Source organism: Lutra lutra, chromosome 1, assembly GCF_902655055.1.
Source record: "Lutra lutra chromosome 1, mLutLut1.2, whole genome shotgun sequence".
Lineage (NCBI taxonomy): Eukaryota > Metazoa > Chordata > Mammalia > Carnivora > Mustelidae > Lutra > Lutra lutra.
The window spans coordinates 118,435,574-118,505,645 of NC_062278.1; the positions used below are offsets into that span (position 1 = coordinate 118,435,574).

Consider the following 70,072-nt stretch of genomic DNA (forward strand, 5'->3'; position numbering starts at 1 on the left):
TCTTTTTGACACTCCTTTGACACATGACACTGGGACTCAGCCTTCCTGCTGCAAGTCCTTCAACCACAGGTGAAGCTCTATTACTATTGTGTGTGTGTGTGTGAGTAGGACCCATGCTCTGAACCAGCTTCTACTTATTAGAACACTCTCCCTGCAAGCACGGCTCTCATCCTTCTCTCTTGTGGCTGCCGCATCCTCACGTCATGCAAGAAAATGAGCAGCCATTTGAGGAGACACCTCCAAGAATGACTTGCTGTGCCCTGAAGAACAGAACCAACAGAATGTGTATGGATGAAGAGAGGGCTGGGAAGAGCAAGGGTTTGGGCGGGAGAGAGAGGGAAAGAGAGAAGGATTTTAAGGAATTGGCTCATATGATTGTAGAGGCTTGGCAAGTTCAAAATCATCAGTATAGGCCAGTAGGGTAGAGACCTGGGGAAGAACTCTAGAGAAGATTCCAAAGGTGGTCTCTTGGCAGAATTCCCTCTCTTGAGGGAGTCAGTCTTCCTTTGGAGACAAGTCACTCAGTCTTTCTATTTGGTTGGCTGAGGCCATCCAAGCTATGAAGGGTAATCTGTTTTACTCAAAGTCCACTGATTTAAATATTAATTTTGTTTAAAAACGTCTTCACAAAAAGATTCAGAATAATGTTTGACCAAATATGTGGGCATTTGGGACTAGCCAAGTTGACATATAAAATTAAACATCAACAACCACTCTGTGTCAACTTGGCTCCCATGCATAGCTCCTTAAACCATACTTACTATCCAAATGAAGACAATTAACAAGGCAACAAATCCACCTAACTTGACATGACTATCCTGTATACAATTGAAAATGTACTAACCTCTTCCCTAGAAGAGGATGCAAAGTCCTTGGGTGATGTTTACTCCTCTCCTTCAAATCCCCTAACTGAAATACTATGTTGTAAAGTTAACAATATTATGATATAAAGTCAAAACATCTTCTGTTACATAAAGGGATAATAGAGGAAAGAAAACAAAGACATTATAAGCAGACACACACCACAAAGTAAGGGAGAAATCTTCATGACAATTACAGTCCTTGTGTTCTGTAACTGGTCATGTGGTTGAAGCTGATATTTATAACTACCTTTTCCTCCTGCCCATTCCATATTCCCTTTGTCCTTGTCTGGTTGTTCTTCTTTACCTGGTAGGAAGCCCCAAACATTCATTCATGGAGGATCAAGGTCATTAGTAGTCCTGCCTGAATTTGATTGTTGTAATTTTCCACTGACTTTAATGACAGGATATGGGAATACTAAGAGACACCCTTAAGGGATCTATACTCTATACATATGTCTACACTCTATATGTCTACATATGTCTATATGTCTATGTCTATACTCTTCCTTACCTCCATTGATGATGTTCAAGGAGTATGTTTTGGTCCCACCTTCTGACAACTAACTCTGTTTAAATCTGTTTGGCCATCTTGAAATCTTCTCAGGTCCTGATTCTGGGTCATGCTCAGGGCATTCTCCAGATATTTCTGGTAGGGGGAGCTTAAGGTGAAGTCTGCTGAAGCTGCCCTTTGGCATAATTTTTTTCTTAATTTGTTCCTAATCACTGACATTTACTCTTGGCTCTCTGCTTGTCAGAGGGCCAAACTCACAGACATTTTAAGCTTAAAACAAACATTTACAAGGCTGAACTTTGCCTATTTAATGACAAGCACACAAACATCCAGAACTCTAAATATTGTATTTATCATTAGTTCATTTTATTTCAAATGAGTGTGAGAATTTCCCTTCCCTGCTAAAGGCTAGCCTTGATAATACACATATATTTTGGAAGAGATTTCCAGGAGTGTGTATTATACCTTATTAACTGAGCATTAAGAGGATTCCAGGTGTATCTATCTGCCTTGTAACTTACCTGGAGAGTATCCCGCGAGCTGATAGTGCTGAGGGACGTTGTTACCCCACCACCAGCTAAGGTGAGTGAACACTGAATGTGAGAAATATCAACAGAAGGAAAAGCTTCAAATCTTGGGAAGAGCCTGGTTGAGGGGAGGGAGTTGGGGAGGAACAGCTATGCCTCAGGAAATAAGTTCTGGCATCCCAAAATAGAGAGGCAGCAGCCTGGCAATTTGATTTCCCTTCGGAATTAGTAGGCTCTGTCCTTGGTGCAAGAGACAGTAAATGGTTTAAAAAACACATATTCGTTTGAAAAAAAAATTGCAAAGATATGAATCAAAATAAGCATGTGTTTTGTTATCCTGATTTTCAAGAGTTTATTGTAACAAATATTCTTTGAAAAAACAGAATTTGAAGGTCAGAAAATGAATCAGATTTAAGATTTGAGAATTTTGTCCCATATTTTTCTCTTTCAAAGTGTATATGATCAATTAGAACCTATATTTTTCCTAGCTGAGGGCATGAGATCTTGGCATCTGTATTGTATTTGTTGAAAGAAATTTCCATGTAATAAGGCATTTGAGCTTCTGTTAGATCATTCACAGAAAGAATACCCAACAGGTTATAAAAAATTCTCTATTCCAAAGACCCTTGTAAACTGGAATTTTCATCCTTTTTTAAAGCAAGATCCTTAGGACAGTTGGTGGTAGGTTTGAAGAAAGTCTGTGAAGGGCACCTGGGTGGCTCAGTCTGTTGAGCATTCAACTTGATTTCGGTTCAGGTCATGATCTCAGGGTCTTGAGATTGAGCCCCACATTCAGTCTCCGAGCAAAACATGGAGGCTGCTTGAGATTCTCTCTCTCTCTCTATCCTGCTTCCCTGCCCCCAGCTTTTGGACATTTCCTCTCTCTAAAAAAAGAAAGAGAGTGTTTGGAATATGATGGACTTATGGGGCATCTGTCTCTGTCACTTGATAGTTGTGTTGCTTCAACTTCCTTAGATGCAAAATGGGGATAATCTTAGGTCACTTTTAAGATCGTTAGAGATTAAATGAAATAATGCAGACAAAACTCTTGACATAGTGTCTGGTACATAGCAATTAACTGCTAAGTGGTGTTGTTGAAAACAGGGACCCACCATTTGGTTATCACTGCATTCTGAGAACAAAGCACAATGCCTGTGATACATAATAAGGCGCAGGTGTAAACTGAAAGAAGGAAGGAAGGAGGTTTATGGGTTGCTCTAGCTTGGGGTGAATGGTCAGAGGTGAGGACACTGTTTTTTACCTTCTTGTTGCGGAAAATCTGAGGTGACCCAGGAAACTCAAACAGCACACGGGAGAGCAGGGAAAGCTTAGCTTTATTAACTCCAGCGGGCTCGGCGGGATTTCTTCCCAAAGACTGAGCACCCGACAGGGTTAGGAGTGAGTTTTTATGGTTACAGGCAATGGGGGATGGTAATGGGGTGTTTTCGAGGTCTCTCAAGGCCTGAAAGCTTTCCCAGTCTCTCAAGGTCGAATGGCCCTTTCACCTGGAAGTATAATCTCAGCGGAGGTGTCTCAGCAGAGTGCTGAATCACCCCAGGGGACTGTTTCTTTTTCTTTTCTTATTCAAACAGGACCGGGTGTCTGGTCTTTTTCTTCTGTCTCAGTAGGAGCAATGACTTGTTATCTTATCTTGGCTTTAGCAGAAGCAAAGGGGAGCCAGGGATGGAAAGGGGCTGGAGCCAGGAGTCTCTCTATCCTCCTCATTCCCATACTCTCCCTCTTCAAAGATCCCAATTACTGCAAAGATACTTTGCTTACATTTCCAAACTACTGGGGCACCTGGCTGGCTCACTTGGTAGAGCATGTGACTTTTGATCTCAGGTTTCTGAGTTCAAGCCCCATGTTGGGCACAGAGCCCACTTAAAAAGAAAAAAAAAATTGAAACTACTCCTCATACCAAATTGTGGTTAAAAAACAAAACAAAACCAAACCCAAATTTTAGTTAAATATATTGGAGTCAAAAGACAGAAAAGGGGTGAGGATGCAGGTGCCTGACACGGCCCCTCTTTCTCCAGAAAGGTCCAAGTTCTTGTTTTACTTGCTCACTCACTGCAGGGAAAAGACTGGGCCTCCAGTTCTCATTCATGAGCAGAATTCAGTATTATGGTCACGTTGGGATCTAGGGCTCTTTTCAGCGCATTAAATTCTGAGCACCACCAATTTTAGAAAAATCCACTGAGCTTTTTCTTCATTTCACTGTCAGTTATAGGAAAAAAAAAAAAAAAGGCTGCTTGATACTTCTAAAATTCTGCAGAATTAATGGCATGATATCTAGTTTCCCCCCACCCCCCGCATCTTTTTAAAGAAAATTTAATTGTATCAAAACAAAGAGAAGCCCTGTAGGGTTTGGATTAGTAAATGGTGTTATTCTTCTCTCTTCCCCAGCAATGCTCAGTGCTGAGGGCTGCACAGGTGGGCTCCTGGAAGCCTTCAAGGTGGCTGGCCAAGGGCAGGATTTAACCTGTACCATTTGACATTCAACACTTAACACTGAGGGCAGAGAAGACCAAGGGCATTCAGAGATGGGGCAGGGCTAGGTCTGGAAGAGGAGGGCTGGGGCCTCGGAAGATGAGGGAATGGGTAGCTTGACTGGGATTCAGGAAGCCTGTGAGTGAGGAGGCAATTAGGAACGGATATGGACGAGAGCCAACCCTGTGGCCCTCTGGGCAGTGGGATTTCTTCAGGGGGCTTCGTTCCAACTGGGTCTTTAAGGATGCTACCTTTTCTACAAAGCCAGTCCTAAAGCCCTACTGGAAGTCCCACTACACTTACATGTCCCTCTTTTAGAAGACTTACAAGACTTCTAATGATTCATTAACTTATGTACATGTCTCATCTCCTTCCTTGAAGGCAGAGGGGAAGGGCGGCTTCCCTCCCAGACCAGCTGCGTAATTTGCAACAGCACCACTGGTGTTGAAATGAAACATGCTAGGTGCCACAAACCCGGGCCTGAGACTTCGTATCTGGGTAGAGGAACTGCTTTTACAAGCGGGTGAGAGGAAGAGGAGGGCAGAAAGGAGACAGAATCTTGGCACGTGCTGCACTGGGAGTGAACTGGGTCTCACATTGTCTCTGCCTCCATGTTCAACCGCAGAGCTGAGAGTTTTTCAGTTTCAAAGTCATCAGTCAGAATCTTGGAAACAGGGGAGAGATTTAAGGGGTGCTGAGAATGACTTTGTTAGACTCTCATTTTAACCCAGGCCTTCAGCTGGTTCTATCCCTTCGGAGTCACCAATAGTCCTTTCTCTGAGAGTTTATTGGGGATTCCCTAGAGGGCAGGGCAACTGGGAGATAAAATGAGCAAAAGCTCAGGCTGAAAAATTCCTCATTAGCAGACTTGGGAAAGGTCTGCCGAGAATGACCCTGAAAGGTGGGCAGAGATGCCTCTTTTGGGTTAATGACTGGCTTGGTCGGCGGGATTCCCCAGAAAAACACTGAGCAGGAAGCCTCTTTTGGATTAATGACTGGCTTAGTCGGGTTCCCCAGAAAAACACTCTGAGCAAGCATTTCCATACAGTTAGCTTATTTTGGGAACAAATCCCAAAGAACAGGAGTTGAAGGGTAGGAAGATCAGGCAAGCAAGGAAGAACAGAAAAAAGCAATCCAAGTGTGCAGGACTGAACTGGTAAAGTTGGGCACCACCGTGGGCAACCGGGGCTCTGTCCTCTTAGGAGCTACACAGAATGCACCTCAGAACTGCCCACCGGAAGAATGGAAGAGGGGAATATTTCTCCACCAGTTCCCTTCTGCCTCAAAGCATGTCTCTAGCAGTGCTAGTTCTTTTGCATTTGCAGTTTTGCGCATGCGTCAGAATGGGCAGGGCTTTCCCACAGGGGTCCTTGGCTGCTTTGACAGCGAAGACCAGAGCTGCGAAGGTGCAGACCAGCGAAGGTGCCGCTGAGGCAAGGTGCTCTCAGGTAACACCTGAATTCAGTCATTTGCCATAGCAAAGCTGGAATAAAAAGATAGGCTGGGAAGCTGTGAGGTCAGCCACAGGTTTAGTCTGATAAAACTTCAGGTCCAGTGTCCTTTCCCTGTTTTCTATTACTAGAACTACATTTCCGTTCAATTCTCAGTCCAAAGTCAGGACCTCTGATTTTTCTAGGTGGAAACGGTAATTCTTCCTTTCATTAAATGCTTTTCTAGCCATGCATAACCCTCAAAGTGTAACCAGCAACCCAGTGTAACGATTTATGTTATGGCTGTGGCATGGCGTACAGAGCTAGTATTCTGAAACACAACACCGAAGAAAAGTACTCTGGCTTTAGTTTGTCTGTAAAATGGGTACAGAGAATCAAGTGCATCCGGCCTTTGTGATCCTCCCATTCTTCAAGACACTATTGTGTCAGGAGCTGGGGATAAAGTAGATAAACAGTAACTCTCAAGGAGCCCGTGGAACGGAGCTGAAAAGTTTCTTCTAAAGTCTCACCAGGCCAGCACTTCCGTCCCTTTTTCATCTGCCTGGTCCCTTTCCAATCAGCGTTTCTGTAATTTGACGTTAACATAGCCCCTGTCACTAATTTGTCGATAGTCTCCTTCTCTCCTTAGGCGGCTTTTCATCCTAGAAACTTGGCGCGGTCACCCGGCTCTGTGGCCATTTCCCCTGACGTTTATTGTTTAAACTCTGGGACCTGTGCTTAAATTACCTTTAAAGATTCATAGGAGCAATTCTTTAAATGCATTCCATCCGATCAAAAGACAAATATAAGGGGCGCCTGGGTGGCTCAGTGGGTTAAGCCTCTGCCTTCGGCTCGAGTCATGATCTCAGGGTCCTGGGATCGGGTCCCGCATCGGGCTCTCTGCTCCGCGGAGAACCTGCTTTATCCTCTATCTCTCTGCCTGCCTCTCTGCCTACTTGTGATCTCTCTCTCTGCGAAATAAATAAAATCTTAAAAAAAAAAAAGACAAATATAAAAACCACCCAACGAACTCCGATGAGTTCGAAAGTCAGCAAACACGCACAGAAGCTGGAAGAAGCCTCACTCCTCACCAGGTTCCCTCAGTTCCTGGTGCGGCACCTGCTCCTCCCAGCTCGAGAGCCCCAGACTCTCCAGAACGCGGCTGGCGGTGGAGCTCAGCGCCTGGGAAGGGGTTTATCTTGGGCTGGGAGCCAGATTGGGGGTACCGTCTGCGGGAGGAGGGCTGGGCGGGACGCCGGAGCAGGAAGGAGAGAGCGCAGGAGCGCTCCCCGCCCCCGCGACTCCCGCGGTCCGCCCCGCCCCGCTCTGCCAGACAGCGTGCACCCACTGTGTCTAGGCTCCGCCGCCTCCCAGAGCCGAAGTAGGAAGCCGCAGTAGGGGGAGCGTGTAGAGGGGCTTCGAGAAGGAAACGGCGGCAGCGCCCCCACCGGGCCGTCCAAGCCAGGAGCGCGGGTACCAGCGAAGCGTTGGGCTCAGGGGAACGCGCCGGCTGGGCCCTCCGCGGCCGGAGCCCCTCCACCCATTTGGTCTGGGGTAAGAGGAGGGGTCCGCATCTCTGCAGCTCCCGCGGCAAGCGCCGACGCCCTCTGCTCAGTTTGGTTTGGCCTCGCGTGGCCATACGGGTGGGGATGTGGCACGGATTCCTGTAGGTCTGGCCCTGCAGCTGCGGCCGGGGTAAGGGTGGGAAGATGGACGGATCCTGCCCAGATCCGTTTCAGTCCCAGGCGGCCCTCACCCACCGCCTTCCGGGGCCTTCAGTCCTCGCTCTGGGAGCCCACCTGGCGTTTATTATTAGGCAAAATGTGCTCGGCGGGAGGAGTCCCAGGTTGAACCCGCAGCCCCGAGGCGCCCAGGGGAAACCCTCGGGCCTCATCCTTCCCCACCTCCGCATTTTACAGAAGACCACCCCGGCCCCCCAGTAGGGAAGGAAGCGGCCCAAGGTCATCTCGTAGTCGGAAACCGAGCCGGTACCGAAGCTGGTCGTTCCAGCCCCAGGCTGGGGCCGCGCCTTTCTTCACTGCGTCTCCCTCCTGCCCCACGTTGCGTCCTCTGCGAAGCCCTGTCCTCAGGACTTGGGGCGTGCTCCCTCCCCCCCCCTTCCTCCCAACGCCGCGGCCAGGGAAGGACGGTAGAGAGCGGTTAGGCTGCCGGTCCAACCGCCTTGATCACGAGCTGAGCCTGCGGCTGCTGGAGGACCGAATAGGCAGCGGGACGGGGAGGGGGACGGGGCCGGGGAGTGGGGGTGGGGAGCACGGTGGAGGCGCCGCGGGGACGGCCTGGGGATGAGATACCTAGGTGGTGGTAGGCCGGGGCACGCCCAGTCGCGGGCCCCGACTGCCGGGCTTTGTCTGGGCGGTTCCGTCTCAGCCAATGGGAGCGCGGCTCGAGCCGAGCCCCTTGGCTCCCGCCTCCCGCCTGCAGAAGGAACTGCGGCCCTGCGATTGGCTGCGCGGCCCTCCGCGCGGGGTGGAGCTGGGTGGCGCGGGCCGCTCGCGGGCCGCCGGCCTTCTGCTTGAGTCCATGAGTTTGCGAGAGAAGGTGTCCTCCTGGCTGTCCGCAGCCGCTTCGGGGCGGGTTTGGCTCTGTTCGCGTCGTTGAGCCCTGCGCAGGTCGTTGAGCCCTGCGCGTTTTTTTCCAGCCCGTCGGCCAAAATCGGCCTCCAGTCAGCTGATGCAGTCACGGGCTAGCCCGGGTTGGGGGTGTAGTCGCAGAGGCAAGTCTTTCATTACCGAGGGCTGCTCGCAGGCCTCCTGCAGCCGGGATCCTTCAGGACGCAGCATATGTCCCACTTTCTACCTGAGCCTTGGAGCCCGGCTTTGCATGGGTTTAAATACACCGCTGGTGAGCGTGGAAGCTGACCTTTGGAATTGCTGCAGATTTCATACTCTCTCCATACACATATGCATAGAATCTGTTTCCTGTCAGACACCAGAGTAGGTATTTTGGAGAAGGCGGAAGTCAGTGCTATAACACGTGGACCCTATCTGTGGCGAGCGCACAGTCCAGGTGGGAGTTGGTGGATAGGGGCTATGAGTGCTTATAAGCAGAAATACATCTAATACTTCTTGCTTAGTTAAGTGCTGTTCTAAGTGCTATTACAGAGGCACAGAAGGAAAGGATGGAATGGAACTGTAGGCGAGAGACTGATTTTTTAAAGTCAGGGCATCAGGAAAGGCATCTTGGAGGAGTGTTCTTTGAATCAGGACTTGGTCTTCGGAACAAGTCAGATGTGGTGTGGAATGAGCAAAACATGGAAACTGGAGAGTACAGGGCTTCTTGAGCGATGGTATAGCAAATGGTAATGAGTAGATGAGAAAATTATAGTGATTTGGAGGCCCAGGTGAGGCCCGGCTTGTATACCCTGATTTGAAATGTGGTAAGAACTTATGAATAGAATGGCTCTTTAATTTGTCAGTTGTGCTGATATAATAATAATAATTATTATTATTATTTGACATCTGCACCAAAAATCTTGGAAATATCTTTGATTTTTTGTTCTTGCACATTCTCCATTAAATTTGTCCGTTAAATCATATGGGGCTCTACCTTCAAAAGGTAGCCAGACTCTGACCACTTCTAGTTACCTTCATGGTTTCCACCAGGGCCCACAACCCTTCTGTATATCTCCAGAGAGTATGTTTGCACATTTCACTGGACTTGTGCAGTGCACAACCTTCATGGCTATAAACTGTGGCTCTGGATTACTGCCTCAACATGTAAATGGTCTCCCTGCTTTTGCCTTTGTTCATCCTCAGTTTATTCTTAACCCAGTGAGGCTTATTGTATTAAAAAAGTAAGTCTGGTCATAGTATACCTCTGCCTAGAAGCCCCTTAAGTAATTCACATATTATGTGCCTACTGTATAGAGGGCAGTGTTAGGTGTTGGGGGTATGACAGTGACCAAAGCAGACAAAATCCCCTGCTCTCAGAGTTTACGTTCTAATGGGACTGAAAGATAACAAATAAGATAAATAACTACAGTGTATATAATGTTAAAGTGTAGTAAGCCAAGGTGGGGGGATGGAAGCAGGGGAGGGGGAATAGAAAATATCATGGCAGGGGTGGGATTGATGGGGTAGCCAGAGAATGTCTTACTGGGGAAACATTTGAGGAAAAGATTGAAGTGTGAGAAGGAGCCCTGTGGATAATGAGGGGATAGAATATTCCAAGTAGAGGGAAAAGTAAGGGCAAAGTTTCCGAAGCAGGAGCTTACTTGTCGCGTTCTAAGTATAGCAGGAAGGCCATCGTAACCAAGGAGCAGAATGGTGGGGGCGGGGATGAAAACCCAGATCGTGGAGGGTCTTGGGGGCAATCTACAGTAATTTTGGCTTTTACTGCCAGCAAGAGTTTGGTGCCGGAGTGACACGATCTGAGTTACATTTCACAGAATCCTGCAGGCCCGTGTCGAGCAGTGTCTGAAAGGGGACAAGGGTAGAAACAGGGAGCCAAGTTGGGTGGCGACTGAAATAATCCGGGCAAGAAGTGAAGACAGCTTAGACAAAGATGATAGCGGGGGCTCTAGACGCATTGTGAAGGTGGGGTCAGGGTTTGCCGACAGCTTGGCTGCAGAGTGCAAAGTAAAGAAGGATTAAGAATGAAGAAGATGTAGAGAAACAGGTACTCAGTGCCATAGCACAGGCTCGATTTTGGACAGGTTATTATTTTTTTTTTAAGATTTTTAATTTATTTATTTGACAGAGATCACAAGTAGGCAGAGTGGCAGGCAGAGAAAGAGAAAGAGGGGGAAGCAGGCTCCGTGCTGAGCAGAGAGCCCGATGCGGGGCTCCATCCCAGGACCCTGAGATCATGACCTGGGCCGAAGGCAGGAGCCCCTGGACGGGTTATTATAAGTTATAATAGATAACCTATTAAACATTCCAGTGGAGCTGTTGGATGGGCAGGTGGCTATGTGAATCTGGAGTTTGGAGGAGAAGGCTAGTTGGAGATAAACATGTAGGAGTTGGCAGCATATAAATCCTATTTAAAGCTCTGAGCACTCATGATGGGTGTGGGAAGAGCCCACCAGTGGAGCCCTGAGAGTCCCATCGTTTAGGGGTCTGACTTGAATTTGATTAGGCGACCCCTATTATCCTAGGGGTGGAGTGCTTGCTTAAGCTGGCACTTATGGCCATTTTGACTCCTCTAATACTTTCTCTCGGGGCAGGACAGATGAGAAGTAGAGAGGGGGAGACACGGTTTCCTGTTATCACTGCCAAGATCTATTGGCATTCTCAAGATGGGGCAAGCTTAAGAATTAGTAATAATGTTTTCTCTGCTTCTGTGCATTTTCGCTGGTATTGTTTTGGCCACAAGGAACAGAGACTTTAAGCTTATTTAAATCCCATGGAGAATAAAGACCTTGGGTGCCTTGCAGAGCTGGAGGACAGGAGGGCAAATGGGTCTCAGAAGCAGCTTTTTCAGGAGGAGGCTCTGCTGTTCTGTTTCTCTTGTTTCTCCCTGTCCATCTCTCCTCCTTGCTGCATGTGTGCCTGACTCTTCTCTCTGCAGGTTGGGTTTCTCCATCCTCTCTGGCTTCGGGGGCAGTGTAGCACAGCTGCTCCCCCAACCCCACCTGCTGATCACTTGTCCCTGCTCCGGACCCCCAGGCTGATTTGCATTCTTTCACAGCGCCAGGGGACAGAATGATGGGTTCTCTCCCTGACCCAGTCCTCAGTGACCAGAAGGGAGGTCTCACTGGCCAAGTGTAGCTGTGGAGGCCAAATCCTATGGGCGAGAGACAGGTCTGAGAGGGCAGGGATCGGGTGAGCAGGACAGACACCTGAAAGATCACCACTTCAGAGAGTGTTGGTGCTGTGTTATCTGAGGAGAGCTGACATCTCCTGACTTTAATCAGGTGACTGGACTGTCTCTCAGACTAATGGAAGTGCCTGCGTTAGGTTTGCCTTCACCGAACTGGGCTGTATAGGTAAATCCTTGGCTTTTACTGAAGGTCTCTGTCACAGACAGCTGTATGAGTCGCCTCTGCATCTGTGATAAAATGGTAGTGAGATCATTGTCTGCTTTATCATTTAATGTTCCTCTATAATGCTTTTAGACTTTGGTTCCAGAATAGTCCTCTCTCTAAGGAATAATTGTCATCTTTTTTGAATTAGGGCTTTAAGCCTTGGCAGGTTTTCCCTTTTGCATGGCCTTATGGAAGCCCTGTTAACTATGCAGTTAGCATGTGTAGCTGAGCTGGCCTGGAACTTTCAGGCAAGCCTGTGCTAAGTAACAAGAAGGGAAATGGCCAAAGGAAAATACATCTCTCTCTGAGTAGGGATTTCAAACTCAAATGCCCATAGAATCCAGGAAGTTAACAAAGGTAATTGTGGGGAGGTTTAAGATAGATAGTAGGTGTAAACTTTGTGTTGTGTTAAAGCATAACTTAGCTGCCTAGTTACATTGCCTTTTAAAACACTAGGCTGGCCAAACAGAAACAGCCAGGTAGAACACACTGGAGGCAGGCTCCCGGTTGTCAGACATTCAAATCTCACACAGAAGCTCACTGGTCTTAAGCTCTTTAGTGTGGGGTTCCTACATAGGAACATTTCTTGCCTAAACCCACCCTGCCCTCCTCAGTAGGATAGGGGCTACTTTTCCCAAGTGGTAGTGCCAAGACCCATCCAGACTTCATGTCTGAAGACACATACATTCTCTTTCCTGCCTAAGGCCTGCCTCCTGTGTTCCTGTTGCCTGCTGATGACCTCACTTTTTCCAAGGATTTCAGGGTGGGGAATGTCTGTCCCTTGCAAGAGAGACCTTGATCCTAACCCACAGGAATGCAACCAACCAGCTACGTCCTCCGTGAGTTAGTCCTGTCAGCATGCCACAGGGGAGCCCAGCACTGGGGCGAGGATGCACACACTATTTTTTTGGAGAGAAGGTACATACCACAGGTTATGCATGGGTGCCACATTGAAAATGGAAAGAGGGTGCCCTGGAGAGTAGACCCAGGTGCTCTTAGTATCAGAAAAGTTTCTCCCTTGGGATGCCTGGTGGTTCAGCCAGTTAACTGGAGAGTCTGCTTCTCCCTCTCCCTCTGCCTTTCCCTCTGCTTGTGCTCTCTCTCTCTCAAATAAAAAAACAAAATCTTTAAAAAGAAAAGAAAAGAGAGGAAAAGAAAATTTCCTCCCAGATTCCAGATTGGCATGTAAGCATCTTGATTTCATGATAGTATCTTATAAGTTTGGTCCCTGGCAGTCAAGTCCTCTGTGCCAAGTTCCCCTGGGGCAGCTGACTGGGTTCATGGCCCAGGAGACTGTCCCCCACCTACCACCCCCAAAGGTGTTCTGCCTTCTTGCCACTCGCACCTCTCCCAGCCACCTCTGTTTCCAAACCGAAAGGCAAGTGAGGGCTTTTCAAGTTTGAGAACTTCATATATACAGAGAAGAAAGCCCAGCACCAGGCATTAAGATGGCAAACATCCCCAAAGCCTGCTTGGGAATCCCATGGTCTGTAGCACCTGTAGCACTGTGTTTGCCGTGGGGAAAGCAACATGTTTTAGAAACTTAAAAAGGAAGAAGAGATCTAAAATCCTACTGTTCTGTATGTCAGAGAAAATGTCACCAACAGCGCATTATTCAAAGGGCCGAGTTTTCATGTATTTTAAGCTATTTTTACTCGAGCACTTTCCCATAGTGCTGACTTGAGGGAAAATAAAATTGAAAGCAGCCCTCTGTGTGGAGATAATACTGAAGTCGTCTCTGCCAAGGCACTGAGCAGAAGGGATGAAGGGCTTTAATTATAGACTGCTGGATTTGGAGCGCCCCAGTGGCAGTGAGCTCAGACTCTAGTCCTGAGGAGAGAGGCTGAGGTGCCTGAGCTGGGCCCACTCAGCTGCAGGGGAGGGGGAGCGGCGTGCCCCGTGGCCTTGTGCCTTCTCGGAAGGGCTGGTTTGGGCTCTGTGTTGCTGTTGCCTGCCGAATGCTCGCTGTGGTAACTCTAGTTTTGGCTGCAGGCCACCTTTCTACACACAGCTCACCCCACTCTCACTGAATGCCTCCTTTGTGTTAGGCTTCTTCCCGGCATGAGGGATGTGGACAAGGCTCCTGTCCCCTCCGAGCTTACGATCCAGAAGGGGAGGATAAAGTAAAGAAACATGGTGGTTTGGGATTGAAGAATGATCTTACAGAGAGCAGGCTCTGTGCGCTGCCTGGGGGATCTGGGACAGCCCCTCTGAAGTCCAAAGAGTCAGAAGGACTCAGCTACCTAGAGTGAGGGAGGAGCAAAGACTGGGGCCCTGAGGCAGGAAAGAGCTTGGCACACATACCTGAAGCTTTCAGAAGGTCAGCGTGGCCCAGGGTAGCGTGGTACCAGAGGAGCCTGGGAAGGGAGGCAGAGGCCTGTGCCCAGCAGGCATGGAGAAGAGGCTTTTAGGCAAAGAAGTCACATAAGTTGACTGATATATATATATACACACACACATATTATATATATTATATATATATTATATTTTATATATATTATATATTATATATTATAAATATATGATGTGATATGATATTATAAATATATTTATATATATTTTACATATATTATATATATATATTTTTTTAAGATTTTATTTATCTGAGAGAGAGGCAGAGAGCATGAATAGGGGAAGGGAGAAGCAGACCCCCCACGGAGCAGGGAGCCTGTTGGGAGGCTCAATCCGAGGACCCTGAGATCATGACCTGAGCCGACGTTTAACCGACCAAGCCACCCAGGCCCCCACTTGATGGATCTATAAAGATCTTTCTGAGTACAGTGCTGAGAATGCTGTGGTGAGGAGGGACAGGAGTGGAAGCAAGAACCTGCCGTGTAGTCCAGGAAGGATCACACAGGCCAAGCGATCCCTATTTGTTTCTCTTTCTTGAGGATTGAACAGATCAGACACCTCCACCTGCCGCCCACAGTGAACTGTGCGGTGGTTGGCTAGATAACGAATTGAGTTCTTGACCAAGTGGCCCTGATGGCTGGTCATTAGTTGGGTTCAGGTGGCAGCACGAGGGCCTGGAGGAGCTGCCTCCCAGGCACAGCCCTGTTCCCAATAACAATGTTGTAACAAACCACAGGCAGATGTGCAAACGAGAGGCTAGGATGGTCTACCAGGAAAGACCAGCAGCTCCTCTGGCTGTGGTTGCCTTGCTCAGCTCCTTCCTGGTGCCCCCCCACCCGCCCCTAGCCCTCCAGCCTGGAGGGCCACTAAGTTAATTGTGCACAGCTAGTCCTGGTGCTGAGTAGCCTTAAGGTAACTTAAGGTGAGACCCTGTGGTACATGGCCTTGTTGCAATAAGGTTGATGTGACTTCAGAAGAGGGTGGGGCAGGTGTGAGACTCAGTGTGTGTGTGTTTTAATTAAGGTTGATGGAAGTGTGTCTCACCTTCTAGCTCCAGTCTCCAGGCTCCAGAGCTACTGCTGAGTTGAGCGTCAGAGCCAGACCCTGTGTGTGGTGGGCTGGGGGAGAAAGGGGCTGGGTGGAGCCCAGTGATTTGTGCGGGGCTGGAAGAGCTGCACTTGGAGGCCTGTGGCCAAACAGCGTGCAGGCTGATGCCCGGGGTCACCACAGACTGATGATCTGCTGGTTATGGGGAACACAGACAAGAATGGGGCTCCGTGAGGCTCCATGACCCATGGGGTGGGTCCTCAAGTGTCCCCTGTGCTTGATACTTCACTTGGTTGTCAGATCACCTGTCCGGTCCCACCTTCTCACGTTACAGGTGGGTGACAGCCCGCCCACGGTTGCCCAAGGAGGTGGTGGCACAGCCAGAACTAGAACGCAGTTTCTGACTTTTTCCATCATAGGAAGCAGCAGCTTCATGAGGGATGTGTGGGAGGACCCTGCCTCAGTCCCGAAGGGTACGCCCATGGAGGCAACCAGGCAATGCTGAGGGTGCATTTTGTGTTTCAGAACCCACCAGAAGGCGATCCACCGTTCTACCTCTCGTGGCCACCATGCTGTCCATCCGCCTCTTCAGACCCCTGTCACAGCTGCCAGGGAGAACCCTGAGTTGCTATGACAGAGAAAATGGAACAAGGTAAGAAGTGAAAGGCTGGGGGTACCCTTGAGGGTCACAGTTTGTGAGCAAAACAGAGTTTGTCACACATGGATGCTGCAGGAGGTAAGAAGGCCTGACTCTCAAAAGATGTCTGTCAGTTCCTGCTGTCACCAGCAGAGGAAACAAAGTTGTCCTCAGAAGACAAAGACCTTCACAGGGCACAGAAGAAGATCTTTCATCCCTGTTTTGTGTTTTTCAGCTTTTCTTTTGAAATAATTGCCCTTATGTGAAAGTTGCAGAAGGAGTACAGAGAGTTCCTGTATCTCCTTCACCTCACTTCCCGGTATGTTGACCTCTCGCAAACCGTAGTGTGACCATATAAACAAGGAAGTGACTGCTGCGGTAATACCGGTGAACTAATCTGCTGATGCAGATTTCACCAAGTGGCCTACTAATGGACCTTTTCTGGTGGGCTCCCACAGTACCTTTAGTTGTCGTGGGTCCTCAAACTCTTCCTACTGGGAATGGTTCTTCAGTCTCGGTTGTTCATGACCTTGCCACTTTGGAAGAATGTCAGTTAGGGTTGTATGGTGTTTCTTTGTGTGTACATTCATATGTGTGTGTGTTTGGAAGGACCCCCCTTAGGTGAGGTGATGCCCCACTTGGAAGGAACATTGCATCAGGAGGCATAGAGTTTTTTTTTAAGATTTTATTTATTTGACAGAGAGAGAGAGAGTACACGCAATGGGAGTGGCAGGCAGAGGGAGAGGGAGAAGCAGACTCCCCGATGAGCAAGGAGCCTGATGGAGGACTTGATCCCAGGATCATGACCTGAGCCAAAGGCGGATGCTTAACCGACTGAGCCACCCAGGTGCCCCAGAAGGCACAGAATGTTGATGTGTCTCAATTCTTTGATCACTTGGATAATTGCTGTATTTAAATCTTACACATGAAACCAGTTAATGAAAATGTCCCAAGGTTTCCCGGAATGGTTTGAGTGATTTAGAGAAAGCAGTAAGTACAAATTAAATAAGTAGCTCTTCTTTGAGAACTTCTGGAATTGCCTTTTCCAAGGGGATTCAGAGTGCTCTATTACCCCATTTTCTTCTTTTGCAGCCAGAGCAAGGAAAAAACAATATGCTTTCTATTCTTTTATATTTGAGAGGAGTGAAATTAAGGGTCAGGTGAAATGTAAAGTCTCAGCAGCTAGAAAGTCAATGGATATTTTCTCTGCCAATAAATAAGTCTGTCTGGAAGAACATGCATTTAGGCTTTTAGGACGATTTGCTTAAAAGCATTTCCATGGTGGGGCACCTGGGGTGGCTCAGTGGTTTAAGCCTCTGCCTTCGGCTCGGGTCCTGATCTCGGGGTCCTGGGATCGAGCCCCATGTTGGGCTCTCTGCTCAGCGGGGAGCCTGCTTTCACTCTCCTCCTTTCTTTCTCTCTCTCTCTGCCTGTCTCTCTGCCTACTTGTGATCTCTCTCTGTTAAATAAATAAATATTTAAAAAAAAAAAAGCATTTCCATGGGCTACAGAGGCTTGGTTGGAAACGGGCTTCAACTAGCAGAGGACATCATAGAAGAGGAGAATGAAATGGCCTTTCCCACAAGGGCCGCATCCCCTGGAAGGGGGAATGGAGCCCAGCTCTCTTGAAGGACTCTGACCTGACAGCCTGCCCTACTTACTGGCTCTGCATAGCCCTCGGATTTTGAGTTTCTGGCTTCGGTGGAAGGCTCTGGTGCTGGCCCCGGAGAGGTGAGTTACTGATCATTTCCCACCTCCAGGATCCTGGTTACACAAACCAGCTGGGCCAGTGCTCAGCTCCGCCTGCTTGGGCCTGACACGCAATACTCCAGGAGAGCCTGATCTGGGCAGAGTGGAGAAGGGCTCCTTTATCCCTTCCAGCCTTGGCTCCTGTAGATTCCGTTGGCAGCCACATCCCTTAGGATTCATGGTTGACTGGACTGTATTGTTTTTGCATATGCTGCCGCGTGAGGCCGTATTTCTCCCAGGCTGCACTCTGTCACTGACATTTGTCCCTCCTACACCCCATCATCTTGGTATAGTCAGCCTGTCCAATTACTTAATCATGACTCCTCGCTGCAGAAAGCTGGGTTATTGTGGCTGATTCATGATGGAAGAGACACAAGATGGAGAAGAAGCCAGAATTGATGCCCTGGCCAGCATGGGGTGGTGTCTCAGATGTGGCCTGGCAAGTTCCTGGATGCTCTGGGGACCAGGAGGTTCTTCCACAGGCCCTTGGGGAAAGTGCCAGGTTGTACCTTCTCTGCCCCATCTGATTGCACTTGTAGGTTAGGACAGCAGTCGGTGAGGTCTTCTCTGAATGTGACTGCTGCCTCTTTGGGGTTCCACCCCGCAGAAAACTAACTGTCCTGAGCTGAACTTGTACCACCTGCAAGACAAGCATGGCAGCTGGAGTAAGGGGTGGGTTGACCCGCAGCTTGCTGCCACCTCTTCGTGCTGAATCAGAGTGTCAATGGGAGGGACCTGGGATTCTGCATTTTAACATGCTTCCCAGATGCCTGTCAACTGAAGCTTGAGAATGGAGGTAGTGAGGCCTTCCCAGGCCCAGGGACCCTCCAGACTGAGAAGCAATCCCAAGCTGGGGATCCTGCCGCATCTGCAACGGCCATGGGGCAAAGGCTGGGAGGCCAGGCCGTCCCCAGCAGGATACTCTGATGTTGTGGGAGCTTCCCCATGCTCACACTGGCTCCATTCACTCACCTTGTCAGGGTTCTGCCTCTTAGCCGTGGGTGTGGAGGGGTGGAGCATTGTGTTCTCTGGAGAGGAGGAAATCTCCACTGACAGCTGGGTTGGTTTGAGTTATAGAGCTTACTGTAAGACACCCAAAGAGAGTCAAGTTTGGGCCTGAAAAGTATTTGAGAATGGGGAGGTAGATTAGAAAAAGTTTGGCAGCAAGTCAGTTTGAAATAAATTCTCTCTCTTGCTGTGACCTTTCTGTTACTTTTTATATTATCAAGTAGCACAAAGGGAACTTGCAGGGAAAGAACACATAAAATCTGGTCCAGGAGAGACACATTCTTTTTGCAGATTAACCCCTGAGGTCTTGGGGAAAACAGTGATTCTCTTTGAATAAAGTCATTTAACTACCTTTGGGTGTACTAACCATACCATTCCGCTCACACTTAAGACCATCATGCTCCAGGACTTAAAATCCAAAGAGACTCTGCTGTGGCAATTCAAAAGGACAGGAGTTTACTTTGGCTGACTTTCCTAGTGGACCCTCGTTTCTGTCTAGTGAACCCATTGTTCTTAAGAATGTTGGATAACACATTTTAAAAAAAGTATTTTTTTAGGGGCAGAGAGAGTGGGAAAACCAGACTTCCCTGCTGAGCAGGGAGCCTGACACAGGGCTCGATCTCAGGACACTGAGGTCAGACCTGAACTTAAGGCAGCTGCTTAACTGACTGAGCCACCCAGGCACCCCGGGATAACATATTTTTATGAATATTTTAAAAGCTTTGTGTTTTGAATAGGTAATATATTCACATAGTACAAAATAGTACATGGTAAAAAGCAAATTTATCTCCTACCTCCTCTCCCCTGTTCACCAGCTGCTCAGGTGACCCTGCCACCTCTATTTACTGTTTCTGGTTTAGTATTCATTTAAAAATTAACCGTACTTTGGAGCATCTGGGCGGCTCACTTGGTTAAGCGTCTGCCTTGGGCTCAGGTCATGATCTCAGGTCCTGGGATTAAGCCCCATGTAAGGCTTCCTGCTCAGCTGGGTGTCTGTTTCTCCCTCTCTCTCTGCCCCTTCCCCCTCTCTTGCTCTCTCTCTCTCCTCTCAAATAAATAAATAAAATAAAAAAAAATAGCTTAAAAAAAACGAACAGTACTTCTCCTTCTGGAAAGATGGAGTAGATGTATTTTTCTCTGTTCCTCCCATTGGATACAACTAAAGCCCCCAGGTTATATAAAAAGGCATAACAAGACTCTAGAAGATGGGGAGAAGAAGATGGATCAGCTAGGGACCTCAGGGCCCAAGAAACAACACAGTGATGAGCTCTTTAGGTTTTCTTTGCCCTTCATCTACCCCACACCTGGAGCTGAAGTGGCTGGCAGCACAGAAATGACAGCTCAGGACAAAAAGCCCCAGTAGGAGTCTGCTCTCTCTAGCCCAAAGACTGGCCTAGCAAGACAGAAAACTGGAGACAATAATTGCTCTACTCCAGCCAAACACCACAGGAAGTGCTGTGGCTCCATCCCTCCCTGCACCTGCAAAAGCTGTACTGAGCCTCAACCTCCAGTTCACCCCGGCTGTAGTGGGGTACCCCAGTCCCTTCAGTAGAGGTAGTATCCGAGAACACCAAGGAGGGGCCAAGCCTTTTGTTCCCACCCAGCAGTAATCAGGCACCCTGCCTGCTTGGGTGGGAGTCCGGGAGAGTCAGGACTTCACCAGTCTCCCAGCAGTAATGAGACCCCATGCTCCCATGCATGTTGGGAGCAGTAGTGAGACCCTCCAGCCCCTCCCAGCCAGGCAGTAGGAGTGGAGACCTTGTAGGGAACTCCATCCCTACCCAGCACTAACCCTTCCCAGTTTAGTTTATGAAAGTAGTTCTACCCTGATTCCCTAGCCAGACAAAGACTGCACAAAAAAAGAGACCCGCGCACTAATGTTCCTCATGAATAGAGATGCGAAAATCTTAAAATATTAGCAAATAGAATTCAGCAATACATAAAAATAGAAACTTTGAAAAATGGGTTTGTTCCAGGAATTGAGATAACACACAAAAACAATGTATTTTTATAGCCTGACAATGAACTTGAGGATGTCAAAATTTAAAACAATACCATTTAAAATGCTCAAAAAAATGAGATACAGAGGTATAAATACAGTAAGCATGCACAGGATTTGTATTGCAGGAAACTGTACCATGCTGATGAAAGAAATCAATGGTCTAAATAAATGGAGACCCATACTAAGTTCAGGGATTGAAGAACTTGAAAAAGTAAAAATATCAGTTTCACCCAAATTGATATATGAGTTTAGCACAATCTCTATCAAAATCACAGTCAGATTTTTGTGGATAAGGACAAGATTGTTTGAAAATTTATAGGACTAAACAAGGGAAATAAAATAGCAAAAACAATTTTGAAAAAGAAAAATAAGATGGGAGCAGATAGCTCAGTGAAATCTAAGAGAGAATCCAGAAACAGACCCGCACAAATATCCCCAACTGATGTCTGACAAAGGTGCAAAAGCAATTCAAGGCAGAAAAGTGTACATTTCCCAAAAAACCAAACCAAAACAAAACAAAAACGTTCTGGAGCAGTTGGACATTTATAAGCAAAAAAATAAACTTTGACCTATATCTTACATTGTATACAAAACTCAAAATGGATCATGGACCTAAAATGTCAGACATAAAACTATCAAACTTTTAGAAAAAAATCAAGAGAAAATCTCGGGTTCTGGGATAAGCAAAGAATTCTGAAACTTGACACCAAAAGCGTGGCCCATAAAAGGAAGCATCGCTAAATCAGACTTCATCCAAATGAAACAGGTTCCCTCTGCAAAAGACCCTGTGAGAGGAAGAAAAGACAGCTTGCCCAATAGGAGAAAATATTTGCATCCTGCATATGTAACAGAGGACTAGCCTCTAAAACCTGTAAAGAACTCTCAGAACTCAATAGTGAAAGAACAATACATTACAATTAGAATATGGACCAAAGAGGGGCACCTGGTTGGCTCAGACAGTAGAGCTTTCATCTCCTGACCTCAGGGTTTTAAGATCAAGCCCCACACTGGGTATGGAGATTATTTGAAGATAAAATCTTTTCTTTTCTTTTCTTTCTTTCTTTTTTTTTTTTTAAGAAGAATATGGACAAAAGACATGAAGAGACATTTTACCAAAGAGGACATACAGATGGCAAATAAGCACAGGCAAAGATATTCAATGTCGGGGTGCCTGGGTGGCTCAGTGGGTTAAGCCTCGGCCTTCAGCTCAGGTCATGATCTCAGGGTCCTGGGATAGAGCCCTGCATTGGGCTCTCTGCTCAGCGGAGAGCCTGCTTCCCCGCTCCCACCCCCCTGCCCCTGCTTACTTGTGATTTCTGCCTGTCAAATAAATAAATAAAATCTTTTAAAAAAATATTCAATGTCATTAGCCATTTGAGAAATGCACATTGAAACCACCATAATCAACATGACTAAAATAAAAAAAAAAATGTGACACCACCAAATGCTGGTGAAGATAGAGAGAGAAAGTGGATCCCTTGGGGCTGGGAATGTAGAATGCTCACTGCTCTGGAAAGCAGTTTGACATTTTCTTAAAAACTAACTACGCATCTGTCATATGACCCAGCAATGGTTCCCCTGGGTACTTACTTAAGAGAGCAGACTTGTACAAGAACTTACACAGGAATGTTCATAGCAGCTCTACTTGTAATAACCCTAAACTGAAAACAGCATGGATGCTCTTGAATAGTTGAATGGTTAGGGGTGCCTGACGGGCTCAGTTGGTAGAGTTTGTGACTCAATCTTAGAGTTGAGCGCGAGCCCCACATTGGGCATGGAGCCTACCTAAAAACAAAAATGAGTCAACAAAGATAGTTGATAGTTAAAAAAACTGTGGTATATCCATACCATCGAAAACAATTTAGCAATAAAAAAACAAATTATTGGGGCGCCTGGGTGGCTCAGTGGGTTGGGCCTCTGCCTTCAGCTCGGGTCATGGTCTCAGGGTCCTGGGATTGAGCCCCGCGTTGGGGTCCCTGTTCGGCGGGGAGCCTGCTTCCCCCCCACCTCTCTGCCTGTCTCTCTGCCTGCTTGTGATCTCTCTCTGTCAAATAAATAAATAAAACCTTAAAAAAAAATTACTGATACGTGCAACAATCTGGTTGAATCTCCAGAAAATTACGTTGAGTGAAAAGGCAATCCCAAAAGGTTATATACTGTGTGACTTCATTTATATAACATTGTTGAAAGGACAAAATGATAGAGATGGACAACAGATTAGTGGTTAAGGAGGACGTGGGGTGGACCGGAATGGGTGTGGCTCTAAAAGGGTAACAGGAGGGATCCTTGTGGTGACAGAAATGTGCTGTATTTTCACTGCATCTGTTCCAATATCCTGATTGTGATATGGTGCTATAGGTTTGCAAAATGTTACCACTGGGGGAAATTGGGTAATAAGTTACAGGGCATCTTTCTGTGTTATTTCTTAACTGCATTTGAATCTATAATTATTTCAAAACAAAAGTTTAGTTGAAAAAAACTAACAAGGGGTGCCTGGGGGGCTCAGTGGGTTAAAGCCTCTGCCTTCGGCTAAGGTCATGATCTCAGGGTCCTGGGATAGAGCCCTGCACTGGGCTCCCTGGTCAGCGGGGGACCAGCTTCCCCCCTCCCTCTGCCCTTCCCCTCACTCATGTTTTCTCTCTGACTTTCTCCAATGAATAAAATCTTAAAAAAAAAAAAAAAAAAGGGAGGGGCATCTGAGTGGCTCAGTGGGTTAAAGCCTCTGCTTTCAGCTCAGGTCATGATCTCAGGGTCCTGGGATCGAGCCCCGCGTCGGGCTTTCTGCCCAGTGCTGAGCCTGCTTCCCCTCCCCCGTCTCTGCTTCCCTCTCTGCCTACTTGTGATTTCTGTCTCTCAAATAAATAAATAAAATCTTTAAAAAAAAAAAAAGGGAAAGAAAAAAACTATCAGGAAGCAGCGTAAAACCCAGAGGTGAAGACATTGAATTTGCAGAAGGCTCTGGTAACAAAGCTGTATTGCCGGAGGGTGATTCCTACACAGTGGCAAAAATGGCCACTGCACCTGCAGGCTGACTTTGTCGCAGCCTAGCAAGCCTGGCGGACAGAGTTAGGACCATCTTCCCCAGTAGTACCAGCAGATTGTCCTAAGTGGCTTGGGGTCGGGAGCCATGGGGGCCACACTGGTGGTTGAGGGTCCTCTGAGTTGTTTGCCCCGGGAGTGAGGTGCAGGTAGGAGCACAGCCTTTGCTCACGGCTCCTCTTCTCCCGCAGGCGCTCGCTGCTGTTTTACTCCGCCTCCCTGGTCCCTAGCAGCCATCGTGCTTATTCCGATGAGGTGAAGCCGGTGAGTGGCAGCCCTGCTATGGTGGTCACAGCCCTTCCCTAGGGGCCCCCAGCCCTGGGCCACTTCAGAGCGGGGCTTCAGTGCCCCTGGGATGCTTGGAACCACTTTCTCACTCTCTCAACCGCCCCACCCCTGCCAAAGATGAAGTTAGGGGTTAAGAGTTCAGATTTGGGATTCTCTCTCTTCCAGCTCTACCACGGGCTGACTACTTTGGGCATTTAGAAAATATGTCTCCTCACTTGTAACCTGGTGTAATAATGCTACTTACTGTGTAGAGTTACTGTGGGGTATTAAATAAGAAAAATGTGTGCGGAGTGCCTTGCACAGAGTAAGAAATGATAAATACTGTGGTGATGGGGGTGGTGATGCTGGGGGTTGTAGATGAGGAAACTGAGGTCCAGAAGGGGGCAGTGACTTCCCCAGGTAGCATTGCCAGTTGGTGGCAGAATTTGGGTTAGAACCTCGTCTCCTGATTTGGAGTGCCAAGCACTCTGCTCTATTATGGTGCTAATCTAAGAGCCAAGGGCAGGTGGGCAGGGCTGGGACTGGCCCACTTAGGAAGCACTAATTGTCACTGCCCAGAGGAGGTTTGCTTGGTCACTATGCTCTTAGGATCCTGGGTTCCTAATCTGGGGTCTGATCTTCTGAAACAGGTTGGCAACAAAGCCGTCCTGGTCACAGGCTGTGACTCCGGATTTGGGTTCTCCTTGGCCAAGCATCTGCATTCAAAAGGCTTCCTTGTGTTTGCTGGCTGCTTGATGAAGGTAAGAGAAGGGTCATTTTTGTCACCATTGTCCTTCACATAGTTACTGTTTTGTAGGGTTTTAAAAATTGTAGTAAAATACACAAAACATAAAATTTACCTTAACCTTTTTTTTTTTTGAGAGAGAGTGGGATGGGGAGGGGCAAAGAGGGAGGGAGAGAGTGAGAATCTTAAGCAGGCTCCACACCTGGTATAGAACCCAATGGTGGGCTTGATCTCATGACCCCGAGATCATGACCTGAGCCAGAATCACAAGTTGGACACTTAACTGACTGAGCCACCCAGGCGCCCCTATGCTATGTCTTAACTATTTTTAGGTGTACTGTTCGGTGGTATTAAATAGATTCCCATTACTCCCATCCATCCCCATAACATTTTTCATCTTGTAAAACTGAGACTGTACCCAATAACAATAACTGTCCATTTTCCCTTCTGTCTACCCGCTGGCAACCACCACTACAATTTCTGTTTTTATGAATTTATCTGTTCTAAGTACCTCATATAAGTAGAATTTTATAGTATTTGTCTTTTTTGTGACTGGCTTATTTCACTTGGCATAATGTCCTCGAAGTTTATCCCTATTGTAGCATATTACAGAATCTGTTTCCTTTTTAAGGCTAACTAATAGTCCATTACATGTATATATCACATTTTGCTTATCCATTCATCTATCATTGGACACTCAGGTTGCTTCCAACTTTTAGCTATTGTGAAAAAGGATGCTACAAACATGGATGTATGAGTATCTCTTTAAGATCCTGCTTTCAATTCTTCTTGGTATACACCCAGAACTAGAATGGCTAGATCTCATGGTAATTCTGTTTTTTTTTTTTTTTTAAGATTTTTTTTTTTTTTAAGATTTTTTTTTTTTTTAATTTATTTGTCAGAGAGAGAGGGAGAGAGAGCAAGCACAGACAGACAGAATGGCAGGCAGAGGCAGAGGGAGAAGCAGGCTCCCCGCCAAGCAAGGAGCCCGATGTGGGACTCGATCCCAGGACGCTGGGATCATGACCTGAGCCGAAGGCAGCTGCTTAACCAACTGAGCCACCCAGGCGTCCTGGTAATTCTGTTTTTAACTGAGGAACTGCCATACTGTTTTCCACAGTGGCTGCACCATTTTACATTCTCACCGATAGTGTTCCAGTTTTTCCACATCCTTACCAATACTTTTTTTTTTTTTTGTAGCTATTTTAAGGCTGAGGTTAGTATCTCATTGTAGTTTTAATCTGCATTTCCCTAATGATTAGTGATGTTGAGCATCTTTTCATGTGCTTATTGGTCATTCATATATCTTCTTTGGAGAAATGTCTATTCAATTTCTTTGCCCAGTTTTAAACTGGATTGTTTGTTGTTATTGTTGTTGAGTTTTAGGACTTATATATTCTGGATATAAATTCCTTATCGGATATATGATTTGTATATATCATCTCCCATTCTATGGTTGTTTTTTTATTCCAGGGGTGGTGTGTCTTGATGTACAAAATTTAAAAATTTTTATGAAGTCTGATCTGCCAATTTCTTCTTTTGTTACCTGTGCCTTTGATGTCATGTCCAAAAAATCATTGCCAAATGCAAAGTTGTGACGCTTTTGTTCTGTTTCTTCTAAGCACTTTATTTTGGGGGGTCTTATATTTAGGCCCTTGATCCATTTCAAATTAATTTTTGTGTGTGGTATTAGGTAAGGGTCCAGCTTCTTTCTTTTGCATGTGGACACCCAGTTTTCCCAGCACCATTTGTTGAAAATATTGTCCTTTCCCCCTCATTGAATAGTCTTGGCACTCCTGTCAAAAATCACTTGACCATCTCGGTCACTTCTTCTATTCCATTGTTCCATATGTCTGTCTTTATGCCAGTTTTAGACTGTTTTGGTTAGTGTAGCTTTGTGATAAGTTTTGAAATCAGTAAGTCTGTATCATCCAGGTTTGTTCTTCTTTTTCAAGATTGTTTTGGCTCTTTGGGGTCCCTTGAGATTTCCTATGAATTTTAGGACATGTTTTTTGGCAAAAGACACCCTTAAGATTTAGACACATATGGGATTAAAATCTGTAGATTGCTTTCAGTAGTATGTACATTTTAAGAATATTAAGTCTTCTGGGACGCCTGGGTGGCTCAGTTGGTTAAGCAGCTGCCTTCGGCTCAGGTCATGATCCCAGCGTCCTGGGATCGAGTCCCACATCGGGCTCCTTGCTTGGCGGGGAGCCTGCTTCTCCCTCTGCCTCTGCCTGCCATTCTGTCCACCTGTGCTCGCTCTCTCTCCCTCTCTCTCTCTGACCAAAAAAAAAAAAAAAAAAAAAAAAAAAACTTAAAAAAAAATTAAAAAAAAAAAAAAAGAATATTAAGTCTTCTGATCCATGAATGGGGGACGTGATTCCATTTATTTCTGCCTTCTTTTACTTCTTTCAGAAATGTTTCATAGATTTCATTGTACAAATCTTTAACCTCCTTGGTTAGGTTAATTCCTAAGTATTTTATCCTTTTTGATGCGACCATAAGTGGGATTATTTTTGTAATTTCCTTTTCAGGTTGTGTGTTGTTTGTGTACAGAAATGCAGCTGCTTCTATGTGTTGATTTGATATCTTTCTACTTTGCTGAATTCATTTATTAGTTCCAATAAGTTCTCTGGGGGAATCTTTAGGGTTTTCTACATATAAAGTCATGTCATCTGAAAACATAATTTTCCTTCTTCCTTTCCAATTTGGATGCCTTTCATCTCTTCAACAGACTCCAGAGTTCCAAAATAGTGCACCTGTCTAGGTGGGGAAAGAGATTCCTGGTGCTTCCTACTTTCCTGTCTTCCCAGAATCCCACTTCAAGCTGATTATTTAATACCAGGACTACCCAGGACTTGGGCTGGGTTTGGTAGTTGTGTTTTCATTGCTTTCTTAACGATTGGTTCATCTGTTGTTTTAGACAGCCCATACCTTTTCTCTTCACTTCTGTCTCACTTGTTCTTCATAGCTTTGTTCATTCATTCATTTACTCGTCCATTTGGCAAATGTTCCTGATGTGCCTGCCCCTTTGATAGGTGCTGTAGAAGATGATACCCTGGTCCCTGCATTTAGGAAGCTCCATGCCCAGTGGTGAAGGACAGCCATGCACAGACTTACCTGGAAGAGTTAGAGTGAAGAGGGTTCTCAGAGTTGTGTGGAGTGTTTAACGAGAGTGCATAGAAGGAAGGGGTTGATCCTGGTCTGGCAGAGGAGGGGACATCCATTCTGGACCATGGAGAATAAGTAATGCTGTCCCAGGTAGCGACTGAGGATCCTTTGCAATTCATCAAGTGGAATTTAGGGTGTCTGAAGGGAAGCCCTGGGCCGTGAGGCTCCAAAAGGGAGAGGGGATGGTTCTTCCAATTTGGAGAATTGTGCAACCTCACCACAGTCCATCACTTGGAAATTTCTCTCTTGACTGTCTGCACTTGAAGCCCCACACCAACCCCTGATCCTAGGTAGCACGGATTCCTGTCTCTTTAGATTGGCCTTTTCTGGACTATTCCTGCATGGAATCGTACAACGCATAGGCTCTTGTGGCAGGCTTTTTTCACTCAGCATAACGTTTTTGAGATTCTTCATGTTGTAGAAAGTATCAGTAGTTCCTTCCTTTTTATTACTGGATAGTATTCTATTGGACGGATATACTACATTTAAAAAATTAATTCACTAGTTGATGGATATTTGGATAAAATGTTTGGGGTTTTGGCCACTATGAATTATGCAGCTATGAATATTTGCATACATGTCTCTGTGTAGATATGTTTTTACTAATTCCTTTTAACAGAATTTAGAAACCAACATCAGTGCTCTTTGTTCCTCTCTGTGGACAGAGGTAGACGATGTATAGATAATCACATGGCATATACATGCACACATGATATTTATTTATATTTATCTCCTACGTGCATTTCCTATAAATACTGCATGCTCTCTCTCTCACACACACACACACATGCTCACACACAAACATATAATTCATGAGGTTATATTGACCTTCTAATCCTCTTCAACTCAACAGCATTCTTCCTTGCTTCCCTCATTCCATATTTGTTTCTTCCTTTTTCTGCCACTAGAACCTTGATCCCCAGCTACATCAATATATTTACTCATTTGGTCAGTCCTATAATACACACACAATTGCTTCAGAATTGCTATGTTGATACCATCACAAACACAAAACTCCTAAGTTGTGTTGTCAGCTTGGTTCCTCCAAGAAGCAGATACCAAAATAGGATAGAATGTGCAAGAGATTCATTCAGGAAGAGCCTGTGATGGCTAAAGGGGAATAGGGCAGGAAAAGGCATGAAAATCCTGTAGATTTTCAGTGTTATTCTGGGGCTCCTGACTGGCTTATAGGGACTGTGTAATTTCACATTCCCACCAGTAATGTATGAGAGTATCTGTTTCCACACGATTTTCCCAATAGTGTACTTGAAGCTTTTGGTTTTTGCCAGTCTGATAGGTGAGAAATATACCCCAGTACAGTTTTAATTTGCATTTCTTCTGTTGTGAATGCATGCCCTGGTCTTTAAAGGCATGAATGATCCAGAAGCTGCCATATAGCAACCTGCGGTCTCCCTCTATTGGCCAGAACTTGGTCACATGGTCTTACCTGGCTGCGGCGGGGAAGCTGGGAAATGTAGTTTGTATTCTGAGAAATGTACCTTGCTTGAAGTCAGGGGTTCTACCGCTATAGAAGAAGGGAAGAATGGGGCGTTTGGGACAATTTGCTGTCTCTGCTCTGTAGACGAGATATTTTCTTTATATTGAAGGCAGTAAGAATCCAGAGAAGGAATTATTTTAAAACAAGGTTTTATATCTACAAAAACAATACCCGTTCAATGTAAAAGTTTCAGTAATATAAACAAAAATAATAAAGTCATTTGCATTGCCACAGTTTGAACATATATTCAGATCAGAGAGGGTTTATTTGTCCTTTTAATTTTTCCTTCTTTTGAATTATGAAAGTAGTACGTATTTATAATAGATTCAAACCCGACAGAAGTGGATGATGGAAACAAGTGGAGTCTTTTTACTGCATTCTCTTGCTGCAGAGTAACTAAAATGTGTGTGTGCACATTATTTGTGACCTTTGCTATTATATTCCAAGCCACAATGAATCGTCTTACACATATCTTTGATTGCTTTCATTAGTAATTCTTAGAAAAATTTTCTAGATGTGAAAATACTGGGTAGAAAGGTGTGCAGATTTTTGGTTTCATTCAAGTCTGTCAAACTGCTGCTCCCAAAAGCCACACCAATACCTGCTCCCTCTGACATGCATGCAAAAACCTGTTTCAGGATGGATTTGGGGGTGATGGGTGGGGCATGCTGGAGTTGGGTTCTCCGTATAATGTGGACCTGTTTCAGCATGTCCTCGCAGGTGCTGGGATGCCACAGAATGTTTCGAACCTCTGAAGTTCCTTCTCCATGTTTCTAGCACCTGTGCCATCATGCTGGCTTGTCCAGTGGTGCAGGGACTGTATCTCGACTCCACAGTCCAGGGCAGAGTCTGCTGAGTGCTGACGAGGAGTGAGAGAAAGAGAGTCAGGGCCTTGGATTCTAGTCACCTATCAGCCACTAGCCCAGGGACTAGGCAGATGCTTCCCCTCCCCGAGCCCCTTACTTACAGTAATGGGGTTGGACTAGGTGCTCTGACGTCCTTCCACCGGCCACAGCTGCGATCCTGATTTAGTGACTGGTGTTTTCTTCAAAATACCAGACGAAGTCACTGCCGGCTCATGCCTGTCGGTGTTACTTGTTGACTGTTTTGGCATCATGGTGTGTCTCTGCTGGTCAAAAGCTAGAGGAGGCAGAAGTCACTAGAGGTTTGAGTTAATGATGCAAATCAGAAAGCAGTCGGAACCACTGGGGACCACGGTAAAGTCCTCCAGCCCGCTGCTGAGATGTTAAGCCACATGGTGGATTCTGGCTACATCTGTCCCCCAAAACTCTGCCTGCTCCTCCTTAGACTTACCCCTCCTCTCCTGCTTCAGGTCTCGGTGCCTTGGGCCAACTCAAGGGCTTGGCTCCAGCAGATGTCTCTCATCTCCTCCATCATTAACTCCTCACGTTCTGCTGGGTCGTTTTGGCGCATGCGTGTGTGCACGCACTCACGCCCACACACACAGGCTGACAGCCTCCCATCCCATGTGCACTATTGGCTCACTTCTCGACACCCCCAGAGGGTTGTTTGTAGTAGATCGTTTCACCTGTTTACTTCCCATGTTCCTTTCAGCCCACACGGATTGGGCTTTGGGCCCCTCCCATCTATTTATTTGTTCTTTCAACTCATAGATATCTCTTGAGCACCTACAAGAGCCCACAATATTCTCCCTTGGAGGTACAGCCTATACTGAGTCAGTGAGAAGTTCTTGCCCTTGCGGCGCTTACACGGGGCGGGGGAGGGGTGACACAAAAGAAGATCGATAAATAAGTAGATTGCTTTTCTGTGGGATGTGGAAGCTATTGGGAAAAAGAAAGCACGAAAAGGAGACAGAGAGTGAATGTAGTAGAGGGGCTGTTGGGTTTTAAAGAGGAAAGAAAGAACTTACTGAGAAAGGGACATTGGAAGGAGGTAAGGGGTTAGGGAACAAGTCCCAAAGATAGAAGGGGTAAGAAGGGACATCCAAGCCTTTGTGTGCCTTTGTGTTAGAGACCAACAGGGGGCCACTGTGGCTGCGGTGAGGGAGGGAGGCGGGAGAGTGGAGTTGGGGGGCAGGTCTTGTATCTTAGAAGGGACAGACTGCCTCTCTCTGGGTATAAGGGAAGGCTCTATAGGCCAAGGTGGCATCTTGCTGCCATCTGGAAGGACGGACAGGAGTTTCCTGCAGTGGGTGCTGATAGCGTATTTGGACACCATCCGCAGTCCGAGGAAGCTGAAGCCCAGAGCCGTCACGGAGTAAGAGGAGACCAGCTGGGCAGAGAAGTCAGGGCGGGAACGGGGAGTGGTGGGTGCCAGGGTGCCTCTGATATGGCTTTTATCGAGGATGCCAGCAGCCCCCATTTTGCCAGATCGAGTGGCCCCTTCTCAGACCAGAGCATACTGAACCTACACACAGTTTTAACCAAACAAACCACTCTTGCGTGTTACCCTTTGTTGATTGACTTTTGGATACCCCGCTCTCTTGTTTTGCTTCCCTTCCCTTGCTGGCGCTCCCACTGCTCAGCCTGTGACCGTTACAAGGCCCCAGGCTTGTTCCTCTTCACCGTTCCTTGTGCGCGTGATAGACACTTCCATTTTACCTGGCGAGTGTCTTCATCCGGCCTGGAGGTGCTGGACCCCCTAGCAGAACAGGCCGAGAGTCTGTAAAACCCTGCTGCCAGGTTCATCTGGCTCACTGTGGTAGAAATGGAGGTGGAGAAGGTTGAGGAAGGTTGAGAGGTTGGACGGAGTTGTTACCGTGCTGTGATATTTTCCCTCTGGTCTCCGTGAGGTGGGCTTCAAGAACACTACTTGGAGAAACAGACTCTTTTTTTTTTTTTTTTTTTAAAGATTTTATTTATTTATTTATTTGACAGAGAGAGAGATCACAAGTAGGCAGAGAGGCAGGCAGAGAGAGAGGAGGATCCAGGCTCCCCGCTGAGCAGAGAGCCTGATGCGGGCCTCGATCCCAGGACCCTGGGATCATGACCTGAGCTGAAGGCAGAGGCTTTAACCCACTGAGCCACCCAGGCTCCCGGAGAAACAGACTCTTAAATACGGAGAACAGACTGATGGGCACCAGAGGGGAGGCAGGTGGGGGGATGGCGGAAACGGGGGATGGCGAGGAAGGAGCGCACTTGTCTTGATGAGCTGGGGTAAGGAAGTGTGATTACTGAATTGTACGCCTGAAACTGATAGAACACTGGATGTTAACTAATTGGAATTAAAATAAAAACTTAAAGAACTACTAGAGGGTCGCCTGGGTGGCTCATCTGTTACATGTCTGCCTTCGGTCAGGTTATGATCCCAGGGTCCTGGGATCAAGCCCGCCTTGGGCTCTCTGCTCAGTGGGAAGCCTGCTTCTCCCTCTCCCACTCCCCCTGCTTATGTTACCTCTCTCACTGTGTCTCTCTCTGTCTAATAAATAAATAATTCTTTTTTTTTTTTTTTTTTTTTTTAAGAAGCGGGGATGAATAATCATGTAAGGATGGAGAGGGATTTTTTTTTTTTTGAGATTTTAAAAATTTATTTTTTTGACAGAGATCACAAGTAGGCAGAGAGGCTGGCAGAGATAGAGGAGGAAGCAGGCTCCCCGCTGAGCAGAGAGCCTGATGCGGGGCTCAGTCCCAGGACTCTGGGATCATGACCTGAGCTGAAGGCAGACGCTTTAACCCACTGAGCCACCCAGGCGCCCCATAAATAAATAAATTATTAAAAAAAAAAACCAAAAAACTCATAGAGAGCTTACCATTAATGCCCCGGAGTCCTTGGCCACAGAAGGGTATGTTAATATTGACCAAAAGACGCCTGGAGGCCCAAGAATGAGGCCGGAGTGCCTCATCTGGAAGCAGAGCAGAGAGAGCTCCACCAGGAGAGGGCTGTCCTGCCTGGTTCCGACACTCTGGCCTGGACGTGATGTGGATGAAGGGGAGAGCTCCTGGAGTCATCATAAGGGCGCCCATCCAGTGAGACTCCTAGGACTGCCTGTGTTTCCCCAGCCAAAGGGGTGCCTCCCTGAAACCCGAGTGGAGAAAGAAGAGGCCTGGCTGGAGGTGTCCGGGGGTCGGATCTCTGCAGAATGCATGAAAGCACGCCCTGCAGGGAGGGCCAGCGCTCATGCACCTGCTGTCCCTGGACACCAACAGCAGACAACAGGACCAGCCTCAGAAGACTACAGTCTTGCCCCTTAATTTGCCAGCCCCTGGATCCAACCCTGGAAGGGTCAGAGATTAAGGAAGACGTGAGGAGGAGCTAGAACATAAGGGGAAAGGCAGTCTTCACCCCTGTTTGGCGTCCATGGGCTTCCCACACTCCCCAGGCCTGGGTCAGGACAGGCTTTAAATTGCATAGAAGCTGGAGGACTTGGGTTTTCAAACCAGGCTGCGCTGGGGTTCCTTGATTAGTAGACTGAACTGGACCCTTGAAGTCGAACAAAGAGGCCGTTATCTGAGAATGTGTGGAAACACTATAAGAATTGCCTAACTTGTCATGCAAGGGTAGAAAAGAGAGCTCATTGATGAAATGGAAAGGGATAATGATAAAAGTCAGTCAACCAGTTCCATAGTCACAACACAACAGGACTTGAAGCTTGTCCCTGAGCAGCAAGACAGATGAAGACGAGGACAGAAACCCTGGAGTCAGGGAGGCGGTGGGGCCCAAGCAGTGTAGCCTTGGACTGAGGACAGGTGGATCTGGAAGGGGACTGGCCACCATGCTCTGTGGCCCCGGGGCTAAGGGTGGTCAGCAAAGGTTTTCTCTGAACAGTGAAGGCAAGCTGACTGTCTCTGTTCCCGCTGACAAGGCCATCAGAGTGGGATGTGGAGGCCGTTTCAGAGTGAGGAGGACTGCTGGGGAGACCTGGCAGGGGAAGGGAGGAGATGGAGTTCTCTCCTGGGATCCTGAATGCTGAGCCTGAAGCTGTAAGCCGTGGGACGAACCCCTGGTTTCCTCCGAGAGCAGGGTCTCAGCTGCCACACTTCAAACCGAGTTCATGTGGGGACCCTGAGCCAGGTGAAGAGCCTCCCCGGGGGACCTTGGAGACGTGGGCTCAGGGCTGGCTGGAGGCTCAAGGAGACGTCTGGTGTGGAGTCTGAGAGTTGCCAAAATATGGTGGCAGGATTCACAAAGGCCAGGAGGAGGAAAGGGTGCTCAGGGGCCTATTTTCTTGGAACTAGGTGTCAGCACCCGCTCAGGGACGCGGTCTGCCTGGCCTCCACTCTGAGGGGCATTCGAGGAGGCATGACGTGAAGACTGCATTCAAACAAGATGCATGTTTTCTTGGTGTCTGTGGGCACCAGCCCTTCCCTCCTCTGGACTGGAAGCTGTCGTCTCCGGGAGTTATTTGCTGGCAGACCCTCTTCAGGAACAGTAGCAGAAGCTCTAGGCCTGTAGATGAGATACCTGCCATGTTGTCCGGGAAGTAGGCACTGCCAGGGAGTTTCAGAGCCAAGCCTTAGACTAACCAAGCTTCACACAGGGCTGCCCTGGGCAGAGGGGACTCTGGGTGTCATTGGCATGCCTGGTGCTGGGCCAGGCAGAGACTCAGAGGGCCACACATGCTGCTTCTTTTCAGGCCCAGAGCGGAGGCTCCCTGTAGAGGCTGACTGTTTAAGAGTGGAAGAGCTCTTGGGGGCAGTGGGGACCAGCCTGATGCCTGTCTGATGCCTGGGTTTTCTCCACACCGTGTTCCCCACCCTGCCCCAACCCGGACCTCCACTTTCATTGTCCAGACTCCTCCGGGGCAGTCTTGCCATCTGGATGGTGAAAATCATTCTTAATTTTGGGCTGAATTTGACTTTTTGGCCCTGCTTCTGTTTGGTGGGCTCCATGGGACCAGACTGCTCCCTCACTCTCGTGTTCTTCCCAGGTCCCTCTCCAGAGTGATTATCTCCAGCCCCTCTGGCCCTATTGGACACAGTCCGTTCACTACTCTCTCCTATGTCTCTCTGACGTGGTGTGATGCAAATGTCTTCTTCTGGGGTTAGGGTTCTCCTGGTTCAGACCACTTAGCAGGCTGAGCCTAATTCCTAGAGAGCTTTTCACCATGGATGTATGCGGACATCCATATGCTTCCTACTCTTGGCCTTGCCAGGGAGGTTAGCATCAATACCACCTGTATCCCACGCACACACGTCCTTGCTGAGAGTAGGCATTTCCCTCTCACTGCAGCCCCTGGCAGCTCCTGCTGTCCTCTCACTAGATGCCTTCCTGTTTCCTGCACCACGGAGAAAGTCACTGCCAATTACATTGTAACTGACAGTGTTTGCTTTTCACAACGGTGTAGCTCATCCCTAAGGTGGAGAAGATATGGGTCCTAGAAAGAATGAAATATGGTAATAGAACCCGCCTCACGGTGTGCAGACTAATGAGAAGTGTATGTCAAGTGCTTAGCACAGTGGGAAGCACCGTCAGCACTCAGTAAATGATGCTGGCTTTTATTCATGCCCTCCAGCAGCTCACCACTGCGCCCCAAGAAGACCCCTGCCTACCTCCCCAGCCTCCTGTGCAATGACTTCCTTATGCATCTGCTCTGCCTGCAGAGGCCTCACCGCTGTCTGAAATGTCCCATTTCCCAGGGCCCCTCTGGTCCTTGGACTCGTCTATCACTGCTCCTGAAAGGCCTGTCCCACCTTCTGGGCAGCCTCTCCCCTCCCGCCAGCTTTCATGCCGCAAACACTGCCCAGATTGTTCCCTTATGCACCTGCCCCCTTCCCGAAAATGTGCCTCTTTGATAACAGGGGCTGAGTTATTTATTTTTGTGTATCTAGTTCTTAGTGCAGGGCTGGGACATGATGGAGGCCCAGGGAATGCTTGCCGAGTGAGTGACCCTTTCTCATGTTTAATAATGCTTCGATTTAGCTTGACAGTTGAACAGGTTTTTAATAAAGATGACTCCATCATTCCAGTAACCTGAGCAGGTCAGGACAGGTGGCATTGTCCTTATTTCTTATTCGAAGCTGGAAAAACTGGGCACCTGTTAAGGGCTGCACCTGAGGGCACAGAGCCTGGGTAGTTGATGGGACTGGAATGAGAGCTGCTCTGGCTTCTGACCATCTTGGTAGTGACAGGCCTGTGGCTTAGACCAGAGGTGACAAACTGGCAGCCTCCAGTCACATGTGGCCTGTGAATGTGCTTTGCTTTACACAGTGTTTAGTTTTTGTTTTTTAAACGTGAGTAAGTTGCCAACACTTAAAAAACTGGGAAGTCCTAATTACTAGCTTAAACATCGGAGCAGCTGGCAGGCCTGGGTTCCACCCATACCCATGCTGGCAGCAGCTGGCAGGGGTAGAGAGGTAGGCATGTGCTTCATTCCCAAGTCCCCACCCTCCCCATTGTCGGACACCCACATGCCTAGTCCTGGTGGGTCCTCACTTCGAAACCTTGGCTTAGAGAGAGGCGCCTTCCAGGAAAGCCTTGGGGGCTTGTGTCTGTGGCACTTGGTTTGGCTTGACATGTGGTCAGTCCTGGGGTTGAAGAGAACCACCTGCCAGACGAGCAGACCCCGCGGGTCTCCAGAGACTCTCCAGAGTTGTTAGTAAGCCCCAGGCTCTGGCAGGGCCTCAGCCTGGTCCTCCGACTGGAGGCAGGGTGGGAAGGGGGTGGTCAAAGCAGCTCCTCTCTCCTCCCCAGGACAAAGGAGACGATGGGGTCAAGGAGCTGGATAGCTTGAAGAGTGATCGACTAAGAACTGTCCAGCTCAATGTCTGCAAGAACGAGGAGGTGGAGAAAGTGGTGGAGATCGTCCGCTCGAGCCTGGAGGACCCTGAGAAAGGTAGGGGGCCCGTTGGGGCCGCAGGGGGTAGTGCACCAGCTGTTCTGAGGGCCCCTTTCCTAAACATTACTCCCCGTTTACTGGTATCTTGCAAAAGCCTGCTTGCCCTGCTGTTGAACCTCTTCCTCTCACACAGCGGGAGGAAGTGGGTTAAATTAAACACACCTGTGCAATAAGGCAATGGGAAATAAAGCCAGAGGTGCTTTCAAAACCTCTAGGAGTGGTGAACAGATGAGCACAGGGACAGGTCAGTTCAGACAATGTTCATTGAATGCCCACTCCAGGCCAAGTGTTGGGGACACAGAGATGGCCAAGACATAGTCCTTGTTCCCAAGGACCTCTCCAAGGTTTACTGGGGGGCTAGCCTGAATGATCTCCACACCCCCTCTCAGGAAGCAGCACAGGACAGAGGGTCACAGCCCAGTCCTGGGTGGGGTGGGGAGCCTGTTAGGGAGAACAGATTGTGGCGGGGCGCAAGAAGGGCATTCCAGAGTCGGGGAGAGAAGGAACAATGGTGGGAGGCACATAGGATATGTGGGGGGCCAAGTCCGTGGTCAAGTCTGGTGGAGGTGGTGGCAGTAAATGGGGTTGAGGACAGAGGTCCTTCAGGGCCTGGGGCCCATAGCACTCCTGAGGACACCGGGGCCCGATGTCGATATCCCAGGGAGAATGAACTATCAGTCTGGGGACTGGGGCAGCAGCATGGAGGGCAGATTTAGAGGGAGAGCATGAGTGCTGGAGTACTGAACAAGGACAGTGGGTGTTTGGGGATATGGAGGGATCAGAGTCGGGAAGGCATAGCTGGCTGGACTTGGTGATGGATACATGTGGGGATGAGGGAGAGGCACAAGGCCTCTCCTGATGCCCGGTCCCCCACCCACCCACTGCAGGAGCGTGATGAGGGATGGGGAGTGCCCATGGGATGCCCTGTGGGAATGTCTGGGTGGAGACCAGATGTCTAGGCCTGGAGGTGAGGCTAGAGTAGGCAAGATGCAAGGTGGGCTTCCTGGGAACATGAGCAATCAGGGGGTAGAGAAGGGGAGAGGCAGCTGGCAGAGAGGTTGGGGACTGTGCCCCCAAAACCTGGAGGAACAGAAAGTTTGAGGGCCAGTCGCTGACAGGGTCACCTGCTGTAGAAAGTTCTGGTAACATAAGGACTCGGGTGTTCTCTCCCAGCTCAGCCCAGGGAGGGATCTTGGTGGGACGGGCTCTGTCCAACAGAAGGGAGGAGATCCCGTTCATGGAGCACACAGCCGTGATGATTCTGGGCTACTTGCTTCCTCTAAGGTGTTTACCTTTGAGCTTCCTGGCCAACCAGGCAGAGAGCGTTCTCTCTTTCCCACAGACAGGGTGGGGGCATCTCTCCCGAGTGGTGACTTCAGGCCTTAGGAGGGAGAAGAGGAGGAGAGGGGACCACCAGGGGCGGGCCTTTATGAGCCAAACGGAGATGCTGCTGTCAGCCAGCAGCTGCCTCAGAGCTCCTGTGCCATGTGGCTGTCAGGGAAGCTGTTGCTCAGGCTGCCAGCCTGTCCCTGACGCATCCCCTTGGCAGCCCTGGGCCACCCCCACCTCCAAACCAGGCTGGTCTGCTATCAGAGGAGAGGCCTGTGAGTTCCCTAACTCACTAAACATCTATTTCATAATTAACAGGCAGAGCCAGGGCTCCTGTCCCATTAAGAAAGAGGCAGGATGTGTCCCCCTGGGGTGATTCCCCGCTCTGGAGGTACAGCCCACCTCACCCCTCCCGCCTGCTTTCATCAACCAGGAGGCAGGAGTCCGTGCTGTGAGGCCACTTCATGGCGCCTGAGGGTTTGTGGTGATCCACGGCGCCCATGGAAAGAACTCATCACTGTAGACCTGAGAACAGAGTGGGGCTGCACCCGAGCTGGGGGTAGCTCAGGACCCTGGTCCTGGGTCCCCCGCTGCCAGGACAGAGTCACCTCCATTCCCTGTATTGGTCTGGGCCAGTTTGCTTGACCGGCAAGGCAGGGCAGACCCGGAACCACAGGGAGAGTCACTCACACCCCCTGCCCTGGGACTGAGTTCAAACCCTAGTCCCACCCTGATGCATAAACTTTTCCCTGCTGCCTTTTTCCAAATGACACATTCCAGTGAGGATTGATAAACCACAGCATCTTACTTACCTAATACTGCATTTTCTGGCAAAAGATTTGAAGATTTTTTTGGTGAGATGAGAAATCTGTTGGACATGTGGTTGTCCTGGTTTCTCTGTCCCCATTTCTCCCTCCTCCTCTCTTTCTTCCTTGTGGCCCCCACCCCTGCCCTACCCAGGGCCGGCTTTCCTGGTCAAGCCTCTGTCCTTCTCCCCTTCTCTGGCAATGCTATCTCTGAACTCCAGGTGGCGCCCTTCTAGAGCTTTCAGATCAGCCTGGGGTCCCTAAGCCTGTGTGCGCTTCCAACTCACTCTACCCAGGCAGGATCCTTTCAGGAGACAAGTGCCTTTCATCCTGGCTCTGTGGAACAGGGGAGCCAGCCTCGGGGGTGAGATGAAGGGGATTGTCTGATTAGAACAGGTGAGCCATCTGCCACAGCCGGCAGAGCTCCGAGGGACCGGATAGACATCTGGAGCCTGGAGACAGCACTGCCCACCCCATCCCAGCAAAAGGCTGAGTGAGCCAACCGGCAGGCTGCATGTTGAAACCATCACTTAACCTCACAGTCAGGAGATATTTATTGAGTACCTGCTGTATGCTTGGTAGTGTGCTGAGCACCAATGAGGATATGACCTGGCAGGAGGATTGTGGTTGGACACCAACCAGATGTAAGTTGGTGGCTTCATGGCAGGACCTCTTCGGAACCATTACAGCACTGGAGACATTGTGCCATGGATAGAGAAGACCCAGTTCTACAACTGGGACACCCTCAGTCTGAGAGTGGGAAGTCTGGAGTTATGGTGGGCTTCACTCTCTTACTAGAAGTGTGACCTTGGGCTCACACCTTCCCCTGTGTGGGCCTCACTTACCTATCTGTGAAGAGGGAGAAATGCTCTGCTCACACAGCCAGTGCTCATGCCTAGATCTGACAACTGCAGGCACATGGGCAGAATAACATGGAGTGAGGGTTGGAAGGCTGGGTGGAGTCAGGGAGCAGCAGAGGCAGGAGGGACCACGAGGCAGGGCAGGGGCTGGCTGTTCAGGCTTCCAGAGGGCAGAACAAGAAACCCGGCAAAGGAGGCCTCCCAAACCTTCTGCGAGAGGGAATCTTCAGAGCAAGAAGTGACCGACAGAGGAGGGTCTAGCTGAGGGGCTGGCCAGGATGGAAGTGGAGGACAGAAGCTGTGACAGGGAGACCTGGGAGAAGTTTTCCAGTGATATAGGATGGAGACAACAAGACCCCAGACTAATGCTGTGGAGAGAGGAAAAAAGGCACAGATCTGACGAGATGGCAGAGGAAGCCGACAGTGGCACAGGGTCAAGCATGAGGGCTGTGTCTTCACACAGACCAGGGTCCAAATTATCTTGTCCCCCTGTTAGCTGAGTGACACTGAGTAAGGTGCTTAACCTCCTGGAGCCCCAACTGTGTCCTCCAGACCTGGGATAGCTTAGCTTTGGAACGAATGCACACAGAGTGCTTAGCTCAGGGCCGGACCTCTGTCCTTTTGATCTTGATCAGTGGTATTAATAGTTCTCATCAGATTGGGGAGAAGAGGTCCAGGGGTCTGTTAGCAAAGAGGAAAGTAAGGCGCGGGCTGGGGCAGCTGGAGCTTGCCATGCTGGTGCGTGGGGAGGGGATGCTGGGGACCTGTGTGCAGGACACTGAGGTGAGAGTGACCGTCAGGAGGAGGAGACCGCAGTCGGAGGAGAGCCATGAGTCCGAGGGGTACACAGGAGCCCTTGACGTGGTGACTGCTGGGGCTGCTGCAGGGAAACATCTGTCCCCGGGAATGAGCAGCAGTGTTCATTTTGAGTTTATGTGGAGTGTTGGCTGAGGACTCCTAGCTCCACAGACTGTTACTGCTTATCAAGTCAGAGGAGCTATAATCCAGGAGCCATGTGCTTTCACAGGTCAAGTTCAATTACACTTTTTTGGATATCAGTGTCAGCTGTAATTAGTTTTTTGTTAGGGAGAAGATATGCACTTTAAGTGGGATGCGGTTTTGTGTGAACCAAACACAAAGCAGCTGCAAATTTCCATGAACATAAAGAAGACAAGGCTGCCTAGGCACGGAGCATAATTTGGGAGCAGGTGTTCTAGGAAGGGACCTTGGCGGATGCCTGTATTTAGGGGGCGGGTAGAAGAAGGGCGGCCGGGAGGATAGAAGAGTTGCTCCAAGTGAGGAATGAGTGTCGAGAACCATGAGTAGAGCTCATACTGGGGAGAGGTTGAGGGGAGTGAAGATGGGAGGTGAGCGTGATGGGACACCCTTACCATGTTGCACCCCAGACACCGTGGGGCAGCAGCAGGGCTGGGACCCAGCATGGCAGGGAAATGGGGTCTGGAGGGTGTGGCTTGTGTTCTCAGAAGCCTGGTCATGGAGGGAAGGAGAACAGACGGCGGTGTGAGGATGTAGCATGGTAAAGAGGAGGTTCTTTGGGATCTCAAGACATGGTATCTGTAGACCTTCATTCATCTGAGAAACCTTTATTGGGCATCTAATGTATACAACATTGGAGGGAGGGAGCCAGGGGCGAGAGAAAGGTTAACGTTGCATAAAAAGGGAACAAGGAGTGACAGCTTATGGTTTGGAAGGTGGAGGGTGACAGGTCAGCCTTGGCAGGTGGTGGGAGGCCTCTGGCTCTTCCTGGGAAGAAGAGACGGGTGAAGACTTTGGAGGAGGACGGGCTGTGGTGGCCGCGTCAGTGCTAGGTCACTGGTGAGACCCGAGAGCCCGTGGCTGCCGCTCAGCCACTGTGGGAAGTGAGTGAGAGCTTCACGAGCACTTTGTTAACTAGCAGTTTCCTTCCCTGATAAATGTTCTTAATTCTCCATAATTGAAGGAGAAGGCACCAGAGGTCAGTTGAAGCTTTAATTTGGATAACATGGAAGGAACACAGCTAGAGACCAATTACTCTGTCATGCATGCAAATTCGTTTCCATGATTAACTTGGAAAGCGAAGTGGGACCAGGGCTCCCACAGGCAGGAGGATAGCTCTGTCCCGAGGCTGCGGCCCATGCAGTCCTCACGCCCCGCAGATGGAACTCAGAGGCCCTGCAAAGCAAGGTGGCCTCCTTGGGGCCTCCTTCCCTCATTCTGCTCTGCCTCTGACCGGTTGCGCATGCTGAAGGGCCTCTGCTTCCCTGGTGACAAAAGTAGCTGTCAGAGCTCCAAGGATCCTTCTAGCACCAGGGTTCCTGGGTCTGCGGAAGCCAGCTGTCCCCTCTCTGGTCTTATAGGAAACAGTCAACCCAGGTTACTTGGAGAGGGTCTGTTTGCTCTAGCTCTGTCCTCTGCCTGGGACCACACAAGGCTGAGGGGTGTTCTCAACCTGCAGAGACCAGGTGTATACACACGGGTGATGGGGCTCACCAGGGATAACAGCAAACAGTGCGTATTGTGGGAGGGGAAGATCTGAGGTCATGGTCAGGTGCTCAGGATGGATCAGGACTGGGGCTGGACCTGAGGTGAAGTCTTAGCTGAGCCTCTAACAGCTATAAGACCCTGGATATTGGGTCCCCTCCCTGGGCCTCCAGAGAAGGCTTGGCCTGGAAGACTCCTGGGGTTCTCCAGGCTTTTGGCCAGAGGTGGAAGGCAAGCGAAGGTGCAGGGGCAGGAATGGAGAGGTGACCGTGTGGAGCCAGTGGGAGTGACCCCAGGCTGCGGACATCTGGCAGGGCTGGGTCATTGCGGGCCGAGAGAAGCCATGCAGGGAGAAGTGAGATGGTAATTGGATGTTTTAGACTTAAGACAGGGTCCCAGCCTATACCATAGGCCTCTCTGTCTCCTGTTATTCTTGGTGATTCTAGGAAATGTCCCAAGAGCCTTGTAAGTGGCAAGTTTGGAGGGAAAGGGACAAAAGCGAGGAGAGGCATGGCTGCAGGGTGATGGGTGGTATCCGAGGCCAAGGCTGCGTGGTGATGGTGGTTCTGTTCCATCCTGTCCAGGCCTGTGGGGCCTCGTTAACAATGCGGGCATCTCGACTTTCGGAGAAGTGGAGTTCACCAGCATGGAGACCTACAAGGAAGTGGCAGAAGTGAACCTCTGGGGCACCGTGCGGATGACAAAATCCTTTCTCCCCCTCATCCGAAGGGCCAAAGGTGAGTTGGAAAGGGTTTTCCTCCCATCCTGTCTTTTCCTCTTTGCCTAGACTGGAAAGAGGTCTCTGCAGATCCAGCCTCTGTACCCCAGTGAGGCTGAGCACAGGACTTCCCGGGTGCCGTGCAGGTCTCGTGGATGGGGATAAGGGGAGCTGTCTTGGCCAGGCAGGTGGAAAGGTATGTGTGGTTTTCAGAAAGGAAGGCGGCTGAGAGGTCCCAGGCTGAAAGATTACAGTGTTGGTAGATCCATTCTTTGGGTCACTAGGCCGCAGTTACAAAATAAGACAATGTGGTAGAATGTAAAATATAGTAATAATAATCTTTGAGATTAGGAATTTGGAAAGCAGACAGAGCACTCAGACCATGTTAGGTAGCCAAAGAAGTCACTGATCTGGATGTTCTCTCTAGATAGCAAACAATGATGGCAAAAAGGGGGTGATCCCATAGGATCTCTCCCAAAGTCTCAGCAATGATAGGATGAATCCCGAGAGCTTCTGCAGGATTGTAGAAGAAAACCCCAACCCTCCAGAGACTTCCAACTTAGAGGTTTCTGAAAGGCAGCTCCCCGAGGTGCCCAGGTTGGGGCTGGGTCTTAACTTCCCAAGGGCATTCCCAGGACAAGCATGTCCCAGGTCCGCTTGGGCTTGCTTGGACGGGCTCCACTTCCATCCCGCTTCCCGAGGCCAGGCCTGTGGGCAAGCCTCTTGAGGTCCCCACCGTCTTCTAGTACTGAAGACTCCGTCTCTCTGTCCTAGCACTAAAATCAGGTTCAGAACCCTGGCCTGGGCTGCCTGCCGTGAGCGCTCTAGCATCCGTTACGCATTACCCCCACACCCTCCTGGATGCAGGCCGGCTCATTTCTCTTGGCATAGTCAGGGAAAAGCTGGACATGTGGCCTGAGCTGGCCTCGACTGTGTATTAGAAGGCCCCCCCTGACCCTGGGTAGTTCAGGCATCAAAGCAGCCTGCCTGGCCCCGCCCTCTGCCTGACCAGGCAGCGCCTTGTGAGCAGGGCTCTGCCGTCTTCCTCCGCAGGCCGCGTGGTCAACATCAGCAGCATGTTGGGCCGCATGGCCAACCCGGCCCGCTCGCCTTACTGCATCACCAAGTTCGGGGTGGAGGCCTTCTCCGACTGCCTGCGCTACGAGATGCACCCACTGGGTGTGAAGGTCAGCGTGGTGGAACCTGGCAACTTCATCGCCGCCACCAGCCTCTACAGCCCCGAGCGCATCCAGGCCATTGCCAATAAGATGTGGGACGAGCTGCCCGAGGTGGTGCGCCGGGACTACGGCAGGAAGTACTTTGACGAGAAGATCGCCAAGATGGAGACCTACTGCAACAGCGGCTCCACAGACACGTCCCCTGTCATCAACGCTGTCACCCACGCCCTGACCTCCGCCAGCCCCTACACCCGCTACCACCCCATGGACTACTACTGGTGGCTTCGAATGCAGGTCATGACCCACTTGCCCGCAGCGGTGTCCGACCGGATCTACATACACTGAAGAGTTTCCCACCGGCCTCTGCTTGGGGGACTCTGCTGGGAGGGAGGGAGGAGGGCTGAAGGGTGGGAGGGAGGGTCTGGTGTCGCCCCTCTTGGTGGCCTGCCTGTGCACTCTCCACAGTCCCAGGAGGACCTACTGCCAGTTGTAGCATTAACCAGAGGGGCTAGCTCAGCCCTACCTGGGGGCACCGTGAGTGGTGTGGGCTTCTCAGTGGGGGTGTGGAGTGGCCGGTGGGGTCCTTGCACCTTGAAACATGGTACGTCCATCTTTCTGAAGCTGATTTCATACAAAGACTTTGGGAAGACACGTTTATATTCAACACGGATTTATTATAAAATACAATACAGATCCTTTACATTTTATTTATTTATTTTTAAAATATTTTTATTTATTTGACAGAGAGCACAAGTAGGCAGAGAGGCAGGCAGAGAGAGAGAGAGAGGAAAGCAGGCTCCCTGCTGAGCAGAGAGCCCGAGGTGGTACTCAATCCCAGGACCCTGAGATCATGACCTGTGCCGAAGGCCGCAGCTTAACCCACTGAGCCACCCAGGCGCCCAGATCCTTTACATTTTAAAGCCGAATGGCAGTTCAAAAATTTCTCTCATTTGATCCTGAAACCAGCCTCATGGTTTAAGGTAAAAAGGACAGATATTTTTTCTTTTGTACACGAAGAATCTGTGGCCCAGAGAGGATAGGTGAGTAACTGTCTGTGGTTTATACATGGTCCAGGCTGTGTGATTCTGCCACCACAGTAGAAACGCCTCACATTTCGTGTTCCTGCCTGCTCTGGATCCAGTTATCTGAGGATCCTGTGACGGGCTCTGTACCCTCGCCTGAGCCAGACTCCCTGCACGTCCACTGTGCACCCCTGTACATGTCCATGGTACCTGTGTGTGTGGCCCAGAGCCAGCAATTCCAAGGGGTGAGGACATTCTGTAAATTTCCATTTGGGATTTCTGCAACCTCTCAGAACTTGTGTAGAGGGGCTTGTTGGCTGAGAGGTTGGTTTGTTTCTGGTTTGAGTCTGTGTAGTTTTGCCTGGGGTAGGACCGTGTTGATGGGACACCCTTGGCAGAAACCATGGTACACAGGCCTGCGCCTGGGGTAGGTGTAGGTTCCCGGCCTGTCTCATGTGGTACACACACACACACACACACACACACACTCAGGGGGCCTTCGCCATATGCTTGTCTTCCTGCTGTGGCCTTATTTTTAATTAAGCCAGGTTACTGATAGATAGAGTCTGTGTTATCACTTCTTGGGTTGGGGTTTGAATGCTGCTATTCCTGCAATTGCCCAGAGCCTGGATGTTTGGACCCAAACCAGGCACCACGCTCTCTCTCAGGCGGCTGCAGGCGGCTGCAGGTGGCTGCAGGCAGACCCGCGAACCAAACCAGCACTTCCGCCTTCTCCCTGGAAGGGCCAGGCCTGCCGCTAGAGGGCGCTCTGCTTCTTCCGCTGCCTGGGCGGCCTCTGCTCCCAACTTGGTTGCTTCCGTCCAAACCTGAGGTCTCAGAGTGTTCCCGATCCACCTTCCGGTCCGGCCACAAAGAGCAAGACCTCTTTAGAAACAGCGTTCCTGCTCTGCAGGTAGCTGCTTGTAATAAACGTGGAACCTGGTGCCAGAAGGCAGAACAGCTGGGCAGCCAGGCGTGGCTTCCGGGGTCAGGCAGTGCCAAGGAACAGGGTGTCTCACAAGGAGGAAATTCACCCTGCCTTTTGGGCTTTGGTCCCCTCTGTCTTCAATCAGGGATGCCCTGCCCAGACACCTGTCTGCAAAGTGAGGCCAGGAGGGCCGGTGGGGATGACAGGGTGGGTGGTCAGGGCTGACGGCGTCCGGAGTTGGACATCCCATGGCCATCGTGTTCACATTATGGCCACATCCTTTTGAATCCCAGAACTGACCTTTCAGAGTTGCATTTCTGCAGCTCGGGAGATTTTGTTATCATGCTCTATTTTATGAGAGCTGGGTGGATGCAACGCTTGGAGTTACACGTATGCACGGATATCCGGGAATTAGAGGGAAGGGGAAGCAGGCTCCTGAGCACTGGACAAGCTATGTCTTCCTCTGCGGGGGTCTCTGGGAGTAGGACAAGACAGTTAGGCTGTCTGGGAGGCCGCCCTGAGATTTTATTTTTACCCCAATGACTGAAAAGCCCAGAGCACCTTCTTTCCAGATCTCACTGCTAATTAAAAGCTCACAGTGACCAAATTCACTCTGGTGGCCTAGAGCCTCCCTGGGAGCAGGTCTAGTTCTGATCCCCGCAAGAGACGCAGAGGTAGGCAGAACAGAGATGGCTGTTCCCATTTTACAGATGACATAACTCAGACCCAAAGAGGGAAAGTGATTCACCCCGTGTCACAGTGGATCTGTGACAAAAGTCTCCTGAACGGTGCTCTTCACCATCACCTCACCCCAACAGTCCTGGGAACTAACCCGGCACCCAGACCCTCCCTGCTTGTCTGTCAGCAGAGAGCTGCCCCTTCTTGGGGTGGAGATTGGTGGGTGGGATATTGAGGGGAGAGAGGAGGCTCCCGTTCTGCGGGGTACAGATGGCGTCCATGGGGGCTGCCTCAGGGAGGAGCGTGATCTCTAAGGTGCCTTCATTGATGGCTGGAGGCTGGCTGAGAGCTCCCTGCAGGTTGCTTCTGACAGGGGGCGCTTACCATGCCACGTGGGGCCAAGAGGCTTGTGAGCAGGCTTGAGGGTAGCCTGACCCTGCAGGCCTGGGGCCTGTCTCTGCTGCCCCTGACAGGGGGTCTGCCAGACTCCCCACTTGTGTGGCTCATGCACTTCCTGCGTCTCAAACAGGGCCTGGCTCTGCGGAGCCCGCGGAGCTATGTGGAGCTCCGCGGAGCTCGGCTGGGGCAGGTGCAGACAGGAGCGGGCAGAGGCTCCCTCACTTGGGTGACACCAATCTCAGGCTGCCAGATGACAACAGGCACATCTGTGCGGGGCTGGCTGCCTTACCCAGCCAGTTCTCGGCCTCTCCCCTGTGTCCCGCAGCGGACCTCTGAGGGAGGCAGCGTGGGGTTACTATCTCACGGTACACAGAAGGAAACCAATGACCCAGAGTCTCTTGCCAAGGGAGGGCTAGAACTGGGTGGCCGAGCCAGATCTAACCTCCAGCGATGCATGAAAAGCAGGGCAGATGGCACCAGGATCTAAAATAAGGAGGGGAAAAAAATACCTCAATTATGTAACAGTGAGAAAAGTCTGTAAGCATATACACAGTAACAAGCACAGAGTCCTGCCACATGAGCCAGCACCTCCCTCCCGGCCCCCTGTGGGAGAGCCGGTGCTGGGGGAGCCCATCTGCATCCCTCCAGGAGGAAATGTGCCTGGATGGGGCCAATGCTGCCCTCCTGTAAGGGACCTTTCTGAGGGCATGCTCTAGGAACTCCGAGACCCAACCTTGGGCAGAGACAGAGTCTGCAGGTGCTCGCAGAGTGCTTGAGGGCTCTAGGAGCCTGGGGCTGGAGGGTCCTCAGATGAAGCTGTGGAACAAGGAGAGCCGTGGGGCCTGGTGCTCTGCTGGAGACCACACAGGCAAGCCCAGAGCATCCCAAGGCCCTCCTGGTGTGTGTGCACCCTAAGGAAGCTGGTCTGTGAGTGGCAGCTTCTGACGGACTGGGTGAGCCCTTGCTGGGCTATGGACCAGGGACCAGGGCTTGGACTAGGGCTGGGAGGGGCTGCTAGGATCCCCAGAACCTCAGAGAGGGAAAGGGGATTCAACCACCACCAAGCCTGACTCTCAGCCCCCAGGGACCTGACCAAGCCTTGAAGCTCTCCTGGGTCAAGGAGCTCATTACTTCCTGAGACAGCATGTCCTTGGGGAGAGGTTGGGGAGAACAGCTCCAAAGACTGAGCTGAAATCAACCACCTCAAACATAAGTCCTCTGGCAAGGAGCAAGGAGCTCATTACCTCCTGAGACAGCATGTCCTTGGGGGGAGGTGGAGGAGAACAGCTCCAAAGACTGAGCTGAAATCAACCACCTTGAACATAAGTCCTCTGGCACTTGGCCGTGACCCAGAACTGCACAGAACATCGGGTGTTTGGAAATGGCCAGGTCAGGTGCAAGAGCCCAGGTCCCTCACTTGACAAGGTTTCCATACTCCTCACTGTCTGAGCAGGAGGTCTCGGCTGTGGTTAGCCCATCTCTTGTTCTTGAGGACACACACCAGGCTGAATGACCACCTGGGTCCCTTCCAGTGACAAGGACTTGGACACAGGTTTTAACACCTTTGGTGAGAGATGCTGACAATGTCTTACACGTGGGCCCCCTCGCTACTAAGTACACTCATGACTCCTCTTACATCTGTTCCTCACAAATAGCTTATGAGTTAGGTTGGACACCACTGCCATTTTACAAAGAAACTGAGTCTTGGGGAGGTGAAGTGATTCACCTGAGATCACAGGGCCAGGAAGTGGGAGAGCCTGGCTTCCATCCTTGGGGCCCCTTCCTTAACTCCTAGGCTGCCTCAGTCTCCCCATCAGGACCCTTGACCCCACTCAGTCAGAGGCTGGCCAGGTAGCCCCTGAAGGAGGGATGAGGGGAGCACTGAACTCAATTTCTCCTAGCCCACAGTTTTGCAGAGAGCAGTGTGGAAGGGAGCCTGGGCCCTGGGTCTCACTGGAGCTGTGGCCGTTTTTCTGTGGGACCTGCCAGTGGCCTGGGCCCTGGTGGAGGGACTGAGGGGTGGAGACAGCAGGGCCAGGGAGCATTCCCAGGGCCGGGTGAGCACCATTGTGCCTCACCACCGACGGACGGACGTGTGTTAGAGGAGAGAGAACTCAAATGGGGACCCACCTCAGGGGATGCTGGGGCCCAGAAACGCCCTGTCCTGCTCTCTCAGACTTAATTACTCTATAAAATGTTAGGCTGCTCCCACTTATCAAATTATGGATGAGCTTAATTACAGTGCACTGAGTAACCACGCGGACTCCTGGCCACTCCTCTCAGCTTCAGCTGCAGCCACCCCAGCTTCTGGGGGAGCTGCTCGTTGTTCTCAGGGCCTCAGTGTGGCTCAACTCTACTCTCCCACAACAAGAGTGGGCTTGGCGGACCGTTCTGTGGTCCATCCAGCCTTGTCTTCCATTATTGGGTTGCTTATACTGCAGGGGCTTCTCTCTCTCTGATGTCTCTTGTGTTCTGGCCAGAGGCTTTGGTTCATCATGTCTGACCGAAGGTCTACAAAGTAGCGTGGGGCCTGCCATGACAAAAGAAGAAACAGCATGGCGCTGGATGGATGAGAGCACAGGTGCTCTGTGAGGCTCTGAGGGCACCTTCGAGTAAACAGGGTGAAGAGCTGCAGGCCACGAGACACTAGTGATGTAACAAAGGACATTGTAAACGTCTCTGCTGCTGGCAGCATCGACAGACTGGTTCCAATGGAAGGAACTGGTGGAAGGCACAATGTGATTCCGGGGGCTTTGGTGGGAATGGAGGAGTGATTGCTGGTCATCATCTAAATGCCCCTTGTGTTCCCATATTCAGAGGATGAGACCCGTGGTCAGTAGCATCTGCTCCCTCTCCTGCTGCCTGCCCCCCCAAAATACTTGAATCTCTTCTTTGTGCCAGACCCTGTACTGGGCACAGTGGGTCCAATGGCAGGCAGCCCACTGCAATCCCAGAACCCCTGGGCTAGCCCAGAAAGCAAGAAACTAACCCAGGGTGACAGGTGTCATGATTTGGAGGAGGCAGTGTAATAGTTTATTTTACCAGAAATGAATAAAAGTATAGCCAATTTTAACCCACACACAACCTAATTTGGCTTCTTCCTTGCATAACTTTGGAGCCCCGGGCAACAGTAGATTGGGCGGGGGGGATGAAAGGACAGGGTCCCTTCCCTACTTGGGGAGTCCCCAACTTTCCCAAAGGAAACATAAAAGTGAATGTCCCTGGAAAAGCACGGCTGGGCCTTGTCCAAATGCCAAAAACGTAAGGTAGCCAAGCCAACAGTGCTGGAACCACTTGAAGAATGGCAAGGCGGGGGGCTCAGACACACGGGGTTGGGCACATGATCTGGAGGCTGAAGGCAGATCCAGACCAGATGCTCAGGCTGAGCACAGACATGGAAGAGGGGACACCACCTGGAGGAACGTGACGAATTGGAGTTTTCAGCTTTGGGTGTTTATCTTCTGTGAAGCTAAGTGTACAACAAAATACAGTAGGGCACTAAAGAGATGCTCTTGGGAAAGCAGAGAGAGGAGGAGCAAATCTGGGGGTCCCGGAGCTTGGCCACCCCTCAGGAAGGGAGCCTGTTGGTGGTGTCCCGTTGGAGATGGAAGGACCTCGGAGATCCTGCAGTCAGAGGGTGGGAAGGAAAAGGCCTTGTTGGAAATCTCATTCTGGGTGAGGTTGGGTAGAAAGAACTCAAGTCTTAGAGCCGGACAGACCTGACTTTGAATCCTATTCAGCAACTGTCCAATTGTACAGTGTTGTCAAGTAATCCAGCCTCTCCCAGCTTTGGGCTCTTTCTGTCTACGGTGGGGATCATAGTGGGTCTCCTGCAGGACTGTTACATAGATTGGGTAAGTGTGGAGACTTCCAAGCCCAGTGCCTGGCACACGGGGAGAGACTAAGGAGAGTCGCCAGTCAGAGTAGCTGGTGCCCAAATAACCCTCTCCCATCCCCACCCACCCGACCTTGGCCTTTCTGAGGAATGCATAGGCCTTTGTCCATGGGTGGTTCAGGGCCAGAGACAGAAATTGGAACATACCCAAGGCTGAGCCACAGCAGCCAGAGCCCACCTTCCTGCTCACCCTACTCCTTCTGGGGGCCCCTGGGGAGAGGAGGTAACTTCCTCCTCCCAGTACCTCTTTCCGATTGCTAAACACAGAGCAAACTGGACAGCCCTATATCAACCCCTTGCCAGAAATCCCTGAAGGGGATGCTAGGTGTGGATCCCAGGTAGAGAAGGGGGTGTTTTCCAAAGCACCCACTTTAGCAACTGTGCAGAGGATCACCCCAATTGTTCTTCTTAGGGGAGGAGGACAGTCCAGTTCCTCCTGCCCCCAGCTGTCTGGGTTTGGGCTCTTCCTGTTGCCTCCCCGTTGTGCCTTAGCCAGGCCCGGGTTCCTTTCCATCTTTTCTTTCTCAACATCCAAGTTCTGAAGGTTAAGCCCTATCTAGAATCCGGCTGCAGGGGATCTGTGGTAAGATCTCATTCCTATCCTGGAGGTGCTCCCAGCTGCGGGGGGCAGGTGGGTTGTGCACCAGTCTAGGGGAGTTGACTATCACTCAGGACAGCCCGTGCTGCCCTAGATGTACAGCCATGTGTGGGAGCTCAGGAAAGGGACAGGGGACTTCTGACAGGGCTGGTTATATGCGCTGCCTGGAAGAGGTCGCGTGAAGAGGATTTTGGCAGGGTTAGGAGGCAGGGCACTTGGCTGGGCACTCACACCGGAGGGAGCAGCACAGTTCAGGCCCTTGGGCTTGCTGCGCTGCTCTGCCCCTCAGAACCTGTGCTTTGCCCAGGGTCCTCTCCTTAGCCAGGAGGCGGCAGTCAGCTGCCTCTCCTGGAGCCTTCCTGCCTTTGGAGTGGAAGCCAAAGAGGGTGTGGGAGGTCATTAAACAGGGCAGGACTTTCTCTGACCAGTGGCAGGAGGGCTAAGTTTCAGTTCCTGGTTCTCAGGGGCAGAAGGAGCCACTGGGAGTGGCTGAGGAAAAGCAGCAGGCTCCCACCCCTGTCTTTTAGTGCTTAGAAACCTGGCTTCCGGCTGCCTGGCTGGCCTGGACAAACCAAGAGGCTTGGAGCAGAGACAGTTAGGAGTCTCTGCTATCCATTCTCCCCTTCTATAGAAACATATCCACAAATGTTTAGCTGGGCATATGGTTACCCATATTAAAGACTTCATTTCCCAGCTTCCTTTGCAGTTAGGAGTGGTCATGTGACCATGTTCTGGCCAATGGTAGTACAACAGCTTTCAGGAACCTTCCTTAAGTGATCCACCAGTAGGCATGCTTTGGCTCCTTTATCTCTTCACTTGACTGACTGGTTGGAACCTGGATGCTGCCATCTTGAATCATGAGGTCAAGGCCATGTGTGATATTACAAGATAGCGTCTCAATCCCAGACACTGGTGAACTACTTTCCTCCCTTGACTACCCATTTAGATTTTATGTGAGAAGAAATAAACTTCTATTTTTTCTGCATTACCACTGTTTTGAGATTATTTCTTTGCAGGCAAACTAGATCTTAACTACTGTAGGTCCTTGATGGACAGAAGATAGGGAAGTCATTGTACACACACGTGGGCAGGAAGCCACACTTGATAATAATAGTGATGAACATTTATTGAACACTTCCTACTTGCCAGGCCCTGGGATAAGCACTTTATATGCAGTATTCCATTTGATCCTCCCAGTGATACTATGAGGCAAGATTTATAATCCCAATTTTATAGATGATTAAACTGAAGCTTAGGTTTAAGTACCTTGCCCAGTCAGTCAGAAAGTGACAGGATTCAGAACCAGACTCTCTTTAACTGCTGGGTGCCAGCACTGACTATTCCTCAGGCAATGATGAGGGTCCCTGCCAGCTGGCTGAGGCCTCCCTGACCTCGCCTGGGCCACTGGGGCCTGGCTCAACTTAGATTGAGAAGACAGATTCATGAAGTTGTGACTGCGTTGAACTTGACCATAAACCAGGCTGAGATCCCAGGCAGCCCACCTTTGGTGCTTAAGTCATGAGGGTGGAGACCTCAGGAATGGGATTCATGCCTTATGGAAGCAGTTCCGGAAAGATTCCTAACCCCCTTTTAACATGGGAGGACACAGTAGTGAGAGGTGCCAATTAGAAACCAGGAAGAGGGCCCCGCTTGGCCTATGCTGGTGCTTTGATCTTGGACTTCCAGCCTCCAGAACTATGAGAAATACAATTCTGTTCTTAACCAGCCACCCAGTCTGTGGTATCTTGTTATAAAAGCCCAAGCTGATGAAGACAACATCTTCTGTTGAATGGCTGAGCTAAGAGGGTTCAAGACCTCTCTTCCCCCAACTCTTCCTCTTCTCCCTGCCTTCCTTTCCCTCACCTTCCTCCTCTCTTCTCTCTCTTTCTCTCCAAACTTCCCCCTCTTCCTCCATGTCCTAAGGTGCATGGCGGTTGTACCAGAGGCTCCTTATCCAGCATGGTTTCTTCCAGATGGGCTTTTGTTCAATTGCTAAGATTTCCAGGGAGCATCAACCACAAAATGCCCAAGATATAAAGGACTCATCTGGGCAGTCAGGAAACCTTGAGTCTACTCCCCACTCTGCTACCAAGTTCCCATGTCACCTGGGCAAGTCCCTTTTCTCTCTGGGCCTCATTCTCCTCATCTTAAATTAAGAGTAACGACAACAAAAACAATAATCTTCCCTTTTTTTTTTTTCTGTGACACAGGCACAACATGTTCTAAGTGCATTTATGTGCATTAATTCGCTTAATCCCTGTAACAACCGCACAAAGGAGGCACTATTACTATTCTCATTTTACAGAAGAACCTGGGACACAGAGTGTTTCTAGGTGTCCAAGGTCATGCACAACAAAGTCAAAATGTGAACAACTGACTTGAAAGAGGAACTCAGGCTTGTATTTGGTAACAGTCTCTTGTTTAAATGACATCTCATGCAGTGAAGAAGAAAGTGGGGGGGTCTTGGGTAGAATGGGGTTGAGATCTAAACTCTCACCCCTTGGCCTCCTGGGGGCTGTAGAACAGTGTGAAGGCTACAAAACTCTCTAAGCACCCTCCAGTTGGAACATCCTGAGAGTCTGGGGGGCGGGGGGCGGGTGGAACTCTGGTTTGGAAGGCCCTGAACAGAGCCTGGGGTGCCCTGCCCTCCCTGCTCTGCCTGGGATTAAGGGCTTGATCAGAAGGTGCCTGGGAGTCCGCCTGCACGATGATGAACCCCCCCAAATAGCCTATTTTCCAGGTGAGAAACTCTTCACATAGGAGAACTGGGGGACCTGGTCTTCTTGCTTGACCTCAGCTCCTTGCAAAAAGTAACTTCGCTTCAAACTACTGGCCGCAACCCCTCTCCGGAGCGGTGGAATGCAGGCAGCGATGTCCTTGGAACTGACCCGAGGTAGCCGCTCATCCCATCCTGGGCAGGCGCCGCTGTCCCTGCCACCTCCCCGGCGTCGCGCTGGCCTTGGGCCGCATTCCTGCCACCCGGGGCGCCACTCCCCCGCCGCGTCCTCAGCTCCACTGTTGGCACTGGGACATGCCGGGCGCTGGAGGCGATGCGGCCCGCGGCCTGCCGCTGGAGCCGGGGTCCACGCGTCCTCTCCTGAAGCTTCCCAGTCGCGATCCTCCCCGCCTCCAGGCTGAGCAGCTGGGCCTCTGGGAGTCAGACAAATCGGAGGCAGCGCCCTGCCCCAGTTGGACGGTGGGACCTGGGTCAAGTCTCACCAGCCTCGTAGCGACGGAGCCCTGAGCCTGGCTTTCTGTCCTTGTTCCTTACCTCCCCTGGGTGGAGGGCACCTCCCTTCCAGCCCCTTTGCCATATTAACATGGTGGGGTGGTTTGCGTGTCTGACTCTGCCCACTCCCCACCTCTCCAGGCTGTCAACTCCCCTTGGCAGGAAGTCAACCCCAAAGGCCCACAAAAAAGTCACTCTTCGGCTCATGACTCAAGCAAATGTCCTGTGGACCATTGGTGGGAGACACCAGGGGCCCTTCTGCAGGTGGATCAATCTCATGCAGGCCACTGGCAACACCTGGCTGCCAGGGCTCCAGGGAACCGTGGAGAAGGCAGAGCCAAGGCAGCTGGAAGGAATTTCCATTTGTCCATTCTTGCCAGGCCTGCTTCTGCTTTATGTCAGCAAGGGGCTCAGTGCCTCGGAAACGTCCTGCCAAACATTCTTGTTTTCAAAGGAGATAGTGAGTCCCTTGCTTCTAGCCGGATTTGTTTATTATAACTCTGTCAGTACATCCCCCTCCTCCCTTCTCAAGCCATACCCCCTTTATGAGCCTCTTTCCTCAGGCTGTGTAAATGGCCTGGGGATGAAAGAAACTTTCTTCGATGCCACACAGAGCTGGAAGCACCTGTGCTGCGGGTTAGAGACCTGTGTTGAAGGTAGTTTTAAGGCAGTTAGGGACCATAGGATCAAGCCCCAAATAAAAAACGTTGTGCACCTAGGGCACATTCTGTTGGCTGCTACCGTGTTTTTGTTTTGTGCCGAAAGCTTCATTTTGCACATCTACGCCATAAATCAGTGACGCTTCCTCGAATCTCAGCAATTCTTCAGAAGTAGCTGATAAGGGGTTTGCTTTAAGATCTTGTGAAGCAAGTATTCTGCTTAAAAAAAAAAAAAGCTTGAAAACCACTGACCTAGATGACCTCATACCTGGGTGAAGGAAATGTCTGCTTGGGTTTCTGACTGAAGACTTTTCTTAGGCTTAATTACTGTGGGGTCCCAGGGTCTGGCATGTGATAGTGAGTGCCTTGTGCTTGATAGTTGTGCGATAGAAGTTTCTTGTTGGGGAATGAGGCACAAAAATGCCAAGTGAACTACACGGCTGGTCATGTCTGTGTACTAAGTCGGACTGGCTCGTCCAACGCAGCTATGCCACTTTTCATAACCTGGGGCTGTTAGATGGAGCTTCTTAGGATGTTAAATATTACCAATGTGAAGATGTACTTTGAGGATTAGGTAATGATTGAGATAATTTGGTCCAATGCTCTATAAATATTGAGATGAGAGAAATGAAGGGGTGAGGAGCATCGTACAGCAAAGGAATTTCCATCACCCCGCTGACCCAGGGTGGCCCCCAAGGAGAGACAGGAATTCAGCCCTTCTGCAGAGCTCTCCTGACTCCTGGAGTTGCGGGTCATTTCTGCGCCCACCTCCTCTCCCTCCCTTTCCAGGACTCTGTCTTTTCCTACAAGATAACGACAACGAAGCCTTCCCACATCCTGCTCTCATTTGACACAGCAAGCCTCTAATGGAGGGACAGGAATTAGTTCCCCCATTTTACAGATGAGAAAACATGATCAAAGAGGAGGGGATTGAGCAAGGTGACAAAGCAAATTTTGAGCAGAGTGGTGTCAGAAGGCTGGCGTCCTGGTAACTTCAGGTGAGCCAGGATTCCTGCCATTGGGGGAGATGGCTCTGAGAAGTGTGGCTGTGACGAGATGGAACGATACCATCTGAGCGAATCCACCCTCTTGAAACTGGTGTAACAGGCTGTGGCATGAAAGGGTGGGGTGTGGCTTTTCTTGGTCCCCTGGGGTCCTCTGGACACTTCCTAAGTGTCCTGAGCCAAGACACTTTGAGAGATGGACAAAGGTCTCCAGCAGAGGCAGACCAGAGATAGGAAGACCCTGATCTGGTGATCCCCACCCCACACATGCACCTGGCGGTGAGGGGGGTCCTCGTCCATGGCAGGTTCCCTGACACGGGAGTGCTGTGTGAGCAGGAAGGACTGCTTTGCCAGCCAGCCCACAAGGCTCAGAGAATCTCCCCTTGAGCATTGCTGGCAGCTTCTTAGCTTCCTCTGCTGTTTCTAAGATGAGCCCAGCACGTCCTCAAGGGACCCTGAGTGGAAATCAGGATTCTAGTCACATCTCCAGTGTCTGTAATCCCTCCTGCTTGGGCAGCACGTGGGAGTTTCCAAGGCGCATTCACAGCAGAGGCCAGGGAGGCAGGCGGGGTGGACAGCGGAGAGCAGATTTATCCCCATGGTATGAACTGGACAAAACAGAGATGCAGGGAGAGGAGGGACTTATCTAAGCTAACGTGGCACTGGGAGACCCAGGACTAGATCCCTGGGCTGCTACTGTGTCAGGCCCAGGGCCTTGCTGTGGCAATTCCTGGCTTTGCCTGTGAGGCTTCCTACTTGGCTAAGACCACAGTAGCCTCTCTAATTTCTCTGCAGAAATTAGAGCAGATTCATCTTTATTTCTAGCGCTTGCCCATGACAAAGCTGCACCTCTTATGGTCAGAAAAGGGAGGGCCTTGTTGGAGTAAAAAATCTTGTAACTGGCTTTGGAAATAGGTGCTTTCCATGCCCTGTCCTACTCCCCATGAGCCTAGGGGAGTTGGAGTTGGGAGGCCTGGGCGTGCCATCTGGCTCAATATCTGACTCTCTGGGGGCCTTGGTCAGGAGGGCTTTTCTCTTTCAGCCTCAGTTTTTTCCCCTGGAAGATGGGACGAAAGACTAAAATCACTATTCTCGAACAATTCATATAAGGATCACCTGGGAAAGTTTGTCCAAAACTCAGATCTTGGGGTTTTACCCTAGATGTAGTTATCAGCTGTGGGGATGGAGAAATCTGTGGGAATCCACACTGTTAACTAGTTCCCTGGGTGATTGTGAGGCCCACTGACGTCTGAGACCACAAGACTACATGGTCCCAGGGGCCTTTCCTGCTTTGACATCCTATTATTTGAGGCATCAGGAAGTGTGGTAAATGCACTCTGACTCTCTGCTTATTTCCTTCCATATTTTATTCTTTGTAGTGGACTCAGGGTCCTAGAAGTGGAAAATATCTTGAACAGATTACCAAAGTACAGCCTCTTCAGGAAAAGTACAACAAATACGAGAAGGCCCAGGAGGGGCAGGACTTTGCATTCCCGTGAGGCCATGAGCCAACTGTGGGTTCTCTGGGCCTCCACCTATCAGGTGTTTCCCAGGCCACCAGTCTGGGGTGTATTAGATGACCTACCCCATAGGGATATCCCAACAACAGGATGAGTTCTGTGATGTGGCCTTCACCCACAGATTTATGGGAATCCTGATTCCATCCAAAGGCTCTGTCTGGCCCCAAATGGCCACCTTCCCTCCCTGTTCCCGAGGAGCCCCTCACTTCCAGCCTGCCCAAACAGTCCTGCCCACTGCCGAAGTGTCTGCGTGCTTGGCAGTCTCATGCATAGTTTCATGGAGAGGCTAGATGTCGTTGCCCTGCTGGTTCCAGGCTATACCAGTCATGGTTCTTGGCTGAAAACAACAGAAACTAATTCCAGCTGACTTAAGATGAGAGAGAATTTATTCAAGGATAGCGGGAAGCACTGAGACTCACCAGCAAGGCTAGAGAGCCAGACTTGGAAAACAGGTAGAAACCGAGCTGACTGCCTCCTGTAAAGACTTATCCTGTAAGGGGTTCCCCAAAACTAAAGAGGGGATTTAGATGCTGTGCACCCCACAAAATGACAGATTCTCTACTCACCTGTAGCGGGAGCAGCCTGAAAGACTACACCGAGAGAAACACTGGTGATTGTTGCTGTGGCTGGTGCCAATAACTGCATTTCTTATTCTTCTAGTGAAATTTCGGAATCCCATGTGCATCTCATCTGAGAAGGGTCCTACCAGGAATCATCTCCTTTGCTCTACCCTATTTATTCTTTATGATGCTATGGTCATGTTTTCCACACTCAGCTAGTGGAGCTGCTAGCTTTTGGCCCCCAAATCCAGGTCAACCCTTGCCTGCCTGCCCAAACACTCATGTACAAACACCCTATCCCATGTCTCCTTGATCTGCCCCACTATTCCAGAAGAAGGGCCTCTGATCTCCAAAACCATTACCAGGCTCGTACCTTTTTCTCCAATCACTTCTCTCCTTCATCGAGCCTATCAGTGAGGTTTACCAGGTACTACTATGTGTCAGTGACCATGCTGGGTGCTGAGGGCTAGGACAACCCTGTCTGCATGGAGTTTATAGTGCAGGACACAGGCATTAATCAAAGAATCATATGATATCTTAATACTGACTGGGATAAATACTAGGAAGGGAAAGCTCACCAAAACCTTGAATGTGTTAGTAGGGGGACCTGATCTGGTCTGGGATGCTTCCATGGAGAGGGGACATTTGAATTAAGATATAAAGGATAAGCAAGAGCTAGCCAGAGGAAGGGCAAGGAAGGTCATTCTACGTATAGGAAATAGCATGGGCAAGGATTCTGAGGAAGAACGAAGCTTATCCTCTTCCAGAAATCAGAGGAAGCATGGTGGTTGGAGCTCCTACCGTAAGGGGGTAAGTCATGCCTCCCGAGACTGGAGAGGACCAGCAGGACATTGGACTCACATCACAGATTTTAGCTTTTACCAAAGAGCAACAAGGAATTTTTTAAAACAAGGTTTTAAAAAAAAAAATTTAAGGAGGAGGATTGGCTGGCAGAGTGGAGAACAGATTGGAGACAGCAAAGGTGGATAAGGGGGCCTGTCAGAGTCCAGGTAAAAAGTAATCCTGTCTTGGCCTACTGAATGGTGGCTGTGGAATGGAACAATGCAAACAGATTCAAGACATATTTAGGAAGTGAAATTGATAGGACTTGGTGATGAGCAGGATATGGGTTAGGGGTGAGGGAGTGAGGGAAATCATGTGTCTAAGATGACTCCAAGACTTGGGACAGACGCAACCAGGTGGACGGTGTTAGGGGAACACTTGTTCCCCACTCCTCATGTTTCCATGTGGAGGGACTTCTATTAGAGTAACACTCCTGGGCTCTGTCTGGGTGGCTCCTCCTTATATGATAGGAGCATTAGGGGGGAGGGACTGGGCTAGAGTGACTCAGAGGCTTCTGGGTTTTTTGGTCGGTTCTGCCTGCCACAGACAGGTGTGATCCAGGGTGTTCTTCCGAGGTAGAAGCCTAAAGTTTTTCTGGGAGGCGCGTTCTGTTCAGGCTGACATAACCAGTTCAGCCAGCCTCAACCCATGGCTCTGCCCTGGAAATGGAGCCGTTCCACACCAAAGCCAACAGTGAGAGGTGTATTTCCTGAGGTAGGGAACACTGAAGGAAGAGTAGGTTTTGAGTGAGACATCATGAATCCAACTTTGGACCCCTTTCCCAGCCACTTTGATTTCTTCACGTTGGCTAGAATGTTCTACTAAATCTGTACACATGCCCACGTGCCTCTTTTTAAATTATTATTATCTTGGGACATGAACTACGTCAAAACGAGGATTTCTAAAATTTTCCTTTGCTGTTGTAGCTCAGCCCGAACTTAAAATGTGAGCTAAGTCTCCTCAGAGAAGTGCAAACCTTCACCCCATTCTGGAGGATTATAACAGTGACGAGTACCTGGACTGGCACTTGACACCCCTCCTACACTACTACACTGCTAACAGGATCTCATTTCATCTTCACCACTTTTTTAATGCCCACCCTGCAGATGGAGAAACTAAGACCCAGAGAGGTTGAATGGCCAGAGGCAAGGCCATCTGGCGAATGGGAGCTGAATCTGAGATTCCAAAGCTCTTGCTCTTAAATACTACTAACCTGGAGGATGTTCTGAAAGATTTTTAACGAACCGTGTTCAAAGTAAGAAGCACAACTGTCTTTGATGCTCTCTGCCGAGGAATCCTAGGACCTGTTAACCTCCGCTTTTCTCTCCCTGTCCCCACCACTGCTGCTGGTCAGTCCCATGACACGAGCCTTTGAACTCAAGCTCTCCTTTCCTCTCTCCAGGCGTTTTCCAGACGTCCTTCCCCTCCTCTAACGCAGAGACAACCTGTCTGGTAAAGCCTTGCAAATCCAGCCAGAATCATCTGGAAGAGTTTAGCATGCAGGCAGGCAGGAAGGCCAACCTGAAATTGAGTTAGCAGGGATTTTGCCCGGGGCCCTCTCGCCAAATGAGCAACATAATCACCACCCGATGCAAAAAACAGGTGGTTCCGGAGCTGGTCATGAAATGGGCTCGCTGTGTGTTGTCACTGGCTTGTCCTCATTTGCATCAGGAGGGAAGGCTGCCATGAAATTCAGTCTCTTAAAGTTCTGCATCAGAAGTGCTGAGGGCACGTGAAACCCCCTCTCCACAGGCAGTCTTCCCCCACCCCTACCCCAGGACCCCAGCCAGGTGCTCCGTGCTGAGCCTCACTCTGCAGTCTGGGCACCTGGAGGCAGTTGGAACTGGATCCCCTGGGGGAAACTTTTGGGGTCTCTCCAGGGCCTGTGTAGAAAACCAGAACAATTGTGCTAGCCCCAGGGAGCTATTGTGAGAATAATGACTTTATGAATGTACATAGTGAGTGTAATGAAATGGGGGGCTGTCCTGGTCAGCCTCACCATCATTAGTACTTGGTTTCCCACCTTCTTCTTTTCTTTCTTTTTTTTTTTTTTTTTTAAAGTAAAACCAAGTGCCATATGTAATATTACTTATTTGATCCTTAGTTTAAATGAACTTGAAATAAACTCACTTTCGAAACATCACATCCTCCCAAGCAACAGCATCCCTGAAACCACAGGTTTGGTGGTTTTAGTTGTATTTTTAGAGGCGTATTACAACAAACGGGCGGTACTGCCCTAAGAAGGCTCACCCCAGAGCCCCCTGTGGCCTTGTGCCCTTTCTCTGAGTGGCGCCCTGCAGGCGAGAAAGTTGGCACCCATCTCAGTTCTCTCATCTGTAAAATGGGTGGGACATGATGATGATACTGCTGCCCAGCCTGCTGTCCTATTCTGGGGGCGTGTTGGCCGTGACCATGGTTGGTGGCGTGCCATTCACTAGCCACACTGACACCCTGTAGGTGCCCTGTCCCCAGTCTATTCCAGGTTTGCAAAAGAACTGCTTGTCCTAAGCTTCCTTGTCCCCAAGCCTCCTCTTCTTGGAATATGTTGGGCTGTCCCTCGGGGTATATATGCTTTTTCTCATGTGCTTCCTTTCCTCAGGCTAGCACGGCCCCCCAAACCTATTTTAATCCTTCATCTCCGTTCTCATCCCTCCTTCTTATCCTGCCTCCGCTGAGGGTGTCAGGCTAAATGAAAGGGACAGCACCCCCAGCCCGGCCCCTCCAGCCAGCCCTGGAGTCTGACCCAGGGTTCAGAAAGCAGACTTTCCAGGAGTTTTATCTCCACTGGCATGGGCCCTCCTCTTACTTCCTTGTCCACCTAACTCATGGGCCTGGAAATGCCTTTTGTCTGGACCTTTCCAGCAGAGACAGCTGTTCAAATTCTGCTCTTTCCTTCTGCGTAATGACTCAGTAGGCATTCCCTCTGACCTGGGCCTCTTCCCCTCTTTCCACTTGGGCCAAGAGGGTGAATCTCCAGAAGAGGTCTCAGGGTGCCCTCAGCTCCAAATGGAGAAAGCTGAGGCCTGGGGGTGCTGTTCTGTGGGCAGAGAGGGTGGGAGTAAATTCCTGGCTGATGCCTGGGATACTTTGCATTTCTCTGAGCTGTCCTACCTAGCCAGCACCCAGGGCTGCCCATTTGGAAGTTCTACCCTGCTTGTGTGGTGAGGTCCCTGAGACTGGCTGGCCTCTGTGAGACACAGGAAAAGTAAAGGAAGTTGGGTACTGCCTTTAGAAAACTGATGACAATATGATTCCTTTTATTGTATGAGAGCTAGGTGGAAAATGCATATAAAACGAACCCAGAGGAGCACCTGGGTAGCTCAGTCAGCTAAGTCTGACTCTTGATTTCGGCTCAGGTTATGATCTCAGGGTTGCGGGATCAAGCCCTACATTGGGCTCTGTGCTCAGCGCAGTGTCTGCTTGATTCTCTCTCCCCCTGTCTCCTGCTTACTCTCTCTCTTTCTCTTTCTCAAATAAATAAATAAATAAAATCTTAAAAAAAAAAAAAACCCAAAAACAAAAAACTGGAGCTTTTTCCTGAAGAGTGGAAGGGAAGAACAGTTTTCAGTTTTAGTTCAACTCTTAGCCTATCCATGTACCATGGAGTTCAAAGAATGTCCAAAATAGCCCTTCAAGTGTGAGTTGTCTCTTCTAAGCCAGTCAGAAGCTAGGAGGTTGGGATCAGAAGTGGCTTTTTTACTCCAGGGGGTAGTCCCTGGGTCTCCCTAGGCCCTTGGTCCTTGGAGCTAGGCCAAGGTAGACTGGGGGGTTCCTCCCACTTGACCTTCTCTCTCTGACCTTCCCCAAATCCTGCTTCTTCTGACTCTCTTACCCCACTGCTCCTGCTCCCAGGTCCCACCTGCATCCATAGCCTCTAAGACAGGGCGGTGTTCAGTCACGTTGGGTTCTGCTCTGCCTGGGCTGCAGAAAGAGGCTGCAGGTTCTGTAAGGCAAGCTGAGCTTTCTCTTGGTGGAGCTGGCCTCCTTGCTGTAGCCCCTCTGTACTGATGCACTTGTGGGTCTCTGCTCTTTCTCCCCCTTGAGTTAGCCTCGCTTGGGTTTGCCAGGCCCCAGGAAAAGAGAGGAGAATGGGATGAAGGTTTGTTATTGTTTGAACATTTGTGCCCCCCCCCTCCAGATTCATATGTTGCAATCCTAACCCCCAAAGGGTACGTATAAGTAGGTAGAGCTTCAACAAGTGATTTGATCTCTGAGGGTAGAGCCTTCATGAATGGGATTAGCTCTCTTAAAAAAGAGATCCCTCGGAGCTCCCTTGCCCTGCCACCAAGTGTGAATCTCCAGACCATGCCAGCACCAGGATACTAGACGGACAGCCTCTGGAATGTGAGCAATAAATTTCCACTGTTTATAAGGCACCCAGCTGTGGTATTTTGTTAGAGCGGCCTGAATGGGCTAAGGGTTAGGGGATATAAAACCCATTCTGCCCTACACAGATATTTAATTATTTGATCAGAACACTGAATTTCATTTCTCCATGACATCTGTTTCATTGCATTGGTAATTGTTATCTCTTCGTCATAAATGGGGTTCATAACTAGTGGGTCCAGCTTACAGAATTCTGCAGAAAAAAGCTTCCAGAAGAGTGATATGGTGTACTTCCTATAAAATTAAACAGGTTGATGCTATCTGTGAGCCTCAACCCTCACTATGGCAGCCTCGGTTGCTGGGATAGTTAGTAAGTGATATGGGGACTTTCATAACAGAGATTATAACAACAATAAAATAATAGCTCTTATCACCAAGCTACAGCTGAAGCGCTGGACGCAGTGATGGATAGTGAGGGCTCAGACATTAACAAGATGGGCTCTCTGTCCTCAGGGCTCTAAGTCTGGTCATTTTGATTCAGAAGTTTGAAATGACCCTGCAGATCCACTCTTCTGTCCCTCCCAGCCCAAGCGCGGACAGCTGTCAGCATGCTTCAGCCAGACGCGGGTATGACTGAGGGTTAAGCTCCCTCCCCTTTTATTCCTTCACGATATTGTACTCTCAGATTTTGTGCACATGGTGCATGTCTGCCTGTCTTTTTTACATTTCCATCCACACCAGGATTTGGGTTTTTTTTTTTTGCTTCTTAGCTAAATTCCCAAAGATGAGAGGAAAGCGTGTTTATTCATGTAAATCACTTTGCGCCAGGATCTGCTCAGCTGAACACCTGAATCGCATTTTGATAATGATGATGTTGATGTTGACAAAGCCTGATAATTCAATAACTATGTAATGTGTCCTATTTTTCAAAGACAGCTTGGCTAGAGCCGAACTTAAACCGCAGACAATTCAGAAGAGTGAAATTCAGAAGAAGAAAACGGCGAAGGAAAAGAATTTGCAAGCCCGCCAGGTGAGAGAACAGCACTCCTCCCAGCAGTTTTGCATGCCTTTGGCATTGTCCAGGTCCCCCCTACCCCCCGAATGACATACCGTCCCTGTGGTCCTCACCCCACCTGCTTCTGTCTGTCATGGCCCAGGGCCCTTGGGTCCCTTAATGAGAGCCTTCCCCCGCCCCGCCCCCATGGGTCGCCATGCTGCAGCTCAGAGTGTCTCCGTGCAACCTTCATCATTCGCCTAGGGGTTCATCCAGAAATTTCAGGAAGAAACTGCAAGATACCATCCTAGGCCTACTCCAAAGCTGTCCTGCAAAACAATAGCACCGTTGAAGATAAGCGTTACTTCCAAAGTTAAATGTAAAGCCAGAAAAATACAGTCCTGAGATATTCTGTTGCCCAAGCTGGATGCTTTGATATTAGCCTGTCAGAGGCAGCAGCGACACCCCGAAAGCTTCTTGTGCCGGTTTCCTCAACTCCTTGTGTCCAAGGCTGATGCTCAGCTGGTGTGTGGGAGAGACAGCTCTTTCCCGCCAGCTTCCACGCGCCTTCTTATCTCGGAAAGTTCCCAGGGAAGCAGCTAGAATGGCTCCCGCTTGGACTGAATGGCCAGGAGACACACTGCACATTTAGAGATGGAAACCTCCAAATCCATTTTTCATCACAAGCCTTGCAGTAACTCCACAACTACCCCTTAGGTTTGCCTGGTCACGTCGCCGTCTCTGGCCTGATGCTCCAGCGGAACAATGCTGTGCAAAGTGCTCTGTGAGCCACTGTGTTTCTGGATTCCTGGAAAGGCTGCCCTCCGTGGCCAGGGAATTGGCTTAGGGGAGCTGGGACTGGTTAGTGCAGTATCTAGCCCTTCCTCTGCAGATGATGCAAATGTAAGGCTAAGACCTGGAAAATTCTAGAAGATAGCAAGAAGACACAAGTGTAGGAAAAAAAGAAAAGGCGAGTGACCAAGACTGATGCATACATCTAGACCTGGCGAGAAGACACTGGTTTCCTGGAGGAGGTGGTATTCCACTGGTTGTCACCCCAAGCTGAAGGCCTTCTGCTGGGTTGGGAAGACATCACCAGAGGGTCCAATAACCTGGGTGTCTTCTTGGCTCTTTGCTGGGTTTCAGCTGGAGGAACAGAGAAGAGGGAAGATGGTTGGTGCATAGGGCATGTGTGGGGGAGAGAAAGATGTGGACGTGAAAGAAGGGAATTCTCCAACTAACATCTGAGATGTGCCACCCGCCAGAAAAACATTAGCGAAGCATGATCCTAGGCCACGAGATGTGGGATTCTATACCTCTATGGAACAGTTTCCATCTGACAGCTTCTTACCCTGGATATGTATTTCATATTACTCAAGTCTGAGACAAGGAAGAGAAGGAGGTGGATGGACCTGGTGGGCCTGCTGGTGTCAGAAAGAGCTTGAGTCTGGTGCTGGCTGAGATACCAACAGTCTAAGCTGTCTTTCACTGGATCCATCTTGGATCCCCTCGACATGCTGGAAATAATCTCTGACAGTTTTAACATGGTTTGCTGGCAGACATAGCTGGGAGAGTGGAAATTTGGAGAGTAAGAACCAGACCTCAATGCAATTCAAGTCATTGTTTATCACTCACTCTTCCCTGTGGATTACCTGCTGACAGTGGCCTACTGCTTCTCCAACCCAGTGAGAATATACGGTCTAATGTGATAAAAAGCATCATATAATAGTGGTTTCTTTTATTATTATTTATTTTATTTTTTAGAGAGAGATAGAGTGCATGTATATGAGTGTGGCGGGAGAGGGGCAGAGAGAGAGAATCTTAAGTAGACTCCATGCCCAGCACAGAGCCCAATGCTGGGCTCAATCCCAAGACCCTAGGACCAAGAGTCGGATGCCCAGCCGACTAAGCCACCCAGGTGCCCCCACGGAGTAATGTTTGAATTGAGAGGATCACAGAGTATCAGGGCCAGAACTCCCTCATTTGCAGATGAAGAAACTGAGTCCCAGGGAGGAAGATGGCCCAGTTATTGGTTCACATTCTGATTTCACAATTATTATTAGATTCCACAATTAGATTAGATTATGAGACTTCGACAATGAGACCCAGTTCTCTAGGGTCAGGACTATGTTTTTGAACCCTCAAAGTCTAGCTAGGGTTTGGTCATTAGAAAATGCTCAGTAAATGTTTATGACAAAGAGAAAGTGAGGGAAGATGGGTGGAGGGAAAGAGGACTTGCCCAAGGTCGCTCAGGTACCTGGGCCTCCCTGCGGGCCTCTCATCCTCCTCTCAGCACTGCCCACTCTAATCAGTGCTCTTAATGGGTTCGCCTGGCCCTCTATCACTCACAAAAGTGTCACTGATACCAGACCACAAAGCATCTGCTGTTCCACAGCAGGGCTTGGGTTGGGGCACCCGATCTGGGATGTGAACAACACCAGAAGACCAAGCCTGCTTTCTACCAACTCTCTTGCTAGGACAGGCCCTGGGACATCTAATTAGGCTGGTGTCTGCGACGGTGCAGGACCCAGGGCTGGAGCCTGAGGACCAAGAGAGAGGGTCCCAGAGTACCTCCAGGACTCAGGCAGGATGAAGCCTGGCAAGGCATTTATGCAAAGGGACGGAATTCTGGAATTCCAGAAAGTCCAATGAGGCAGGACATCAGAAACAGAGGTTCAGAGAGCAGAAGGGGACCTGCTCAAGAGCATCCACAGTCAGAGGCAGAGATGCGAGGCAGGGTTGGTCTCTTCAGGGAATGAAGAGGTAGGCTCAGAACAGAGAGGAAGAGAGGCAGCCGGAGCAACGAGCAAGTCCCTGAGGAAATGGAGGAGAGAGGAAGATCCTGTTAACAGAGCAGCAACAGCTTCACCCCGGGCTGGGCAAGGGGAGAGGGAATAGGGAGTGGGGAGTGGGGAGGGGGAAGACATTAGGAGAGGGAGCTGAGCCAGTCTGGATCCTCTGTGTTGTCTCAGACTTGCCCCACTTTCTGCCAGCCCTGGGAAGCTACCTCTCCTCCCTGTCCCTTCCACTGCCCCCATTTTGGGGTGGGGAGGCCCAGAGCTGGGAGTGACCCTCTTCTAGGCAGCCCTCAACCTCAGGACCCTGTTAGGGGTGTCATCTTCTGTAGATGAACCCAAACACTGTATGTTGGGATGAGGTTCTTGAGTAAAGTCATTGTAGCAAGACTGCAGAAAAGCTCCTCGCAGGCCCAGAGGGCAGGAAGGGTGTCCAGGCAGCTTTGGAATTGGGTGAAGGCTGGTGTTTTTAAAACATTTTTTTTTTTTTAGCAGTAGAATTCTTCACCCCAGAAAAACATTACTCAGGATGTATCAAGCTACTCATAGCAGAAGTGCTCAGTCCTCTCAGCTTTCCTCTTACCCCAGGGTTAGTCCCCAGAATATGCATGGAGCTGTATGGCTGGACCAGTTCAACCTCCTTAGCAGACCAGCAGGGAACCCGAGGCGTAGAGAGCAAAGGGGACATGCTCACTTGCTCTCACAAGCAGAGACACGTAAGAACTGAAGTCTGTCTCCTCTCCTCAGCTGAGGGCTTCTGTGAGGAGAACTGATGTCCTCCAGGATAGGGCCAGACTGGAGAGACCTTCAGGCTAAGGCATGTGGGTTCCACGAGAGGGGAAGCCATAGAATGTGTTTGGGCAAAGGCTTCCTTTTTGGCATTCCAGTGATCTCCTGGTGTCTCAATCCAGCATATTTGAGAAATATCTGAGAAATAGCTCCAACAACACAGGGTCAAAGAGAGTGTGGGGATGGTGGCTTGGGCTCCAGAAGGACAGATGTCATCGGTTAAGTTTTGGTAAATAGGATGAATTGTCAGCAAATAAGTTCAATGGAAGAATCCATGCTTCCTTAAGCTGCAGGAGAAATTGTACCCATTCATTCATTGGCCTAATGTTGTGGCTTTAATTAAGAATGCAACAATGATTTTTAAAGCCCCATCTTGAGCTTGCAAGTATATTTGGAAGCCAGACAAGAATCTCTTTTCTTTTTTTTTTTTTTTTAAAGATTTTTTTTATTTATTTGACAGAGATCACAAGTAGACGGAAAGGCAGGCAGAGAGAGAGGGGGAAGTAGGCTTGGAGTGGGCCTCCCCTGGCTTTTAGGACAAGTCTTAGTTTTGGTTTTCTGGTGGCTTGGAAGGCTAGCTGGGACCTGGAGTGTGGTGGAACATCTAAAGTGGGCAGCACATGCATTTCTTCTCCTTTTGATTTGTTGCTTTTTTTTTTTTTTTTAATATGCCTGAGCTGAGAAATGCTTGACAGAGAATATCAGTCACTTCCTGAGGTCTCAGCGTCAAACCACCCCCTCCACAGTCACCCAGGAGAACGGCTCTTTCAAGCCCTGACCTCTGACCCCCCCAGCCAGCACCACCTGGTACATTACACATGTGGAGGGCCATACAGTCTGTAAAGAGCTATCCAGTGTATTCACTCATCTGAGCCTCACAAAAGGGCCTGAGGCAGACCGGGCAAGTGTTGTCTTGATTTGAGAGGTGGTAAAAGCCAAAGTTAGAGAGGCAAGGGCACTGGCTCAAGATGGTGTCACTACTTAGCATTTATTCAACAAATATGTGTTGTTTTATTTGTACTTATTTATGAATGATAATTTGTTATTCCAGCGTACAGCCAGATCTGGTGACTTGCTTCTCAGGACGCTTTCAGCCACACTGGCTCTTTCTCCTAGGGATATAAATAAAAATGGATTTTCTGCTGGAAACAGGTCAAACGACTTAATACAGCCATAGACAATTCAGAGGACCTGGTAAATCCTAAATGAGTCATGCTTCATTTGAATAACAAACCAGAGGAACTCTCAAGCCTGCAGCAGAAAGAAATAGAATTATACAGTTGGAGGGAACTTGATTATGGAGAGCAGTGACTTCTAAACATTTTTAAAGCCCCAAAACCATTCTTTTTTTTTTTTTTTTAAAGATTTTATTTATTTATT

The 70,072-nt window shown here is 49.6% G+C and overlaps 1 protein-coding gene across 5 annotated transcripts; it reads left to right on the forward strand.

Moving 5' to 3' along the window:
- The first annotated feature begins 1,736 nt into the window (after positions 1–1,736).
- On the forward strand, positions 1,737–45,160 carry BDH1 (3-hydroxybutyrate dehydrogenase 1). Of its 5 annotated transcripts, none has more exons than XM_047733698.1 (7): positions 1,737–1,956; positions 15,732–15,858; positions 23,833–23,905; positions 24,559–24,669; positions 36,937–37,078; positions 43,142–43,294; positions 44,329–45,160. In XM_047733698.1, exons 2-7 carry the CDS (start codon positions 15,776–15,778, stop codon positions 44,796–44,798), a joined length of 1,032 nt encoding a protein of 343 aa, XP_047589654.1. In that variant the 5' UTR covers positions 1,737–1,956; positions 15,732–15,775; the 3' UTR covers positions 44,799–45,160. The 5 variants fall into 5 exon arrangements, with proteins under 5 accessions (XP_047589654.1, XP_047589647.1, XP_047589641.1 ...); XM_047733691.1 differs by lacking the exon at positions 1,737–1,956 and adding an exon at positions 7,128–7,375; XM_047733685.1 differs by lacking the exon at positions 1,737–1,956 and adding an exon at positions 8,549–8,683.
- Positions 45,161–70,072: the final 24,912 nt, after the last annotated feature.

What these genes read in the sequence shown, in the direction of transcription:
- BDH1 (XM_047733675.1), top strand. Translation starts at nt 8,743, where the DNA reads ATGCATAGAATCTGTTTCCTGTCAGACACCAGAGTAGGTATTTTGGAG. An exon ending in GTGGCGAGCGCACAGTCCAG is followed by an intron (nt 8,849 to 15,731) that starts GTGGGAGTTGGT and finishes TTTGTGTTTCAG; the next exon opens with AACCCACCAGAAGGCGATCC. An exon ending in GACAGAGAAAATGGAACAAG is followed by an intron (nt 15,859 to 23,832) that starts GTAAGAAGTGAA and finishes CTTCTCCCGCAG; the next exon opens with GCGCTCGCTGCTGTTTTACT.